Here is a 72,089-nt window from a genome sequence, read left to right on the forward strand (position 1 = left end):
AGCTGCAGAAATGTACTCAGTTGACAACTGAGTACCGTTCTGCAAATAGCACAATGGAGCCTTGTCAGCTCCAAATAAAGGTTGCATATGGTTGAGGAAGCATGCCAATGGCGAAATATATGGCCATTGGAAATGTTCCCAGATGCAAAATTAAAATAAAAATACTTTTTTTGTTTTCGGCGATTTCCGATATTTAAGCGTAGCGCAGCACCGCGCAAATGGAGTGAGCTAAAAAAAATCATAAAATAAGAAAATAAAAGCCACAAACGTGGCATCTATGAAAACTGTTAAATTACAATGTAAGGGAATAGCAGGCTGAAGACAACATGGCCACCGAGTAGGGGTTGCTAAGGGGAGAAGCCCAGTCTAAGACATGTAACCAAGCATTAGTAGGCAGTCCTATGTAAATGAGTGTTAGGATATGAATTGCACTTTTACATAGCAAATGAGCACAGTCAGTGGAGTGTAGGAGTAGGATATGGGGAGTAACAGAGTAGGAGATAGGTGACATCACAAGGGGGGTATGTATGAAAGTAGTGAAGCTCATAGGAGCAGAGTGGCATGTGTCAGCTATCAGTTAGACATCATGGAAAGAGGTGTGTCAACAGGTAGGCCAGGGAAAGCCAAGAAATGGAAGGTGTATACTGTGGATAACACCAAAGTTTCTTGCTGAGCGGGTATGTACGCGTGTGTGCGCCTGTAAACCCGAGTAATACAGAGTGCGCGCGTGAAAGCGTGAGTGCGCTCGTTCAAGCCGGAGTAAGCATGTATAAGGCTGTTTAAAGACCTGTAAGTGCGTTTGCGCTGGTGTGTGTGCGTTTTAACCCAAATAAGCAAGTTGTAGTCCGTCTAAGCATGTGTGCGTGCGTGTGAGCTGCTGTGAGCGTGTCTGCGCTTGTATGCGCATCACTCCCCCCTGAGGAAACAGAAAGGAAAAAGGAAGCACAACAAATAGTAGGAAGCTACCAGGGAATACTAGTAGGGCTAGCAAGTGAAAACAATCAGAATCAGGCAATTACACAGACAGAACACTAGCCCAGCCCAGCACTTAAAACTCTGCAAACAACAGTGCAGTTTGTTTCTCTCAAGAGACACTGCAACACTGGAGTAAGTTACTAGAAGTGAAAACTGAAAAAGCTACACTCAGACAAAAAATGCTAGGGGCTGCCATTGCTGTTATAAGGCGACATATGCAACATGCTGAGGGTGGTGTCAATGCAAATGCTGCCGGACAACCCACAGTGAGGAGACGGAGAAGAGTGTACAGGCCCAGGGTCACCTACCACGGGTTACATGTGCTGGAGATAGTGGAGTGCTATAGAGTGGACAGAGACCTCCTGCAGCAAATTGTTGAGCTGTGCAGGCCACGCGTCACACACAGAACCAACAGAGGGGAACCCATCCCAGTGAAAATCAAGGTATGTGTTGGCCTAAGAATACTAGCAACAGGCACCTTCCAGAGACCAATTGGTGATATGATGGGGATATCACAGGCATCAGCATCCAGGGTACTGCACCAGTTCCTGGATGCCATGTCAGCACATGTCGGTGATCATGTATATTTCCCCAATTCCCGTGAGGTATTGGCCAGCAATATGCGTCTCTTCCAGCAAATAGCAGAATACCCTGAGGTAGTGGGTGCAATAGACTGCACGCATATATGCATCAAAGCATCAGCCGGTGAGCGGGGTAGGGCCTACATTAACCGCAAGGGCTTCCCCTCCATCAACTGCCAGGTCGTGTGTGATGCCCAGGGCATAATAATGAATGTGTGTGCTGGCTGCCCTGGAAGCTACCATGATTCCCATATCTGGCATCTGATGCAGCTGTACCAGACATTTGCCAATGGGGACATCCCACATGGTCACTTAGTGGGGGATGCTGGCTATGCACTGGAGCCGTGGCTGATGACACCCATCAGAAATGCACACACACCTGAACAGGAATGCCATAATGAGGCACATGCACAAACACGAAATGTAATTGAGCGTGTGTTTGGGTTGCTCAAGTCACGGTTCCGGTGCCTGGAAACATCTGGTGGAGCCTTGCAATACTCACCAACTACATGTACCCAAATTGTCATGGTATGTGCTATGCTACATAATATGATTCTGCAAAAACAGCTGCAGCAGGACCAGCATAGGCCTGGGCCAAACAGCCCCCCACCATTGCCAAGGCCATCACAGGCAGAGCGTGACTCGGAGGAGGAACAACCTGAGCCTGCCCCAGTAGGCAGAAGGAGGTGTGCCCAGTATGCCTTGGCCTTGGCAAAGAGGCAATGCATAGCACATAAACTGGCTCAGTAGGAACCCTGGAAATGATACCTCTCTCTGACTCCCACATATAGTGAAAGGGATGCCTAAGTTGACACAACCTGCTTTCAAACATGTGCAGGGAGTGTAGTATGTGCATCCGACATAGGCAGCCCTGCAGCACCACCTGAGGCATGATTGCCATGTGTTAAGCAATGTAAGGTAGTGCTAAACATCATTTACCACCATGTAGTATATGCAAACTTGATGACCTTGAGTATCATCCTACCCTCACCAAACATGATGCCCCAATATGAAGACAAGATGATCAATTACAACAATTGGTTTAAGTATTGGTGTCAGTGAAAGGGGATCCAATGCCTGTCAACCTGGGATGACATGCTCGACAAGACATGATGCTTCACTAGGGATGGCTTTCACCTCTCACCTGTGGCCTTTTGGATACTGCCAAAGGCTCTTGTCAACCCCATAGTGCCTTTTTTAGGTAAGGCTCAAAAGACAAACCCACCTCCATAGGTATCACAAGGAATAAGAAACTAGAAGTAATGCTACTCAATGCCAGAAGTCTAAACTGCAAGATGCATGCACTCCAAACTCTCCTCAGTATGGAGAATGTTGATATCTGTGCAGTAACAGAAACCTGGTTCAAGGCTCCCAAGAGTACCCTAGCACTAACAGGTTACACCTCATACCATGCTTTACAGCCGTAAAACATGGAACAAACTACAAAAGGGGGGTGAGTATCAATATTTGTCAAAGATACCCACAATCCCAGGTTGGTGGCACAGCATGAAGCATCAGAGACTATCCATGTGCAACTAACAGTGGGTAAAACCACCTTCCAGTTCATAGCCTGCTACAGACCACCCTCCTAAACCCAGGAACCACACTTGGCTGACTGGAGAACACAAGAAAATATGAAGGTCTCCCCAAACACCATTATATTGGGTGACTTCAACTACCCAAACATAGACTGGGAGCATTACCCTAGCTGCAACACCCTAGCCCAAAGGTTCCTAGAATTTATAAACTCAAATGCTATGGAACAACTTGCTACCACTCCCACAAGAGGGGAAAACATACTGGACCTGATCATCACCAACATGAGGACTCTATGCCCAAGACCAGAAGTGTATCCCTCACTGGTAAGATCAGACCATAGAGTAATCTCACTGGATATTCACATCCCGACCCCAGCCCATGGCCAGAAAACCACAGTGAAAAATTTTAACTAAAGCAAATGTCACACTCCTCAAAACCGAGGTGGAATTCTTCACAGCCCCTGTGCCTGTGGAAAATACGGCCCAGACCTCAGAACCCTTTATAAACGCATTCTATGAACACCTTCAGGAATGCATGGATCATGCAATCCCAGACAAAACCAAGATCCAATCCTCCAAAGGCAGGCATCCTGTCTGGTGGACCCCAGCCATAAAAAAAACATACAATACAAGGAGGAAGCTACTATATGATAGAGCAAAATCCCAAAAAGGGAAGGTATCTCTGATCAGTATTATTGAAAAACTACGGCCACACATAAAATCGTCTAAGGCCATCTTTGAGATAAAAATTGTACAGAACACTAAGGATAATCACAAGGCTTTCTTTAGTTAGGGTAGGAACCTGGGTGGGAATTCCCAGATATGCTCAGAATTAGTCCAAATGACAAACAATACACCAAGCCCACAGACATTGCCAACATCCGAGCTGACAGGTTCAGTGCAAACTTCTCCCCCCCTCCCCACCAAAAGGGCAAATATCTATCCCAGCAGAGTGCTTGCCCCCTGACATCTCAGATGCTCAGGTAACAGTCAGCCTCTCCAAAGCAAAACACACAGCATCAATGGGACCAGACAGTGTTCTGGGCTGTGTCCAACATGAACCCCAAGAAGAATTGAACATAAACATAAAATCACTGTTCAATCTCAGCCTTACCACAAGATATGTACCCAAAGAGCAGTGTACAGCAGCAGTGGTCCCTCTCCACAAAGGTGGTGCCTCAGTGGATACTGCAAACTATTGGCCCAGAAGCCTGACTAGCTTGGTCTGCAAAGCTATGGAAAGGATCATCATGGACCTCAAAAATAAAGATATTGGGGACCTACAGACACTGGATCCTACCCAGTTTGGCTTTGTTAAGGGCAGATCCTGCCTCTTAAACCTGGTTGAGTCATTTGAAACAGTCACCAAGGCCATTGACGAGGGGAAGGTGGTCCATACAGCCTACCTGGACTTCGCAAAAGCCTTCCATACAATACCCCACTTGGTCATTATAGATAAGCTCACCAGCTTCAATATAAACGCCTATGTCACTAGATAGGTTGCAAACTGGCTCAAGGACAGAACCCACATGGTCAGAAATGCTGGAGCCATGTCTGACCCCAAACCAGCTACAAGTGGCATCCCACAAGGCTCAGTCCTGAGACCTCCCTTGTTTGGTATATATTTCTCGGAGGTACAGACCAACACAGAAGGACTGTGGTTGAACAAGTTTGCAGAAGACTGCAAACTGGGCTCCATAATCAACACTCCAGCTGACACAAGCATCCTACAAAACAGCCTCATAGAAACAGACAACTGGTGCCAGAGCCATGTCCTCAAGCTAAATGCAAAAAAGTGTATAGTCATCCCCTTTAGCTAAAACTAAGTCCCTACAAATTACCACATAGGTGGCAACCCATTAAGTATGGAAGAAGTGATAAGGGACCTGGAGACCCAAGTTGATAGCAATCTCTCATTTGACAACCACATGGCCAAAGTGTTTAGAAAAACATTTCATATAGCCCACCTAATCATGAAGGTATTCACATCTAGATCAGGGGAGGTCATTGTGCCTCTTTACTCATCCCTCATCAGGCCCATAATTGAGTACAATGCCCCTTGTGGGATGTACCTTATCAGACACCTGCAGCAGCTGGAAAGACCACAAAAGTACCTCACCAGGAGGATCAAAGGGCTCAAATACATGCCATTTGCTGCCTGGTTAAAGAAAACTGCAGCTCCACTCAGTGGCATACCACCTGCCCAGAGGTGATCTGTGCCTGATGTATAAAGCCATGTCCATCCTGGAATCAATGGACATGCTGCACCTTGGAAAATCAGAATCCCATCAAGCTACGTGCTCAAGAGACCTGAACCTCAGGACTGAAATAAATAGGACATGCTGAAGTGACAGATTCATAACCCAGAGGCTCCTTCCACTCTTGATTAAACTCCCACTCCAGGTTAGCCAGAGTCCCTCATTGACTCTCTTCAAGATGAATCTGGATGAGTGGATGGGAGATTGTAGGTTTACCCTGGGTATCACTTCTATGTCACTGTTAGACAGAGGCACAGTATACTAACCTTGAAAAATGTCATGGCAAACTCCACTTAAAATGTGTGTTGAAAGCCAAACACACTCTGGCTAGGATTATAAATCCCCTAGGGCAGATAGCCTAGTATGAACCTATGAACAGAATCACACACACCAACTAGTACAACTGTGGTCAATGTGGACTAATGTTTGGCAATGTCCACCCAAGTTGGTGAATACACAGCAATGTTGGACAAGCCTGGTTTAAGTAGGCCATAGCTGAAAAAAATGCAACATGCTCATAGTTGCCCAACTGGCCCTTAACCAGTCTGGTCTGCTCAGTATGAACATTTAAAGCAGTGATGGGACTCAAATCCATGATACTGTGCACCATAGTGAAAGTACTGAATCAGTACACCATGACAGTATTGCAGTGTTCAGCCAGTATGAAAGAATGTTGACAAATCTTTGCAAACTATCCCATGGAAACCCTGCAGGCACAGCGCAATCCCTGGTGAGTTATGACACAAAAGAGTCTGACAGTAAGAACACAACATGACTTCCAACACACACAGTATAAATGTCAATATTGGTCATCTCCACACACAGCCACAAATGTAGTGGACTTCAGATCACAACATATGGAAAGGTCACACTGGGCATGCTCACACACTTGGATAAATGAGACATATGTCAGGCAACAAACCATGGAAAGCCTGAACTGTGCATGCTCACACACTTAGGCCATGTCTGAGTATAGCAGTTGGCCACACATATCTGGCAGTTGTATGTGTTAAGCCAGGAACCTCCCACGATCCAGCAATCTGCCCTGTGCACACAGTTAAATGACAAAAGACACATATATTAATATACTGGAACCCTGTCATGATGAAACATGTTACGCAGATACACAAGCTGTTCATAGAAACTGGGAAAGCTACGGCAATAAAGACCTGCAAACAGTATCAGCAACAAATATTGTGCATCCCCAACATAAACATAGGTGCAGAGGTCAATACTAGGCTGTCTTCCCTAGGGAATTTACAAGCCTAGGTAGAGTGTATTTGGCGTCCGCCTCCCCAGTGGAGTAGCCTACTGTGCCTCTGTAAAGTAGGTCACAGAAGGCACTCTTTAAGGCTAGTTTGCTGTGTCTCTGTCAAGCAGGGACACAGTGGAGATCCCAGGGGTAAATTTGCAATCTCCCATCCATGCGGCTGGATTTTGCTGGAAGAGGGTTGGCGAGGGACTATGCCTAACTTTATTTGGGATTCAATTCCAGAGTGAGGGGAGCCTCTGGGTAATGAATCTGTCCCTGCAGTGTGTCCTATTTAGTTTTGTGCTGAGGTTTAAGTCCCTGGAGTGTGTAGCTCTAAGGGTCTTGGATGTTATGAGGTGGAGCATGTCCATTACTTCTGGGTTTGACATGGCTGTGTACGTCAGGCATAGATTACCTCTGAGTAGGCATTAAGCAACTGAGTAGAGATGGAGATCCTTTAGTTGAGCTGCATAGGACATCTGTGTGTAGCCCATGATCCTCTTGGGGAGGTACTGTTGTGGACACTGTAGTTGCTGCAGGAGTTGGGTAAGGTACACCCCAAAAGGGCCATTGTAATCAAACATGGGCCTGATGAGTGACTAGTAGAGGGCCACAATGACCTCCCATGATCTGCATGCAAACCCCCATGTGATAAGGAGGGCTATATAAAGGTCTTTGCAATGACTCTGTCAATGTGATTAGCAAAGGATAGGTTGCGATCTATGTTGGTCCCCAAATCTGTAAATACATCTTCTGTACTTAATGGATTACCACTTATGTGGTGATTTGTGTGCACCTTGTTTTCCCCAAAGGGGATGACTATGCATGTCTTAGCATTTAGCATGAGGCCATGGCTCTGGCAACAAGCATCCATCTCTGTGAGACCCTTATGGAGGAAGCATGTGTCAGCTGCAGTGTTGCTTATGGCCCCCGGTTAGCAGTCATCTGTGATGTTTGTTAGGCATAATCCCCCTGTGTTAGTCTGAACCTCAGAGAAGTACATACCGAACAGGACAGGTCCCACAACTGAGCCCAGTTGTAACTGGTCTGGAATTGGACATGACACCTGCAATTCTGACCATGTGGGTTCCATCCCTGAGGCAGATAGCAACACATCTAGTGATATAGGGGTTGATATTTAAGCTGGTAAGCATATGTATGATGCCTGAGTGGGGTATTGTGTTGCAAGGTACAGGTAGACTGTGTGAACTACCTTGCCCTCATCCATGGCTTCAGTAACCATTTCAAAGATATGAACTATGTGTAAGAGGCAAGATCTGCCCTTAACAAAGCTGAATTGTGTATGATCCACTGTCTGGAGGCTCACAATGTTTTTGATTATGACTTCCATGATAATACACTTCATAGCTTTTTCTACCACACTAGTCAGGCTTATGGGGTGATAGTTCCTGTGGTCCATTGTGGCACCACCTTTGTGGAGTGGGAGCACTGTATCTGTATGCCATTCTCAGGGTACATATCCTGTAGTAAGGCTAAGATGGAACAGTGACTTAATGTGAGTGTTCAGTTCTACTCAGAGCTAGTGTAGAACACAGCCTGGGACACCGTCCGGTCCCATACATATGCTGTGTTATTTGCTGTGGAGAGGACCCCTTTCACCTGTGCATCTGTGATGTCAGGGAGGTTACATTCATTTGGGATGGGCATCTGTACCCTTGGGGGGTAAGGGGGGGCGTTTGTGCAGACTCTGTCTGCCAGGGTGTAGGCTATGTCCGTAGGTTTGGCATATTTTGTGCTGTTATGCAACAATTCAGAGCATATCTGGGTTGTTTCCACACATATTCCTGACATAACTAAAGAAGGCCTTGTGATTATCTGTAGTGTCTGGTCAATTTCACTGTCAAAACGTGCAAGTGATGATTATATGAGGGATTGAAGTGTCTTGCCAATACTGTTCAGAGATGTCCTCCCTCTGTGGGATATTGATCTGTTATGTAGTACCTTCCTCCTTCTGTTGTACAGCTTAATTATAGCCGGGGTCAACCAGACAGGTCTCCTGTTTTGGAGGAGTCATGGTTTTATTTGGGATAGCATTATCAATGCATACCTGCAGGTGCTCATACAATGCGTTTGTAAAGGATTCTGCAGATTGGGCTGTATTATCCTCCAGCACGGAGCCTTTGAAGTATTCCACCCCAGTCTTCACAAGTGCAACGTCTGCTTTTGAGAAATTCTTTACAGTGATTTCCTTGGCTGGGGGTGGGGATGGGATATGGATGTCCAGGGAAAGTTGTTTATGGTCTGATCTTAACAATGAGTGTTCTACCTCTGGTGTGGAACACAGGGTCCCCATGTTGGTGATGATCAGGTCCAATATGTATTCCCCCTTGTGGGTGTGGTGACTGGTTGTGCCATAGCACATGGATCCACAAATTGTAGTGGCTGTAGGGTGATGTTGTTGAGGGCCTGAGTAGTATCCCCAGTCAATATTTGTGTACCTGAAGTCAACCACTATAATGGTGTGTGTGAAGACCTTCATATCCTACACTGTTCTCAGGAAAGCCGAGTGCAGTTCCTGGGTATGGGGTTGGTCTGAACTACACACCAAACCAAAAGGCAGTTTTGCACAATGGTAGTTGTAACAGGGTCTCTACCCGCTTCGCTCCCCGCCCTGCCCACTATTCCCTCCCGCCCCCAGTGGTCCCACCTTTATTGCACTCAAACCCTCCCATCTTTCCAATAGCCAACCACAGCGCTAACCCAACACTACCTCCTCCATATTCCCTCTACTATCACACCTCCTCAACTGACATGTACAAGCATACCTTTCCTTTGCTCACTGCATGCACTCTCCTTGCATATCTTACATCCTACCAAAGCTCCATCATTCCCCCACTCAACCACTACCACTGTACTACTACTCACACCACCACCCATGTCTCACCCATACTCAGCTCCCTCCCACCAGCTCAAGAACCATCCCTATGCACCCCCACATATTCTACCAACTATATTACCCAAACGTAAAGCATCCCTACAACTTAATATAGTAAACCTCCCACCATACCTATTACCCACAGAGAACAATCATAAAATTTCCCTTATAAACAAACACATTCAAAAACTGAGAAAACTAATAATCTCATGCATATCAAAACTAGCCCTAAGTGGAGACATCCACCCCAACCCTGGCCCTACCATCTCCAACCCCAATCCTCATAATCATACTAGAAATCACAACTTCTCCCATATTACAGCCAATAGAAAGCCAAGTGACTTCCTTCTACTAAGCCTAAATATTAGAAGTATATCCAACAAAGTCCATGAACTCCATGCCACCATAGACTTATACAACCCAGATATAGTCGTCCTGACAGAAACTTGGCTAAAACCTCACATTACCAGTGAGCAAATACTCCCTACAGGTTACAGCATACTAAGAGTAGACCGGCTAAACAAAAAAGGAGATGGTGTAGCTATAATATTTAAACAACATCTAAACATCCAGATCTTAAAATCATCAGCTCCACAAATAGGCAATGAAGAAATAATATATACCAACCTCAAAATTAACCGAAACAAAACCATCAACATAATTGGATGCTACTTCCCACCTGGCCAAAGCATCCCTCCACTAGAAAACCTCCTCAGCTGGTCTACCCACCATCTCCCCCAAGAAACTATCATCTTAGGTGATTTCAATATTGATTGGCAATCCTGTTCTGGCAACAATCCAACCCATCATGTACACCTTCATGGCTTCACCCAACTAGTCCAGTCACCAACAAGGATAAATAAAAACTCCAGCAAGCACTCTACCCTGGATTGGCTACTAGTCAGTAAGAACTCCCAGTCATATATAACAGGCTGCTTATCAGATAGCCTCAGTGATCACTCCCCAACATTCCTACTCAAAAAATACCTGTACCAAGCTAAACCTGTTGTCTATCGTCAAATACGTAAAAAAATAAACTTTAACCCACTCACATTCATCTCATCCCTCAAATAATGTAACTGGCATGCTCTAAAGTACCTCAGTCTAGATGACGCAGTTGAATCTTTTAATACTACCTTCCTGAACATCCTTAATTACCATGCCCCATAAGATTTTCCAGAACCAAAGCACAACCCTCCCCATGGCTACAGAAACCACTAAGTCAGAAATGAAAAACAGGGATAAAGCCTGGGAGCACTGGTGCAAAACCAAAACCCTGCAGCTAGACAGACATTCCTAGAACTACTTAATAGAGTCAAAAGCTAATAAAATGGGACAAATTCCAATACTACCAGTCTGCCCTAGACTCCTCACAACACAGCCCCAAACAATTCTGGTCCTCCATAAACTCCATCCTCCACCCAGGTAAAGTCAGTACCCCTCCTCCTAACATCCTCACTCCTCAGAAAATATTGCTACCTCATTCAACACACACTTCACCCAAACCATACTATCACTAGCTAAACAACACAACCCCCCTCCCCTCCAACCCACACCTTCAACTAGTAATCTCCCCACTGCTCTTTTTCTCCTGTACCTACCTCCAACATAAAAAAAACTCTTAACTAAACTTAAACCCACCAAATTAGCAGCAGACAACCTCCAAAGTGAATACCTACAAATCGCAGCTGATGCTCTGGCCTACCCAGTATCCATCTTGATTAACCGATCTCTGTCAGAAAGTTACGCTCCCACATTGTGGAAAATCTCACATATAATTCCCCTCCACAAAGGCGGACCCTCTGCAGAACTAACCAATTACCGCCCCATAGCTATTCTCTCTCCACTCTCCAAAATACTAGAGAGATGCATACACTCTCAGGTCTCACACTACCTCCTTACTAACAACCTCCTTTCCAGTACTCAGCATGGTTTCCGACCAAACCATAGCACCACCACTGCCTTACTCTCCTTTACAAATACTATCCTTCAGCATAAAAACAATGGCTATCTCTCCTCTGCTACTTTCCTAGACCTATCTAAAGCATTTGACATGGTCCCACACAAACAACTTATCTCTGTCCTCAATAACCTATCCTTCTCACAATCAGTCACCAACTGGTTTCAGAGTTACCTGTCTGACCGCCAACAATCCGTTGTATGGCAGAATGACATATCACCCCAACTACCTGTCTCCATAGGGATTCCCCAAGGATCCATCCTTGGACCCCTACTTTTCTCTGTTTACACCAATAATCTAGCCTATGCCGCCAAACATGGCACACTCATCCAATACGCAGATGACTCTACCATCATCTGCTCAGCCCAGTCCCTACCCAAACTGCAAAAAGTCACACAGGAAGCCTTTTCCTCTGTCGAAACATGGTTATCCGATGCCCAATTAATACTCAACCCAAACAAAACTAAACTACTCATCTTCCAACCCACCAAACATACTCAAAACAACTCTCACTTTAACATCACAGCAAAAGACAACACCACTATATACCCAATTGAACACACCAAATTGCTAAGAGTGGAAATAGACAATAAACTAAAATTTGACATTCACATATCCATGACCATAAAAAAAGTCCACAAAAAACTAGGAGCATTATACAGAAATAAACAATTTCTCACCAAAGCAGCAAATATTTCAATAGCAAATTCCCACCTTATCTCCACCCTACTTTATGCCTCTCCAGTATATACCAACCTAAGGCAATGTGATCTAAACAAGCTAGAGACCTGCTACAACAAAATTGCAAAATTTGCCACAGGGGCATCCTACCGTAGTCACCACTGTCTCTCACTTGCTGAACTGGGCTGGCTTGAACTCCCTCACCTCCTTCAGTGGTATCAACTCTCACTCACCCACAAACTAGTAAACCATCCACTAAATGTCCCATCCCTCCAAAATCTACTCCAACCCTATCGCACCACCAGACGACTAAGATCCAGCAACAAAAATCACTTGCAGATCACTAAAGCCAATAACTCTGCTGGTGAAGCACTATTCTCTTGCGCCATAGCCAAATTATGGAACTCACTCCCACCCACAATTACTTCCGTACCATCATGCACCAACTTCAAAACTTTATTAAAAGCGCACCTAAAAACATGCTGGCTATCCCCTTGCAACTCCCACTCTAATATCATCCACCCCATCCAACTACTACCTTTCTTTCACCTCCACTAACTACCTTGATGATAGCAAGCTCAGATGCTCATAAGCCTAGTACTTATTATACATCAGGAACTTCTCATTGTTACATTTGTTAATGCCTGTTATGTACTTCACAGATAAAGATTCTAGTTGTCTACTGATGTACTATGTTCTTCATCTGTAAATATGTTGTAAGTAATTTCTGTGTTAAATTGTTAATTACTATGTAATCCAATGTAACTACTGTATGTTTATTTTACTGTGGAGCTTTTCTCCCCAGGCCTCCGCTGAAAATGGACCCACGTCCAGTCGGACACTCCCAGTCAACAAATTTAAATAAATAAATAAATAAATAAATAAATATGTATGGCCTGTCATGCTTAATGCAGTGGCACCAACCCAGAGGTGTGTGTATCTGTGATGTATATGGATACACTCCCTACTTGTGTTGTGTGTTACAAGTCCTGTGGTCATGAAGCATGGTATAGAACATAACCTGGCAGTGCCAGTGTGCATATGTAACCCTGAACTAGGCGTCTGTTAATGCACAGATATTGTTATCCCCCATACCGAGGGATAGTAAAAGATGTACATTCCTCTTTGGAAAGACTGATGATGTCAGCACCCTATAAATAAAGCAGGAGAAGGGAAATCATCTGGTAATGCGAATAGCACAAAGCGCTAATGCATTTCTCTTAAGTATCATAACATAGTTAGATAGGGGCTTGAATCCTGCAAATGCTGTGTGTGTAGGGTGGCAGAGGGGTGTGTATGTATGCAATTCTCTGTGAAAGGAATGGCCTTTTTGAAGACTGGGATAACACACTAAAAGATGCACATTCCTCTTTGGAAAGACTGATGATGTCAGCACCCTATAAATACAGCAGGAGAATGGAAATCATCCAGTAATGTGAATAGTGTGCTGCGCTAATGCATCTCTCTCAAGTATCATAACATAGTGAGTTAGGGGGTTTGAATCCTGCAAACGCCATGTGTGTGTGAGGTGGTAGGGGGGTGTGTATGCATGCAATTTCCTGTGAAAGGAATAGCCTTTTTGAAGACTGGGATAACACACTAAAAGATGTACATTCCTCTTTGGAAAGACTGATGATGTCAGCACCCTATAAATACAGCAGGAGAAGGGAAATCATCAAGTAATGCGAATAGCGCGCTGCACTAATGCGTCTCTCTCAAATATCGTAACATAGTTAGGTAGGTGTTTGAATTCTGCAAACGTGGTGTGTATGTATGCATCTCTCTGTGAAAGGAATGGCCTTTTGAAGACTGGGATAACACACCAAAATATGTACATTCCTCTTTGGAAAGACTGATGATGTCAGCACCCTATAAATACAGCAGGAGAAGGGAAACCGTTCAGTAATTCGAATAGCGCGCTGTGCTAATGTGTCCCTCTCAAGTATCATAACGTAGGTAGGGGTTTGAATCCTACAAATGACATGTGTATGTTTGTCACACAGTTTGTCAATGCGTTGTGTGTTTTGCTTTTATTATTGTATGACATATTATTATAACAGTAATTTCAATGCACACATCAGGTATGTGTGTGCCACATACAGATATGTACCTGTGACCTTTAATAGTTCCTATGTATGAAGCCTGCCTCATATGATTACAGTTGTTACCTTTGCCAGCATATGCTGCAGCTTAGCAGACCTTACAGACCTTAAGCCATACATGTATGTTGGTGACAATGCAGGCTACTGCAGTTATCTGTGTCCTAGGCCAACTATGTGACACACACCCATGAAAGCTTTGATAGATTAATGTGGGTGAGGGTTCATGTCTGGAGTATATGTCAGACATGTTAAAGCACAGCAAAGTCTGTGCGTGATGGACATTCCAGTGTAGGTGTGTGGCAACTGTTGCCGATATGCATACAGACACCTTCTTGCTTAGGTGATACACCGAGGGACTGCAGAATACCTTTGGAAATGTGAATATCACAGGATAGACAAGATAACACTTGTCCACATGTACACACCATTACCCGTTCTACATGATGGGTGCTATACTGTTGGAATACTATGTTAACTACATGCCAATGACAATGCTACAGCTGCGTTACAGCAATACAGCATGGCTTGGACAACAGGTATCTGTCTGTATGATACCCTTGTGGTGGTTAGGTGTGTCATGTGTAGAATGCATTATAGGCTACTGTATGCATTTTCAGTCATGGATGGACATATCCGTAGTGTGTTGACATGTACGTGAGACTGCTATATGCCAAAGAGTATTGTTCCCAGGGATGTGTGGGACTCAGTAAGAATGGATACTGATATAGTGTAGTACTGCAGAGATATCACTGACACCAGGTTCCTACATCTGTGTATCAGTTGAGGAGACACCATGTAATGACCACGGAATGTCAGGCTATGTAGGCTGTGTATAGTACCAGAATGCAGACCATTGACATTTGGAAACCGTATCACCCACAGCATACTGTCAAACCATGTCATGTTCCATGCTAACCGTGTTCACAAATGTACACCTGCAACTCTGTGCTGCAAACATCACACATGTACTGTCCACACCCCAACACATGCAGGCACAGGTACACACAACAGCCATGTGGCACATGTGCAGATAGAACATTTTGGGAATTAACACTGGTGTATACAAAACTACAATGACAATCATAGTTAATGCATCATGCATGCTCGAATATACCCACAACGATATCATTACACTGTACTGTTAACAACATGATATTATTACTACAGTGCTATGTAGTCACTCTGTGCATCAGCACCATGCTATCCTGTTCCTGCATCAATGTTACAGATGGCAGGAGGTGGCACAGTTTCATCATATGCACAGGGTGTGTACTTGGTTTGCCAGAGTCTGCCAATGACACATCCAATCGACATGTATGTGTGTGTGTGTGTGGGTGTGTGTTAGTGAGGGACAACAGTACAACATGGGGCAATGTTGATGCGATGTGTGTGTGTATATGTTAGCCCTAGGTGTTAGCATTATGTGTGTGTGTATGCTTGCACACAGTTCCACCACGTGGCTGCCATATACGGGTGTTTGAGGACAGCCACAGACTGTACCTGCCAGGTCATACAGATCACTGTCTCTGGCCACGGACATGGTACCTGTGCCTGGCAGGGGTGCTACGGACAGTATCAGGTACTAAGCCAGACTGGGTACTGTCATCAGAGGCACTGGGTTGTTGACTGGACACATGACCCTGCTGCGACTGTCCAGAGCCACATGCACGTGGTCTTCTAGGACGGTCTAATGACAGCACAGACCCAGCATTGCTGGGGCTGGTACTGGCACTATGGGAATGGCTGCGGGTTTGTTGTCGTCCGTGATGACTGCCAGCTGATGATGTTGCTGGCATACATCAACGTCGACGCCTCAACCGTCCTGCACTGTCCTGGCTCCTGGACATGTAGTTGTGGAAGAGATCTAATGTGTCCCCCCAACGTCTATCAATGACCTCGCTGATATTACGGATGGCAGCTGCAACGTCACGCATAGTGTCATTCATAGCGGTGTGATGTGCTCTAAGCTCCCGCAGACCCTGTCTGGTGTACCGTTCCATATGTGCCTGTGCCTGCATTACAGCCTGGAACATAGCTGAGGTTGAAAGACCTCTGTGGGCACGTCTGACAGGGGCAGTACGATCATGGATGCTCCCATGAGGACCCCTGGACATCTGCCTGTGTGGTACCATGTCAGGAATCTGGCCATGGCTGCTGTGAGGGGATGCATGTGCCAATGATACCACACTACCCTGGTCAATGCCCACTGTATGCTGTCCCTCAGCTAAGGACATTGGTGACAATGGATGCATCGACAGGATGACTGTGCACATTGATGGGGTTGACTGCTGTGTAGTGTCGATTGGCTGACCAACGACAGACCCTGTCATACCTTCCTGTGACATTACACATGTATCATCATTACCACTATCCCCAGCAGTGGCTTCAGGTTCCCTGCTGCACTTGACCAGAGCAACATCAGAACCTGTGAGAAGAAGATAGGAAACACAGTTTACAAATGTGTAGACAATGTTAGCACACATGCACACATGCACACAGGTGCACATGCACACAGGTGCACATGCGCACATGCACACAGGCACACAGGCGCACAGGCGCACAGGCGCACATGCACACAGGCGCACAGACGCACAGGTGCACATGCACACAGGCACACAGGCACACAGGCACACAGGTGCACAGGCGCACATGCACACATGCACACAGGCACATAGGTGCACAGGCGCACATGCACACAGGCGCACATGCACACATGCACCCAGGCACACAGGCGCACATGCACACAGGCACACATGCACACATGCACACAGGCGCACATGCACACATGCACACAGGCACAGAAGCACACAGGCACACTCCTCAGTACAGCAGATACAAACACAGACACACCTGCAATCCAACACATACACAATACTGTTTGAGGGTGGGTGACAGTATCACAAGGAAAAACATCACTGTAGACGTGTCAGCATGCAGATTATGTGTTGCGCAGGAACATGCAGTGCAAGTGTAGACAGCCCTTGTTAATAACAGTATACGTGTACTTGATGGTTGTGTGTAGTTGTTCAGTGATTGTCTCCACCCTGGGACACAATGTGTACAAGGCCATAACAATGTTGTGCAAGTGTTACAAGCTGTGGGTGCATATATTTGCACACACACACACAACACATGACGGTGCTTGTAATAACTGCTATGTGTACTTTTGTGGTCAGTGGAACTGGATGTGGTGTAGTAACGTGAGCCATGATGAACATGCTTCTTGTGGTCAGTCAACAATAATAATGTGTACCAGACAGGCAGCTAGCATGCTGTACCTGAAGTGCAGTAACATGACTACATCCACAATTACACAGCCACTTGTTACATGGGTGTGTAAGGTGGCCAATAGTGAGCATTGCCTAACATGAATGTATTATTTGTTCAGGACTGTTGCACAAAGACATGGTAGGCCTCTACCCCTCAGGTATATTATGTGTGCTGCATAGAGGATAAGTGGGATACTGAAGGGTGGCCATACAGCAGGTGTCATAATTGGACATGTGTAGCAGGCTAAGGTGTAGTGTCTATGCCAAACATGTGTGTGTTGTGTACATGTGTATCAGGTATGCCTATACAATGTCCAGTACTGTGTTGCCACACATGTGTGTCATGCTCTGTGTATTGTATGTGAGTGAGGCAGCTACTTAGAATAATGGGATATGCATAGTCTCACAGCAAACATGCACAGCATGCATTATGCGTAGGTGTTACATGTGCACACACTACACCTCCATATGACATGCACATGTCATTAGCAATAGTATTGTTATTAAACACTCACCAGCATGGATTGGCTGCCTTGCTGTCACTCCAGAGGGACCTGCAAAAATATGACAGTGATTGCCAGTGGCCACAACTGTGCCATTAATACTGTGAGTATGATAAAGTACAGTAGTACAACAGGTGGCTTTCACAGATGTACAGATTATGCTCAGAATATCAATCTTGCAGAAGAATAGGCAGGTTAACAGCTACACACACAGTACATATCTCACACACGAATAAACTATCAGTACAGAGAACAGTCAACTACAGATATGGCATGTTACCTGCACACTCCATTTCAACATGCTGGGTGGCACCGGCCTCCATGATGACACATGTTTGTGGATGTTGTTGTTGTTGGCCTGGAGCCACAACACTTAGGAGGTGGTCCTCCACACTGGTGAGGGGTGGTGGATAGGTACCCCACCACCTGTGACAAGCTGTTATCTGTGGATATCAGACACACGCTGCTGGACATGTCTAATTAAATCACTGCAGTGATGGCGTACCTGCTCATATGTCCAGTTATGCATGCCTATGTCATTTACCTGATGGACAAAATCTTGCCACAGTGCAGCCCTCTCATGCTGGTTCTGGCTGGTCCTGGAAAACAGCACAGAGAAATTCTGCACCAGGCTCTGGTGGATCTCCTGATCCTCTGCTGCTGTATAAGGTGGGTTATGCTGATGCACCATCACCCTGGAAGGAAAAGAAAAATATGTGAGCAAGTCATGTGGCACACTTAATATTCTAATGTACTGATATCACTTAACTGCCATTTATAACATCTGTCTGTCTATCAAGGAATATGCATGTTCGATACCATATATCAGTGCTCAGCCCACAACTGTCTGACAGTGCCTGCCACACTCCATACAACAAACTAGTATACACCAGCACTCGGCACACTGTTTGGGATACAATGCACAACCTCACACTGGGGGTATGTATCAAGCTAATGGATGAAGAATATTGTCATCCCATGCAATGAATGCAATGCACATTTAACAGTTTAAATGGTAATCCACCCTAGTCTTTGATGCCATACCCCTACCTGACATATGTGCACAGTTGTTAATACAGCCAGCATACTGCTGTCACAGAGTATACATGCTGCCAGGTACACACACATACCCTGTAAAAACACATGTGATTGCGGCCATGGTACAGGCATCATTACACACACATTACACATACATACAACACACAAATGTATGACAACACAGATGAGCATTAACTGTGTACCTTATAGTACTGTGTGCCCCTACTTACAGATACCTATTCATGAGGTACATAATCTGTGCAGACTACAGGAAACACACCAGACAGTGTTACCAGGGAATGTGAACATACACCATACTGTAGTGTTTAGGCCTACAACTTCAGGTAGTACAACAGTTCATATGTGAGCTAGATTCAACAGCAGTACCACTTACTGAGCATACATGTATTGCTTCTGCCTACGATGGGATACCGCAGTCGTACACAGGGAACTACAGCACAACATATGCCAATCTACTATGTTTGCATCCCGATAACTGACACATCTTTCTCTGGCCTCACACCTATGACACAAACTACCATGACAGACACAAACTCACGCTAAGCTATCACACCTTTACAGACCTTGCACACAGTCAGTGTCACACTCATTCAACCTCACATAGCCGGTATTGCACTGAGCACATGTGTGTGTGCATTGTGTCATAGGTAGGTACTATGCTATTGGCCCTGGGCCTAGGGCAGCCTAGCCATATGCTACCTTGCCCTTTGCGACACATGTAATGTGATTTTATTTGCTCCTGTGAAACGGTTACACAGAGGTGACTCACAGGGCATATTACCTATCTCCATAACATTCATCAGGGGTATGTATGACATCTACTAATAAGGAGCATTGTTTGTTAATGCTGGGTGGTTTAGACAGGGTATGGCATATTTGTGTATAGAAACCTGTACCTCCAGCATGTGCTGTTTAGTGTGGTGACAAGAATTAGGGCCCTAGGTCATGTAGGCTGGAAGAATTGTGAGGTGTTGCCATGGTGGTTGGCCGACTGGTATGGGTGTGACATAACTCTGTATGTCCAGCAGTGCTAACCTCTGTGTAGGAAGTATGCAAGGCACTCTAGCTGTGGTTTTGTGAGTCAGTCTGCATAGGGAATGTGTTTGAGGGCATTATCAGTCTCTGTTAGGTATGTCTGTGGCCTTTCCACTTGCTGTAGTTCTCATGGGAGGTACATACTACATAGGACATTGTGAGGTGTAGAGGGGCACACTGACTTACATTTCCCTAGCTGACACACCTTTGTGATGACACGTACCATGTACAGAGATTACAAGACTAGTGTGCCACTGTGATATCAAAGGGGAGGCTATTTTACACCTGTGTCCCATGTTCCCTTCTGACACCTCCAGTGGTAGGCAAGCAACCACCTATGTGGTAGTTAGTGGGTAACATGTTTTGGAATGGGGTATGGTACTGCAGTATCAACACTGGTGTTCAGTCCATGCCTTGGTCACCAGGCACTTGTTGCAGTATATCTTCCCCCATGTCCCCTCTCTCACTCTCTCTCTTTATTTATATATATATATATATATATATATATATATATATATATATATATATATATATCAATATATACATATCCATATATATATATATATATATATATATATACATATCTATAGATATGTGTACATATATATATATATATATATATATATATATATATATATATACACACACCGCTCTATATGATATATATATATATATATATAGATATATATATATATATATATATATATATCTCTCATATCTGAGGGTGTGTTGTAGCCACTGAAATGCATGTTGTACTGAAACCTGACTGTTGCTTCTTCCAGTGCACTCTTCCTCAGTGTGTATGTTAACTCACACCTGCTAATGCTAACACTGTTTACATGGGAGTATGTACTTTCCTGTGGGATTTGTGGATTAACTGGCATACAACAGTAGTTCTTGCAATGTGTTGCTATGGCTTTTCTATTTTCCCTTTACATTCACTCCTTGAATGCCTGATATTTTCTTTACTGGAACGTGTTGCTATGGCTTTCCTATTTTCCATTTATGTTCACTCCTTGTAATGTATGGTATATTTCTTTCAGCACTAAGTTCTTATATGTTTGCTGTGGCTTGGTGGTACTTCATGCAGTTTGGTGAGCCCAAGGTCTGGGGTTTGACACTTACAAAGGTTGTTTATTTTTCTGCTGAGCAGTACTGGGGCCTTGTCATACAGAGTGAATAAGGCACTTTTAAACAGTTGCAAGCGGGAAACAGGAAGTCAGTGGGGACACCAGCTAGGGATGTGCAGGCTGGTGTAGGGAAGGTCCATAGCTGCACATTTCTTTAACTGCAATAGCTGTACATATGTTTGACATTTGCTGTGACATTTGAAACCTTCCACCCCCAAAAGAGGGGTGAGGACAACTAAGTATATTGTACTAACAGTTATGAATATCAGGCACATGCAGTGCTTGTGAACTGCTATACTGTCATTAGTATGTTAGATGGCTACATCCTTTGATATTTGTGTGTTGTACTCCTAGATAAGGGCATGCTTGTGGAAGTAATTCTACAGCTATTCGCAGAGTGTGTAACAGCAGACAGGCTGATATGCCCGCATGTTTCTGACACTTCCAGGCCTCAGATACTCTCAGGTATATATTTGACCAGCCTCAGGGAAAGGTACATATCAGTGGGATACACCTGTGATATATTTCAGATATTCTGCAGTTGTGACTGTGGGGTATTTTGAGCATATGTATTACTACACCATTTCTGACATGCAAGTAGTGTCTACTGTAACTTATCGACAGTTACCATTATGTGGGATTCCCCACCTTTCTGCCTACTGTGAGTACATTTCACAGGGAGTCAGTGGGGCACAGGTAACATTTGTTTGCAAATCAGGGACATCCCTGTAAATCAGTCACAGTTGGGAGGTCTGGCCTCTTACCTATTCAAATATGGCGGTGTTTATCTTGCTCTGATACTGTGTGGGGTTTGTAAGGTGCTACTGTAACATTATTACCTACTAGCATGGCTGTTTCCCTTATCACTCTAATGTAATGCAATTCCACAAGAATTGCCAGTAAAGATACACAGAACAAGCTTTGTGTAATGGCCTTCCTATTTTCCCTTTACATTCACTCCTTGTATTTCATGATATATTTCTTTCAGCACCAAGTTCTTGTCTATCTGCTGTGGCTGAGTGGTAATTCATGCAGTCTAGTGTTTCTTGGGTTCGAGACTGACAGGGGTATTTTACTTTGCTGATGAGCAGACTACAGGCCTTGTCATACAGAGTGACTAAGGCACTTTTAAGCAGTTGTAAGCAGGTTTGCGCGTGTTTGCACAATGCTTAGCTATGCTTATCTACGCTTAGCTAAGCGCACACAAGTGCACACCCACTGACTACTGTTTAAAAGTGCTTACTACCGCTAACACCCGTGCTATTTTCTTTTAAAGAAAAGAAAATGGGGAAATAGGAAAGTGATGAAAAAGGGGGCACAAAGAGGACAGGACAGTAGGAAAACAAGCTCGGGATGTGCAGGAAGGATGTAGGGAAAGCCCATAGCTGCCCAATTCGTTACTAGCAACAGCTGTGCATATGTTAGAAATTTAGTGTGAGATTTGACACCTTCCACCCCTGAGAGAGGGGTGAGGACAACAAAATATGTTGTACAGCCAATTGTAATTATCAGTTTACATGTCCAGCAGACATGTATGTGAAATGGGCAGCTATGTATGGGGCGTAATTTTTTTGTGGGAACAGAGTGCCCTTTTTTATTTTTTTTTTCAGGTGAGAGTGGAATGTGAGGTATGGGAAGTAGGTATATTTGGGGAGGTAGGTGGGGAAGGTTAACAGACAAGACAAACAAGACGCATACAGGGGTGGAGTATGACACATGTGGGGGGTAAACACAATTGACGGGGACGGATGTTTGGATATCGCAAGCCCATGAGCCCACAGATGGCAACAGTGGAACTGAGAGTTACCACTGCGCCTTCACAGCCCAGGCCGGGGCTGTGCTGGGGACTGGATAGGATGGGCAGGCACACCTGTGAGTTGCGCCACTCTTGCCTCAAGCTGGCGTAGGGGATCAGTCACGGAACGCCTGATCTCACTACGTTCCACAGACCGGACCCTATGGAGGGTGAGTGGAGGCTCTCCTCCGGCCATGCTTGCAGAGGGGGGATGAGCCTCATCCCCTGCAGCGCTTCCACCTGAAGGTGGCACAGGGCCACCAGAGGAGTAGGTCCCAGCCTGGGCACTGGTGCCAGGTGCACTCGCCAGCTGAGGTGGGAGAGGTGGGTCCGCTGGAACCCGCCTTCCCTGTTGTCCTATGTTTAGCAGTATTTTATGGTATTTTGGGTTAGTAACAAAGAACACCATTCAAAATTAGTTGTAACAGCATGCATCAGTATTCCCATTAACCAAACACATATGAATTCTGAACATTGAGCAGCAAGCATAACACATGCATATTTAGAACAACAGTGGACATTCCAACAGCATGCAGGGTTGATTGGTGGCAACAGGCCATCAGGTTTGGAAATGTGAACAGGGCACATGCATCAACATACATGCAGATATGTATAAACCAACAGGACAAATGTCCATGGGAATTAATTGTGAATACACATACCCAGTTTGGTGTGGAATGGCATAATTTGTGAAAATAGGGTAGGGTGGAGAAATATATTAACAACTTAAACTACCTATACATATACTGTACATTCCTAGTAGATGCAGATATATATCACCTACATGCATTAGTACAGTTTCCTGTATGTAACCTTAGGAACGTTGGTGATGGGGATGTTACTGCTACATTAATATACATTCCATTTTTATTCATATATGTTCATATCTGGCTGTGTTCAGGTAAAGCATCCTGCTACATTTGATTTATATGGGTCTAGACAACTGTGGATGTTCAGCATTTCATGCAATCATACTATCTCCATAATGCAAGTGTACAGCATCATATCCAAATTGTGGGATGGACACAGTCCAGGTTCTGTACTTTATTAAAGACATTTCACTCTTTGGTTGTGGCTGTCTCATTCATTTCATTATGTAATGAATGCAGTATACCTTTATTCCAGACTTATTACAGCTTTCTTGATAGTTTCAAACTCTCTTTCTCATACTCTCTCACTTATTTTATATTTACATTTTAGGATAGTACTTAATTCTAGGCTTTATTAACATTTATTACTGGGTTACAACAATCCTTTCCAGTTGGCTCACATATTTCATATGGCAGAATTTACAAGGATGTATTCGACAGTTGTATATCCTTTGTTGATTGATTACAACACTCATTTTCAGGCTGAAGCAGTTATCTGATATTACAATACAGGTGGAAACTCTATTTGAGACTTGTTTAATCTTTATTACTGGATTGCAATACTCTTTTCCAGGCTGCATCACTTATCTAATCTTACAATACTAGCAGAATCTTTCTTCTAGGCTTATTTCACCTTTATCACTGGGTTACAACACTGAACTCTTTTACAAGCTGTCCCACTTATATTCTATAACAATACCAGCAGAATAATTAATAACCTGCCTGGTGACACAACCTCACCAGCCTATCAGCATAGGCTTGCTGATTCGCGGAACGAACACCTGCAGCTGTAATATAAATGAAGGAATATTGTAACATACCTTTCCATACTATAGGCTAGGATAACATTTCTTACATACTTAATTACATGGATACTTACTCAGTAGTGGGGCATTGGGCATTTGGCGGGCCTCCTGGATCCATCGGTTCAGTTGGTTCTCCTTTCGTTGCTTCAGGTCCACATGGTGGTGACAGACCTGTTCACCAGTCCTTGGAATGCCTGTGGCACTGGTGAGATCATGTGCCAACTGGTTCCACACCTCTGACTTATATGCTCCCCATTGAACCTGGCCCTGCATGAGTTGCACTTCATGATCATGGACTAGGAGCCAAACCATATATTTTGACTCCTCAACACCCCACCTTTGTGCTCTAAAGTGATTTCCCTCTCCTGCACCTGCCATCCTGACTGCAAATGGGTACCACAATCAGTTATGGTGTGTATTCCCGCCTATGGGGCTTATATATGCCAGTTTTCCTGCACTTATCTGTGACTGGCCATTTTGGATATTTCTCTGCTTACAGCAAACCTGCTTTGTCATGGTTATATTTTCATTCATTCCTATATGTATGGTAATACTGTATTTCTCAGTACAACTGCCATGACTTAGTGGTTCAGTACTTTGACTATGGTGCACAGTATCCTGGGTTCGATCCTTGCCATTGCTTTTTTATTTTACTACTGTCTAGACAGGCTAGTAGGTGTATCTGTGTAAAGGTGACTTTGCTACAGCTTGCCCAACGTTGCCCGACGGTAAGCTGGTTGGTGCGCTGCGCAGCTCCGCGCAAATGGCTTACGCTGGGTAACGCGTTATTTAACCATAAGCACTCATATTAAGCTTGTTAAAGCACCACCCAGCTATGGGCACTCATATTAAGTTTGTTAAAGCACTGCTCAGCACTCATATTAAGCTTGTTAATGCGCCGCTCAGCTATGGGCACTCATATTAAGCTTGTTAAAGCGCTGCTCAGCTACGGGCACTCATATTAAGCTTGTTAAAGCACTGCTAAGCTATGGGCAATTATGATACTTTTTATATATACATCATATAGGTTTTGTTCAGAAATACATGGGCCATTTCATTACATTTTACTTAAATTAAATGTATATATATCGGGGAAGTGTTTCATACTTATTTAAAGAAAAATGGAGGGGGATGTTGTGGGGCTCGAACCGTGACTACCTATTTTTTGGGCGACGTCTCTACCGCTACGCTATTGCTACTTTGCTTAATTTGCATATGTAGATCTTATATGCTTTTCAATGTCATATCTGCTAACTGTGGTTGAGCGAAGGGCATACCAGCGCAAACGAGCACAAATGCGAGCAAACATTTTGGAAATTATAAAAAAAAAGAAAACTGCTATTTTTACATTTTACATATTTTCAGTAGGGTTTAGTCTGTGGGGATGTGTGGTGTTGTGTTCTTTGACATTTCAGCGGACTCGCTCGTGGGTGTTTACTTTCAGGACTCTGACTCTTCTGGAGGCGTGTCCCTTTGCTGTACTCGGGAATCGGACACGCCCCCTACTTTCCTACACGGACCGTGTTAGACTTGGGTATGATTCTGCATGCCCTCATGAATATGCATGGCATGCTGACGTCATACCGTTCAACTGCAGCCTCCGAGTAAGACATATTAAGTCTTACATGGAGGTTTCGTGAATCCGGCAGAAAGTTTATTAAATAATAAATGCAATTAAGTACTCTCTATTAAAAATGCCCTATCTGGCCTACTAAAAATGCAGTATATTGATATAAAACCTGTGGAAAAAAATTGTAAAAGAAACTGGTTAGTAGCCTAAATAAATACATAAAATTCCTTTTCATTTTTAGGTAAGCTATTATTCAAAGGCAGTCACCCATCCAAGTATAAACCAGGTCCGAAGCTGCTTAACTTCCAAGATCAGATGGGATTGGGCACATACAGGGTGGTATGGCCATAGATAATATTATGTAACACCATAATCAATTATATAAAACTGTAACAAACAAATTTACCTAATCAATAACATAAAAATAGCTTTAGCCATCATTACTCTTCTTAGTGAAAATAATGTTTGAATTAAACCATAATCAGCCCATTCAGCCACCCAAACAGTACAAAGAAGAAATAAAACAACTAAAAAGTTCCAGAGTCTATCAGGTACATCCTAATGGCTCAAGAAGTTATTTAAGATGGTGTGCACTGTTTTTTAATTATCTTATGAAGTCTTGGAGGTAACCAAGATGAAAGAGCTTATTTATTTTTTTACAGAGTTTTGCACATTTTAAACAAGTTGGTTTATTAATGAAATCTATGTTTTAAAACTATTCGGAGCTGCAGTTTACTTCTCTGCCTTCCTTCCTGTTTGGTTCCTAGATCATGTCCATTTCCCCATGCATATATACCATTTTCTTTTATCACAATTATTAATCAAATGTTTTATATCTTCCACAAAATAAATGTTTTGTGTTGCCCCCAGTATTAACACCTCTATTCTCCTCCACATTTGTCATGTTTGGTATATGTATACATTTTTCTCTTTCTATTTTTAATACAGTATTACAACCCCTTCCACACCAGTCCATAACCCCCTTTTGTCAGAAACTTTTGTAATGTCCAGGACTTCTTTACATAAATTTTCAAATGTCTTTTCAAAGTCTCTCTTTCCATCTCTGTTTGAAATTGTGCATGTTTTTTTTTGTTTCCCCGCTAAATGCTTTTATCACATAAATATTTCATGTGTTACAGTCTTTCCTTTTTACATATTCTCATAGATAAATTTCCATTGAAAAAACAGTCTCAAATATGCCATACAATGTCTCTTTGTTAAAAAGAATAAATGCTGTTACCTCATGTGTTTTAACACCTAAAGTAGCTATTAAATTGTCCAACATTTCATATTTGTCCATTCCTTTGTCTTCTTTACTTTGAGTCCTTACCACATACTTCAGTTTTTCATTTCTTCTGCTTTCTTTTCTGCTGCTTAGTGGTCATAACCAGATTGTCTTGCCAAAAGGATACAACAATGTATCATGCCAAAAACTGAGAGCACACAACCAAATCCTGCTTGAGAAGAGTGGCATCCAAATCTGGTGATGCATTTGCATTCCACCTTTTAAAAACCTGCGATAATATTCTGTTTAATACCCACCTTGCAGCACCCACTTTATAGGAAAAGTTTAAGAGTAAAAGATCCAATAGTACGATAACACTGTCCACCCTAGCCTTTCACTTTTCATGCTATAACCACATCTTGTTTTTCTTTGGTTCCAGGATATAACTCTGACACTAACTTGCCCAGTACTGATCCTCTTACTTAAAATACCAAGCCCAGCCCTAGCCTTGGCTTTGCAGCAACTGGTAGTGAGCAAATGGAATGCAGAAAATGAGTCATGCCCAGTATTATCCTTCAGTTTTGTGGCAGACAGTGATGTGAGAAGGTGGATGGGAGGGTTAAGTCCTGGAGGTGGAGTGTGACAAAGCTTACAGCATCATTGTCTGTTTGCATAGCATTTTCCACAATGTGTAGCATCCTTTACTGATGTTATCATCCTGTGTACTAGGGCATCCATGACCCATCAGAGACCAGCAATCTCTCCTAGCCACAGCCTCCTCTATGGGTTGATGCGTTATCCTTCATGTCAACAATCTTCCTCATCCCAGGATGGGCATTCCCATCATCCCTGCCTGTCTTGTCATGCTCCTGAGCCACTAACTAAATGAAGGTCACCTGTACCACAGTCAGGGCTGTATCACTGTATGCTACCAGTACAGTGCAATTCCTCAATCTTATCAAAGAGGTTTTGCAGTTTTGTGCACTGAGAGTATGGAGTGTTAATTTCTAGGCCCAAAATCAAGAAGATTTTTGACTTTGGTTAGGGGAAGCCTAAGCCTTTCAAATACTTCATAAAACTCACTGACAATAACTTGTGTGGCTGCTCAGCCTTCCCCATTTGTAGAAAATATTCCTTGAGAAAATGACCCCTAAACCCATATCAAAGCTGCACTAATCTTTTCTCATGTAGCTCAAGTCACAGCATAACCTATGTGAATGACTTTGACAAAAATAGAATTTCCTTACAACTACATGCCCAGTAGTTGTTAATTATTCATATGAATTTGAAATAATTGAAGGCAGAACCCTCAATCCAACTTAGCTAACTAATAGTCTGCATTCATCTTACCACCTTATAGGTTCATAAGTATGTAATAGGTTAGATACACTTATGTGTCATTTTAAGCCTAGAATATTTCTCTTTTTCTGCACAAAATAACCTATCGAATTTGGTTATAGTTTGGCCTTACTGGAATCATACCACAGATTATTCGAAGGGACCTATGTATGGGATAAATAATTTAGAGTCTGCCTATGTCCATTAATAGCCTAGGGGGCAGTCCTGGGGTAAATTTTCTATTCCACATTCATAGATCTAAGTTGTGCTTGAAAATGGCAGGGATGGACTTTTTTATGTGGAAAGGAAATCTGTTCCACATCAGTGATATCTTCTGTGAAATATACCTATCCCTCCAAACCATTGTGTTGGTGTTGTAGAAGAGGTGTAGATTCCCTAGACTGAGTATTTCTGACACCATTTGGCTGGCTGATGTGCAGTACATCCATCAGTAATGAGTCAAAGGATGCCTGGTATGCCAGGCATAGATCACCTTTTAGCAGTTAGTAGAACACAGAGTATAGTGACATGGCTTTAAGTTGGTTCATTCAGGACATGTTTTTTAGCCTTGTATCCTGAACCTTAACAGATTCTTTCAGTAATAATATTACATGTTTACTTTAGGTGTATCTGTGCTGTCATTCACAAGTAAATCCTCTGTAAATGATAAGATGTTTATCAGCCTGAGTCCCCTAGGTCTTTTTTGTGGACCAAGTTATATGAAGATATCTTCAAGGTGAAAATAAATGATTTTCAGTTATATCCAGGACTCTAGCAGCAATGACCTTAATATCCATCGCACTACAATTATTCCACTCTGTCCTTCAAAACACATACATTTTCCCACTTCATTTCTTCTAATGGCAGATCTGGCATCAATGGAACACCTTGCTGAAAACCCTCCACTAGTTTGGATGTTATACCTGTGCTATGGTCTCCAAGGAATTAATGTTCAAAACTTTTCACTTTTCTGGAATAGTAATTTCAGAACCTTTGAGCTGTTCCACTGATCAAACCAAAACTTTTATCTCCATGAAAGACATTCATTTATTTATATTCAATGCATAACCAGCTCTTTCAAATTCTCTACGAGACCCATTGACAACTTCTGTGCAATGATATTTTTTTTCTCTTAAGACATCCGTATTCTGCATGTGTCATTCTGCAGTGGAAACATACATGAAAAAATATAACAAGCTGTCCACCAGCACTTGTCTTCATTTGATTCCCCACATGGTGTTGCCTTTACTTTTGTTTCATTTAACTTTGATCGCATAATTACAACCCACCTCCACACCATTCGTTTCTAAAATTGCTACACTGATTCTTTGGCTCTCAAATTCCCGAAGGTGATCAAAGTAAATCAAGTAATAGTGACATTATAGCATTTATACTTGTTGTTGTTACACACATGTACCCTTCCCTGAGAAGCATTATTGATAATTCTTTAACGTTATTCAAGTAAATGTAAGTAAATATACACCCCTTGCTCTTACACACGACCTGTCTCTCCAGCCATAAAGATAACCATTCTCTGATAGTGTGTTCACTTAAAAATGTGATTGTGATAAAAGTAAAAGAAATAATGAGCAACAATAATATATTTCAGCTGTTGGGCTCAAACACATGCAGTTCAGACATCTAACTAGCAATATGAAATGTTAATTTAACAGTGATAATGCAGTTAGCATGACCATCATTGTACCCAGTTAGTGTTACATGTCAATGATGGGTTTAATATTCTATTTTACAACAAAATGTATTAAAGCTCATGCTTACCCAAGCATTAAACTGTTAAGACGAGGTGATAAGGTGTGGCTAGCACTGAAAAATAACAATCATGATATACATCCTGACACATTCAAACAAAACTATGTAAACAATGAGAAAACTAAATATCAGAGAAACAAAAGCAAACTAACTAATATCTAGGCATTAACCTAACACCTGTTGCCCTAAAACATTCTGGCAAATAACCAAGGATGCAGATAACTTTGATAAACATTCTAAAATATCTACAATAACACCATGACAGAAATCATGCCTAACAAATTTAAAGTCTTCCTATCAAACTCTACAAGTCTTATAGCACAAAACATTTATGACAATCAAGCTCCCTCTAATAAAATAAATATCTATATCTATATATAAATACATAAATACATAAATAAATATATAATCCAATAGTTGCGGCTAGGAGATGACCAAGGCGTATATACAACTCATACATAAAATGTCGACATAAACATGTAGTAACTCCATAACTCTTAAAAGGAAATAATCTGTTTATTAGTAACAAATCGGTAAGCGCTTTCACTATGGCTTCATCAGACCGTTAACTTTCAAAATCCATCTAATCACCTTTATATAGATCACATGCTTGATGAGAATGCATCTCATTATCATGTTAAAGGAACATTCGTCTAGTCTATTTCTACCATCAATAAAAGACTTTACAAAAACTAAACAAATAACATAAAACCTTCAATATTTCATTTCAGAGTACACTTGACAAAAATAAACAACAGGGACAAAACAAAACTGTTGCTGTCCGTGATGTATAACTTAAACTTTACAAGAATAACTATGATAAAATTCAATAGGAATTGCAAGTTACAAGACCAACGGAAAATGCGTTACCATAAAAATCACATCTTGCTCCACCAAATGGTATAGCTTGTAACAGCATATATAATTCTCTAAAGTACTCTATACTAGTAAGGAGAAATATAACAAATTAGAACTAATCAATTAACGATCATGGTTGTCCATCCACGTCTACATCATGCTGTATATAACAACACTTTTTATATATAGTGCCTAAGCAAATGTACGTGGTTAATGATCCACTGAATATTATGTACATGTACATATATGTCAAAGTCAAATTTGATGTACAATTGTATACTGTAAATACATCTAACATTCACATTTCATTAAACAAATATTTACTAATCCCGCTGTGGATGATAAATTATCCTAATTGATCAGACAAACTTTATCAAAAAATAAATAATTTTGTGAATAAATATTTTTAAAATTGATATTTTTAAACACCTCTAGTTGGCATCAAATTAGTTATTGCAACTATTTACTTACTCCTATTAATGCAGTATATATATATATATATATATATATATATATATAATAAGTGAATGAAAGCTCGTCCTATTGGTATTACGCATTTCATCAAAAATCTAATTGATAAAACTTAACAGAGAGCCTTACCTCAAATTATGAATATAATGAAAGAAAGCATTAGCAATCGATGATGCACATAACATAATATGCGGTCTCCCTAGACGACACACACCGTGCATCCAAACATTTTCATACTAAACCATTGTAAAATCTATTCTACCAAGCTCTCACTGTTGAATAATGTCAGCACACATAATGGGCGCGATATCCATTGCTGCCCTCGCAATATACAAAGGACCAAAATCAAACTGTATATAGAAATATGTACATACTTATACCCTTACATAAAGCGATAAATATATAAGTATATCTTAAATTCTGAGTTGGTATTTACATTGATGTATACATATAATAACTTATATATGGTTACTATAAACTGTTCGTCATAGTAATGAAACCTATAAAAGGTATATACCTAAAAAAGTGTTTAAATAATGCTATACATATACCATGCATTCTAATCTCACCTTATATATAAATCTGACTGTAGCATAGTTACTGTTATAATTCATAATACATATAATATACATAATGTAAAAAACAAACAATTAAATTATAAAATCATATTAATAAACATATTAAAAAATATATGAATAACGTTGACATCCATTGTATCATGTTATCCAAACCATCAGCTGTTCAATCAAAAACTATTTCATCAATGTTCTATACACAACAAATCACATTCAAGATTATCTAAATTGTATACAGTTGACATAAACTTGGTGTTACTTACAGCGTCTTGCCCTAAGCGCTGGTTTGATGGAGGCTCTCTCATTAAGGCCACTACCTTTGTCTGCCCTGAATCTTATCATCCAATCAACTTCTCTCCTCTCGGTGGTATTGCGGATATTACCCTCTCTAACTAATGGAATTATATGGTCAATAACCATAAAAGTAAATTTATGCTGTTGGCCACACTTCTGAACATGCTTAGCTAAGGCATTATTTATATATTGGATCCTGATGGCATATAGATGTTCTCTGATCCTAGTCCTAAGTGTCCTGTTGGTCTTGCCAACATAAAACGCCTGGCATATTCCGCAGCTAGCCAGGTAAACTACATTATCAGTGTTGCAAGTGGCATTAACCTTGAAAGAGAAAACTTGTTGGGTATCTGGGTGCGTAAATGTATTCCCATTATTTACGTACCTACAATAATTGCACTTACCACATTGATTAGTTCCCATCCAAGTATCACTAAAGCATTTAGGAAAAATCTACTCGCAAATCACATAGTATAACAATAAATGCAATGTTCTTACTGAACTTCGACATGATTTTAGAGCAAGGCATAAAATTTACTCAGACATAGAATAAGATCAAGGAGTTACTAGAATCCTCATTAATCTCAAACAAGCATTTCAAACTTATCATTTAATTTTAATGGGAAAGAAAAAGCAATTAGATTTTGCAGAAAACATCTTAAACTGGCTCAACAACTACCTTTCAAAAAGGACATATGCAATACAAAATGGATCATCCTAACTTGAAATTAGTACCCTTACTACAAGAGAGCCAAAGCTAGATGAGACATGGCCACACACATTCTTATTCCATGGTTGTGACATGCCCTACCAACCATTTCCTTAAATTCAGGCAAAAACACACATATTATGTAGATTCATCCAACTCTCAACAAATAATGAAAAATGAACATCTCCAGCTTTCTTTAGAAAAAAATCTGCTTACTAAGAACTGCATCAACCACCAGTGTTTTTTATCCATCTTCATATTCAAACTGATTTACAACCTGCATTATCCTTCATAACATGGGCTTTAAGTATATAATATTAATCCACTTGCCCTTATTATAACACTATTTCAGAAATAAGTCAAAGAAACTTTTCAGAAAAACAGGATTTTCGAATTGGAATCACCTGCCCTAGTTCACTGGATCCCAAACACATCTCACTAAATTATAGAAAGAATTACACAAACACACCACAAATGAAGATGATTCCTATCGTTACAGAGATGCTGAATAATAAACTCAAATTTTTGTTTTGTTCATTTATCAACAATGCTGTTCTATATATATATATATATATATATATATATATATATATATATATATATATGTGTGTGTGTGTGTGTGTGTGTGTGTGTGTGCATGTATGTGTGTGTAAACATACATATAGCTGTACATTTCATTTTGAAAAACAGTCAATCAAATGTACTTAAAAAGTAAATATAAAGTGAATCTCCTTTTATAATATTTCATAGCTTGTTAACTTGAACTTAGATTAGTCATGCCATGTAATTAACAAACAAGCAAATAATAAAAAAAAAGTTTACTTCCAGGCATAGTCAGCTTCTCTCCTCACACATATAGCAGTTTTCTGACTACATACAACTCTGAAGTTTATGAACAAATTGAATAAATTAACGGACACCATAATGATAATCAAAACATCATGACCTGATTACAGGGCAGATGACTCTTTCTTGGAAACAAGCTATTGTAATGGTAATCTCAAAAGCAGAGGGAAAATTTTTACTTAAGATGAATCAGATAAACCAAAATAAAATTTAAGGCATGATTAACCTTCCAGTAAAGATGTCTGGTGTGTTACTTCCAAATTTAATTAATATGGATCAGAGAAATTTGTACAAGGGTGGCTCACATTTAATAACTTGATCAAAACCTCTTTATTAATGGACTATATATAAATACTTAGCCACTGCTAATTGTGAGTTTGGATGCTGAAAATCATTTGATTGAGTTAGGTGTCTTCTAAATATCTTATGTTTCCCATATAGGGCTATCAGTTTAATACAGGGGCTATATGCGGTATCCTTGGCTAGGATTTATATAGGCTTTAGACTCTTGGATCATATGTCGATGACTAAGAGAAATAAGGTAAGAATGTCACCTTGTGTGGTTTTTGTTTATAATACAGTTAGAACTGTTGACTGGAGAGATTCGCTGTTCAGAGTCAGCAAAATAAGGTATCCCTTTATGCCAATGATCTTATGATATACTTGACTAATCCTCACATGGAAGCAAAATTAATTTTTTGTGAGAAAGTATGTTTTCACAAGTGAGTATTTGGGAATCTCGCTAAGGTTGTAAGGATTAATTGCATTGTATTGGTTGTGACACCTAGTTCCCCTTTCTAACAAACGTAAACACCTTATGTATTTGGTGGTATATATTAGGAATTCTCAGGTAGCTACAATAGTATTACTTTATTTTAGAAATTTTTCATTAATGTAAAAACTTTATTTATTTGATGGGAATGGATCATATGGGTGTATCTCAGAAGGTTCAGTAAGTTACATGGCTTCTTCTCCTTCCTGTAATATATGCTATGCAGGGGGTCCCTGCATTGCTTTATTTAGATTGTTCTATTAAACTTAAAAAATAGTTTGTACATGTTGTATGGATTGATGAATAGCCTAGAGTAGCATGGAAAATTGTTACCTTTCTCTTACTGAATGGGAGCTGGATGTCCAAGAATTTGAAACCTATATTTGAATAGCTAAGCTCAAAATATTTCATGGTGTTACAGACAATATCTACAGAGTGGTTTAGAAAATATAATTTCTGGGGATAGCAGGAGTAATGCAGATGCTATATGATAACATCAGGACAAAGATGGATACAAAATGTTCTTCTAGTAGTACAATATCTGTTTTGCTTATAAAACTGGTTGACTGTAAAATAAGCAGGTGTTCCCTATACAGCTAAAGAAGATATCGGGAACTTATTTATGAAGGACTGGTAAGGGCCTTATTTATGAAGGACTGGTAAGGGTCTTAAATATTGTAAGGAGGTTTTTTTTGTATTCCTTTTGAGAACATCTGCTTAAAGATGGGAAGCTTTTAAGCTGAGAGGAATTCAGTGAACCATCTGAACCAAGAAAAAACATGAGAGATTTCCTTTAGGAACTCTTAGAATGATTAAATGGCCTTAAATTATCAAAGAGGAGCAGTCAAATTGTCTCTTGATTGTGAGTTGGGTATTGATGACAAGGGATTGGGACTATGCAAATGCTGATGATATTAGTAAGGTCTATAAAATCTTAAGGGGGTACCTTGGAAACAAATTAGATGTTGAGGAAAAAATTACACTAAAGTACAGATAGATGAATGTCTTTGAATCTTCATTATTTCACTAGATCACAGAAATTCAGCCTTTTCATTTGGCAATCCTGGCAATCTCCTTTTTAGATTCCAACTGGACTAGGGCAGGAGTTAACTAGTACCAACATGGATTGATAGGGATGTGATGAGAAAGAATCTGGGGACTGGTTCCATATATTTTGAGAGTATACAGAATTAGAAAAGATTCAACAAGACTTACAGGGATAAGCTGTTGTCTAACCATGTTATCCTTATCCCATCTTTATTGCTTGTTACTTTGAACATTACAACATAAAACAGAGAGAAATTGCTGGATCATTTGGTCACAGTGGCTAGAAAAGAAGTCATACAGAGATGGAACTGAATCCTTTTAAATTATAGGACATGTTGAGAATTTTGCAGGAGGCTTATAGTTTACAATGGATGACCACACCAAGATGACGACACTAGAAAAATGGCAGCAGTGGTTGTAGTATCGTGCACTGCAGTTTGAAGGAGGGAATTTGGTAAATGGGATCCTGTATTATTGTCTGGGAGAAAAGGGTCAGACCTATCAAAGAACTCAAACATGCCATGTGTAACTATGTTAGCATTTAGTTTACATAACCTTTAATGTAAAGTTGACCTGACTGTGTATGCCACAATGTGAGCAATATTCCAGAACATAAATCACCTAAAAAGTCTTTTTGTTTTGTTTTGCTAATTATCTGTTTGTTCTCAGAAGCTGTATATAAGGTTTGGTGAGCCAAGTCTGAGCTTGAATATAAACTTAGCTGTGGAATATGGCAAATGAATGTGCAACGAATGACTTGAAATTTTTTTTTTTTCATTAAAAGCAGGCTGCGAGTGTTTTAATTTAGTGTCATTCATCCAAGCATGGCTGAAACAGGAGTGGCAGTGGTAGCAGAGAACTTGCAGGAAAATAATATAAGCAGCCAGTAAGAAAAGCTTTTTTTAAAATAAACTGTTGTACTTTTACTGGAGTGAAAGAATGTTGAAATGTTTTAAATTGCTCGATCTCTAGTTTGTTCCCTATTATACTATTTGCTTGCCCTTGAGATGAGGAGGAGTTTGAGGCTGTCCAGTGTTCATTTTAGTCTGGTTAAGTCACAAGACAGAGAAGATCCATCTTGGTTATATCTGGACTGTGCCTGAGGTATGAGCTTTGAAAGGGACTTACCTCATTTTGCTGAGTGCTGATTATATTGGGAGTGGGGAAATGCTGTTGTCCTTTTAGAAGGCAGAAGAATACATGGAAGTAATCTATTTGTCAATAAGTGCTTCTGGAAAAAAAACTTGAACATATTGCATACTTAGTACACTTAAAAGGTGCAAATAGCCACCAACTAATAACTACAGAAATTATGACACACATATTGAAAATAAATTAGATACTGCATTATTATGTCTACTCAAACACAGAGTGGGGCATTTGTTTGAATTATGAATATATCATTAATGTTGATGACATGATGTTAGAGCAGCCCAGAAGTAAACCTCTTTATATTGCATACTGACCTCATTTTATTAACACAGAAAAAGAATAAATGATCTTTTTAGCAAACAACACGTAACCTTGGTTAGTGTGATAGACTTAAAGAAATAGTCATATAAATTTGAATTTTCTTCAGTTGATGGGTAGAGAACCCCTTACACCGGGTAAATGAGGAGCAGTTAAACATATTTTACTTGGAAATCCACTAGTACCAGTTTTGGGTAGTATCTTGCTCAGCCATGTCATAATCTTTTCTTATTTTACAAAGGTTTTAAGCTAATTAATGTCAAACATGACCACATTTTTCAGATATACATGGATCTCCAAGTATCAGAACTTTAACTCCTCTTTCCTACTTCACTGCAGTTATTCTGGCTGGCACATTGATATCTTGCAGGAGTAGAAATCATTACTTGTATACTGTACTCAAAGTAGTTTGGTTGTGCTTGCTCTGAATCTAAAAGGTATAGACTATTTTACATGTGACACAGAGACGGCATCGATAAATGTAATTTAAATCATAAATACATAGATTACCACAGCACAGAAATGTGCATTGTGACCAAATGAAGGTAAAAGGAGTGCTAAATGCATAAAGCCATGGATTGTTTTTGTGACTGCAATGCATGGCAAATGTTTAGTTGATGAGCTAAAATATAAATACAGGCATCATAAATATTCTCTGTTAAGTGGAATTGTGCCAGCTGAGGCAATATGAAAGGGGCAAACAGTGATCATGCCAATGCAGAATAAACTGAACCAGTCATAACTGCAACAGTGTTAAATCTTCTTAAAAATATGCAGATGGAATCAGAATGAGAGAATAATCTGTCCCTGTGCATGGACCATGGTGATTACACTCAGGTATCATGAAATACATTAACCAGTTAAGTGCTTCTGCAGTGAGACACCCAATTTTTAAGCACCCCTGCTTAAGCTGTTAAAATAAGGTATAACACTAGGCAGTAAAACCTGCCAGTACAGGCCAGCAAACAACAGTGTCAGATTTAAAAACAGCTTTATTTCTTCCTGCTAGCTCTGCTGCATATCTCTTCATGACTTTTTTCAATAACATAAGATGGGTTATGCTGCATTTTTGACAGTGACTAATAAGTGCTTTATGGCTTTGAAGCTGGCAAAACACTTTGCTCCTTTTTTTTGTATCTACTAATACATGGAGGAAAATAGAAGAATAATCTGTTAATAAACACAATTGTATGTATATAGATGCAGTTATATACAGGGACATTACAACATACTAAACTATATATTATACCATGATCCCCCCAAAACGTGCACGCTGATTGGCCAGCGTGCCCGTTGTAAATCGAGTTATACTAATGGAAAAAGGTCCGGTCGCCCAGACTTTTTCCATTAGTATAACTCGCTTTTTAAACACTGTCTCGCTATGTTAAATGGGTTTAACATGCGAGACAGCTTTAAAATAAGCAACGGAGATCTCCGTTGCTTATTTTAAAGCTGTCTCATATGTTAAACCCATTTAACATAGCGAGGCAGTGTTTGAGAAAGCAAGATCTCCGTTGCTTTTTATGTTCGCTATGTTAAATGAGTTTAACATAGCGAGACAGTTTTAAAATAAGCAACGGAGATGTCCGTTGTTATTTTAAAACTGTCTCGCTATGTTAAACTCATTTAACATAGCGAAACAAAAAGCAACGGAGATCTTGCTTTCTCCGCTTTTGCTCACAACTCTGATGTACTGCGCAGGCGCGCAGTACATCAGAACTGCCGCGGATGCCAGACATCTGCGGAAGGGCAGTAAACAGGCATTATACTATGCCATTATTTAAGAAAAGTAATAGTTTCTTTTCTTAAATAATGTCATGGTATAATAGCAATAACCCACTTCTGGGTGTGGGTAATGCTAAATTTACCCACGGTTGGCTTTGTTTGGTCCTCGGGCTTCGCCCTCGGGACCAAACCACGCCAACCGTGGGTAAATTTAGCATTATCCACACCCAGGCGTGGGTTATTGCTATATAATAAAAGCATTTAAATAATCCAAAACAGCTCCTAGTGTCAGTGTGTGTACTTTCCATACCATGTAGAGGTAATTGTGCTCCCCTGTGGCTAACAAATAAAACTAAGGAAGAAAAAGCCAATTACTTTTGTCGACCATGTCAAATTCTTGATTATTAAGCAATGTAATTCTGATAAAGTGACCCTATTCCAAAAGCTTCTATCTAAAGGATTAAAATAAAAGCATGGGAGAATCCAATTGTTACTTAATGTTGTCCGGTATATTGAATTTTCTTATCAGCACATTCATTCAGTAGACTTCAGCAAATAGGTTTTAAGTGGATGAGATTACATTTATTTAACATGCTTAAATGCTTCGGAAAAGGGGTCTGTGGTGGAGGGCAACTGTTGCCATTGGCAGTTAGTATGAATGACTCTATAGAGTGATAGGTACAGCTAACTCTTAGCCTGACTGGAGGGAAAGGCTAGTCCTCGATTTTCTTTGAAGGTCTGGTTGGTCAAGACTAGCTGTCAGACTGATTGCAGGGAAAGGCTAGTCTTCAACTTACATATGTGGTCTGATTGGACCAATTGTTTTTCACCAGTAATCCCCTCAACATTAGAACCTGAGCTTTGGCCGGCTAAAATCTAGTTGTATTCAACTGGATGTATAAGAGAATTTAAGTACCTTTTATCTGCACTTTTTCAAATAATACAGCATTTTAATTGATTTATTGGTGTTGCATTGAATATTAACTGAACTGGAAGTTTTGATTCTGTTTTTTCAGTTAGTGCTAGCTAGATTTTATTGCCTGTTAGAATTCCTGCATAGACAGTAATTGCAGTCGGGGGTAGTCTCATTCATTGATATTCTGTTACTGCCTATTTAAGTGGTATATTTTGGAATATTTTCTGCTTAAAACCTGAGCTTTGGCCAGCTAAGATCTAGCTGTATTCAACTGGACATATAAGAGAATTTAAGTACCTTTTATCTGCACTTTTTTCAAACAATACAGCGTTTTAATTGATTTATTTGTGTTGCATTGAATATTAACTGAACTGGAAGTTTTGACTCTGTTTTTACAGTTAGTTCCCCACCCATCCACCCTGGTTTTGTTTTGCTGGTAGTCTTGGCGGCTTTGAAACTGCCTGCCCCTCTTGTAAATTTGTGTTTGGATACTCCTTCTGGGCCCATCTCATTTGCTCACTCAACTGAGTGCAGTGAGATCATATTCTGATTTCAGGCACTCCTACTGTATACAAAGAGGGCACCTGGGAAAGAAAAAAAAAATAAGCTTGTTTCCTGCCTTTCCTGTAAGTGACCTAGACTGTTTGCAGGCTTCTGAGTCCCCAAGCCTTTCTGTGTTGGAGGGAAGCTTTCTAGCTTAATTTTATTTCTTAGAACTAACCAGTTTTTGAGTTTCAGCACTCAAATCTGTTTATTTGAACTCAGCACTTGTTCAGAACTCATCGTAAACACTAAATATGCTGCAAATTACTACAGCACTCAACTTTCCTCACTTGTCTAGAGGAAAGCAGTTTTTAGTACTTAATAAATAAGCACCTATCCAGGCATGTCTAAGGGTCAGCTCCCGTTGATTTATCCTGTCTACCTGATGAATCTGAGCATCTTGGGGCAATGCAGCAATTGCCTCATGTACACAGACAACCCTCTCCTCCTACCAACCAACACTACAACCTGTGAGAGATGCACTTATATAGCCAAACTGGAAGCAAAGCTCTCTTCACCCAAGACTGGACTAGACAGTCAAGAGGAGAAGGTAAACACTTGCAACACGCCACACTCATCACATAGTCCCTCAAAACCTACACCACCAAAACACACACAAAGAAACACAAAACGCACACTTACATTTATGAAGGCTCTCAATAAAAACCTGCCCAAGCATCAGGGACCTCCAAAGCAGAAACACAAGCAAACACCCCCCCCCCAACACAACCCAAATGACACATAGCCCACAAACTCAGTGTGCCACTCAACCACAGCCCATAAGACATAACAATGTACCCAACACTCTTGTCATAGATGACTCTATAGTCAGGCACACTGATGTTGCACTCACCAGGCTAAACAAGGAGAAAGTTACTGTCAGCTGCCTGTCAGGTGCCAGGATCTGCCACATAATGCATGCACTCAGGTCACTCCACAACAAGTACAAATATGACACTGACATTGTCCATCTTTATGTGAATGACCTGAGATGTACCCCCCTGGTCTACATGAAAAGAGACATGGAGGAGCTCTCCGATCTTGTAGCCCAGGCAGGTATGACCCTAGCCTGAGTAGCATCCCGCCATCACCCAGAATGATACCACAGTATAAGGACAAAATGACTGACTTCAACAATTGACTAAGCTTCTGGTGTCATTCTAAGAGGATCCAATATTTGTCTTCCTGTGAAGACATGATTGACAGACCACAATGTTTTGCCAGAGATGGCCTGCACCTGTCGGCCTTGGGATTCAAGATACTGGCTAAGGCTCTTGCCACCCCTATAGTGCCTTTTTTAGGCAAGGTTCAAATGACAATTCCACCACTGTAACAGGTACAAGCAAGCAAAATCTGAGGGTAATGCTACTCAATGATAGAAGTCTAAACCTCAAAATGCACTCACTCGAGACAGTCCTTAAAATGGAGAACATCGACATCTGTGCAATGTCAGAGACCTGGTTCAAAGCTCCAGAGATCACCCCTGCATTACAAGGCTATAATTCATACCACACCTTTCGGCCACCTAACCCAGAACGAAGCACTAAAGATGGAGGCGTATCCATATTAATTAAGGATATCCACACCTCCAGGCTAGTTGCACAGCATAATGCATCCAAGATTATCCAAGTGCAACTAACTCTGGGCAAGACCTCCATCCAAATTGTAGCTTGCTACAGACCACCCACCATGCCCCAGGATTCCCACACCTCATTTCTTGATACACTGGAAAGTATTAGGGTACAACCCAACACCCTAATAATTGGCGATTTCAACTACCCCACCATTAACTGGGAAAACTACTCATGTACCAACTCTTTTGCTCAACGTTTTCTGGAATTCATAAATTCCAGTGCCTTGGATCAACTTATTCACACCCCCACCAGGGTCAGCAATATCCTAGACCTGGTCATTATCAACATGAGCAACCGGTGTTCCACACCAGAGGTCAGTTGCTCGTTGGTCAGATCCAACCCCAAGCAAATCACCTTAGACATCCACATCCCGCCCCCACCCCCAATTAGGGAAGCCACCATAAAAAAACTTCTCTAAAGCCAACTTCACACTTCTTAAGACAGCAGTGGCAAACTTCATGACACCCATGCAGACAGACAATACAGGTATGACTGTGGAATCATACATAAATGCACTTTATAAGCACTTACATGAGTGCATGGATCATGCTATCCCTAATAGAACCAAGATGCTATCCTCCAAAAAAAGGAAGCCAATCTGGTGGTCCTCTGCCATAAACAAACTCTACAACAGAAGAAAGAAACTATTGCAAAAAAAGAATAAAATCCCATGACTGGAGGAACTCCCTGGTCAACCTCAGTAAGAAGCTGAGATCCTTCATAAAATCCTCCAAAGCTAGATATGAAAACAAAATTGCCACTGACTCTAAAGACAACCACAAAGCATTCTATAGCTATGTCAAGAATCTCAATGGCAACACTCAGATCTGCTCTGAGTTACAGCACAATGGCACTAAATATACAGAATCAACTAATATTGCCAACATCCTGGCAGATAGGTTCAGTGCTAACTTTACCCCCCTCTCACCCCCTAGAGGGCCCATCTCTATACCAGAAGAATGCAAAGTTCCTGTAATCACAGCTGCAGAGGTAAAAAAACACACTCTCCAAAGCCAAGAACACAGCATCCAAGGGACCTGACAATATCCCAGGCTGCGTTCTACATGAACTACAGAATGAACTGGCACCCTACCTAAGTACCATGTCCAATCATGGCCTCACCTCAGGCTTTGTGCCCACTGAATGGCACACCGTGACGGTTATCCCACTCCACAAAGGGGAAAGCCATGACAGACCCCGGGAACTATTGCTTCATTAGCCTGATGAGCCTGGTCTGCAAGGCCATGGAATGTATCATCATGGAACTCATAAACAAAGACATTGGTAATCTCCAAACTCTGGACACTACCCAGTTCGGGTTTGTAAAAGGCAGATCATGTCTCCTAAACCTGATTGACTTCTTTGAAGCAGTCACCAAAGCCATAGATGAGGGTAAGGTGGTTCACACAGCTTATCTAGATCTCGCCAAGGCTTTTGACACCCCCCACTCTGGAATTATAGATAAGCTCATTAACTAGGCATAAATCCCTATGTCACAAGATAGGTTGCCAACTGGCTCATGGACAGAACCGACACTGTGAAAGTAGCAGACTCCAAATCCAACTTCAGACCAGTGACAAGTGGAGCACCACAGGGTTCAGTCCTGGGTCCTCTCCTGTTTGGTATCTACTTTTCTGAAGTACAGGCTAACACAGAAGGTCTTTGGTTAACAAAGTTTGGAGATGACCGCAAAGTAGGAGCCATAATTGAAACTCCTAACTATGTGGACATACTACAAAAGGGCCTCACTGAGACAGATGCTTGGTGTCAAAGTCATGGCCTCAAGCTCAATGTCAAAAAGTGTATTGTCATCCTCTTTGGTAAAAACTCTGTACCCATGAACTACCACATAAGTGGTAGTCTATTTAACGCCAAAAGTGTGATAAGAGTCCTTGGGACACAGGTGGGCAGTAGTCTCTCCTTTGATAATCACATTGCCACAGTGGTCAGGAAATCCTTCTATGTGGCACACCTCATCACAAAAGGTTTCTCATCCAGAAAAAAAGAGGTCATTGTTCTCCTCTACTCATCACTCATTAGACCCATTATAGAGTACAAGGCCCCTTTTGGTATGTACCTCACAAGACATCTACAACAACTAGAAAGGCCGCAGAAATACCTCACAAAGAGGATTACCGGCTTCAAACAGATGCCCTACGCAGACTGTCTCAAAAAACTCCAGCTTTACTTTGTCGCATATCGCCTATTCAGAGGCGATCTCTGCCTAACATGCAAAGCTATGTCAAACCCAGAGCTGTTGGACATGCTCCACTTAAAGAAATCCCAATCCCTCTGAACTACACGCTCTAGTGACCTAAGCCTTGTCATCAGAATAAACAGAACATGCTGCAGGGATAGATTCCTGTCCTAGAGACTTCCCATACTCTGGCACAGACTACCTATATATGTCAAACAGAGCTCCTCATTAGCACTCTTCAAGAAAAATCTTGATGATTGGATGGAAAATAGGGAACTTACCCCAGGGATCCCTTCTGTGGCTCTGCTTGACAGGGGCACAGGAAAATAATTTTGTTGGGTGGCGAAAGCCAAAGTACCTTTTCGCTAGGCTTATATAGGCCCTAGGGCCAATAGCCTAGTACCTACCTATGAACCTATAAACATCTATCACAATTATATCCTTATTCTAATACCTATTATTGTTTTTTATTTTCAACTGCATTTAAAGATATATAGGAATCTTTTACAACAGACTAATGCATACATCTCATCTTCAATCAAAAATCCATGTCTTGGTGGTGGTAGACTTTGTCTTAAAACCCACAAAAAAATGTCAACTCCAAGTAGCCACTCATTAAACATATCAAAAAATAACAACAATAGCATATTACAAGCTGTCAGCAGTTGCTACCAATGCGTATACATAACACCTGCTCACTTTTGCTTATTTCTTCATTTTTTGTGCCTTGGAAAAGAGAACGAATAGTCTTCTCCTCTTAACTTTCTGCCATTCGAGTATTTTCTTATATCACCTGTTTATTTTTTAATGTATAAATTAGATGCCAACAACAGGGCAATTCTTATTGATATATCCTAGAGTTGTAGCATTCTTTATTTTCTTTCTATATATACAGTAGAAACTGGAGTACTGGACACTTCCAGTGCCAAACTAAGTATTGGTAACAGCATACATGATACTGAAGAAAGCCTTTTAAACTTTGGGAAAGGTTTCATTTTTGTCTGTAGTTTCCATGCTTGAGAACACTGTGTCAGTTTATTTATTTATTTATTTATTTACTTAAACTTTGTTGACCTGGTTAGCACCAATAGGCTAGTAGCCTCTTTTCTGGGGAGAGCTAAGGTGGTATTTATATACTAGGGGACATTTGGCCAGGGTGTCAGGGAACTTCCCTACTGTTGGTAGTTGGGGAAGATTTTTGTTACACATCCTGACTTCCTGTTTCCTATTCAGTCACGGTGGCAGCCAGGAGGAACATGAAGAAAATATGGCTGATTCAGCTTTGGCTGAAAATGAAGTGAAGGTTGATGAAAATGTAGATGGAATGGTAGAATTGCTACTACAAGGTTTTTTTTCTGATGCTGTGGGTGCAGAAAAAAACAGAGATATTGGAAGAAAAGGAGATTGTAGCTGTAACAGAGATGGATTTAGAGGAAAACTTTAAGAGGGGATTGTTTGAAGGAGAGATGCTTAGTTCTGAGAAATGCATAATTGCAACCCCCCAATCAGGAGGGTTGTGGGATGATTATTTGGAAGAAATGGTAAAGCATAGTGAACCAGAAATTGGAGCAACAATTTCATGGAGTGACATCATGGAAAAAATAGAGGAAGAAGAAGGAGAAGAAGAGACTGTGCCAGAAAAAGTTCAAGAGACAAAAATGTATGTACAAACTGTGGGAGAAGGAGCAAAGAGGAAAGATGAAATAAATGAAAAAAAAGTATACAGTATGTGTGAGTTGTAAAAAAGAAAGTTTGGGCAGGTATAAGGTTTGGGACTCTGTCATAGCACCTCTGGGTGTCAAAGTAAAAGAGGTGAGAACATTCATTTTAATTAATAAAGAGCCTTTTTATGACTTGATATTTGATACTGGGCAGGACATGGAAATTTTTTTGGGTGCATATGAACAAAAGAAAAATATTTATCCAAGGTCAAAATATGTCATGCAAGCTTTTTACAAACAAAAAAAAGAATAATAATCCAGTTTAGAACTAAAGTTGAAGCAAAAGAACTGAAAGAACATTTGTTAACTATATGTAAAGAAGTAATGAACACTACAAAAGTAAATCATGAAAGAGGACTAGGACTGGGGGATGGGAATGTGGAGTTATACTGAAAATGTATTATTGATGTTCATGGTAATATGGTTTTGTGAAATACAGAGGTCAACCAAGAATGCATTTTTTTGGGGGAAAATGATAATTTAATCAATGAATGTGATAAAAAAAATATGTTATTTATGTGGTAAAACAGAGCATAATGGAAAAATGTGATTTAAAGTGCAAAAATGTGGTGATACTGGTAATTCATGGCTAGAATGTGAAATGAATGTGTTTGAAAATGAAAATGAAGTTATACAGGATAAAGAGATAGTAGAATGTATTATACAAGAAAATGTACAAAAAGATGAAGATATAACTGATAAAGAGGTTATACATGAAGTTAAAGAAAGTAACAAGGGAAAAGAAACAGAGGAGACAAGTGACCATACTGTTGATTGGTGCACAGTAAGAAATAAAAATAATTCAATAGGGAAAAGAGTTAAAGAAAGGGAAAGAAAATTCAAAAACATAATGCTTACAGAAAATAAGAAAGGGAAGGGATAAACATTTTATTATACTAACTATTCTTAAAAGCTGAAAATATTAAATTTAGATGTGAACAGTATGAAAAATCTTAAAAGGAGAATAGGTATATTACAATGGTGTGCTGCAGTAGATGCACATATTATTGTTTTAGAAGATATTAGATTATTAACAGAGGAAGAAAGAACACAAACTGAAAAACTTTGAAATGGTGTAGTAGTTTGAAACATGGGGAAATAAACAACTCAGACATATGTAGATTATGTCAAAAAAGCATTAAAATATTAGATGTAACCATAGTGGATCTAGGACAAACTACAGTAATAGACATGAGATAGAAAAACATGTGTATAGAATTTTAGCTGTATATGCATATGTAACAAAAAACGAGAGAGATATGATGTTTAAAAGTATTCTTGAATATGTTTGTGTAAATATGGACATTATATTAGTGGGTGATTTTAATTGTAATTTAAGGAAAAATAAGTGTAATTGTAATGTTAAAATGCCTAAAGGAATTATGAGAAGTGGAAAGTTAAGTGCATGGGAGAATAACCACTGGACCTATCAAAGGAATGAAATTAGGACAGAAATTGATTATTTATTAATATTGGACAGTTTAAAAGTTATAAAAAAGGAATTAAGTATGATGGATTTTCAGATCATGTGGCAATATGGATTAAAGTACAGGGAAATGAAGAATATATAAGAATAGTAAAATAAATAAAGAGAATTTATGAAAATGAATTTGATTTAGATGATAAAAAGAACTTGTGGAATTATAGAAAAATAATACAACTATGAGGGAGTTTTATGAGAATTGGACTGGGTGGTGAACTAGGGCAGCTGAGGTGGTGCAGCGGTTAGTGTTGCTGCCTCACAGCAAGAGGTTCCCCAGTTCAATTCTCAGCTGGGGTGCTTTTGTGCGGAGTCTGCATGTCCTCCCTGTGGTTGTGTGGGTTTGCTCCGATTTCCTCCCACATCCCAAAGACATGCAGTAGGTGGATTGGACACTCTAAATTGGTCCTAGGTGTGAGTGTATGTGTGTGTGCCTTCTCTGGAAGGTTGGATATCAGGCTGGTAACTCAGCACTGTAAAACTCCACTGCCAATCATGAGCAGACAGATGATCCTCTGTGGTGATCCCTAACTGGGAAAAGCCAGAAGAAGGACTGTTTGGTGGCTTAATTTTGAAGAAAAATATAAGAAAGTATGTTTAGAATGTATAAGGAAGAAAAGAAGAAAAGAAAAAGAGATATAAGATATTAAGTCAATAAACATTTACAGACTTATTAGAGAAGAAACATTCATTTTATGAAAAAAAAAGAGAAATATATAAAATGAATCAAATTAAAATTAACAACTTTTTATATAACCAAAATATTGTTTACCAGGAAAGAAAGAAGAGGTAGTACCATAACTGAGTGAAACAATAAAAGGGGGAAACATAATAAGAGAATTAAAATATAGAGAAGGTAAGCAAATAAGAAAGAAGAAGGAATATACGAAATAATTAAAGAATATGTATTAGAATTATTTGTTAAGACAGAAGAAAACATAGAACGAATTTATAAAGGTGAAAAATTAAATAAGGAAGATAATAAGTATTTAGAACAAAAAATAACCATGAAAGAATTGAATGAAATTCTAAAAGATATTAACATGAATTATGCAACAGGACTGGATAGAATTGAATATGGTATGTATAAAGAAATGAAAGAGTGGCAAAATTTTTTTTATAGAAGTTATGAATGAATAGTTAGAAATTGGAATTAAAAAGAAAGATGTATGTACCGGAGTTATAAAATTTATATTTAAGAAAGGAAATAAAGAGGAGATAAAAAATTGGAGACCTATAACATTGAATAATACAGAATATAAAATTTTTATGAGAATAATAACAAAAGGTTACAGAAAAAATGGATAGAATATATGACCAAAATGTAAAAATTAAATCAAAAGACTGTCTAGAAAAAACAGATCCCTGAATTTACTATTCTTCCATGCAGGACTAGCTTAGTTCTGCACAGAAGCAGATGTTTAAGAACAGGACAGCAGCACGCCTTGCATATTAATGAAGGTGCGCTGCCTGAGCTCTTAATCTTATACAGAGTGTGTAACAGTGCAGGGGGCATGTCAGAGAGCAGAGCTCTCAGAATATACATGCCTCTGCAATGAAGAACAGCAGAAAGCCCTAAAAGAATGAGTAAGACTACTCATAGGTGCACGGATACTCCCAGTAACTTCCCCACATGTACAAGAGCAATAGTTAATCCAAAAAAATATAAAGATACTTTTTTTTATAAAACAGATTAAATTTAACCATAGGTGCATGGGTTTGCCCATCACTTAGCTATGGTTAATGCAGCTTAAATGGCAGAAGAGGGTAAAAAGCAAGATATATGCTAGTGTAGTGGGCAGAGCATTCACCTTATGAGCAGTCATTCTTTGTTCGAGTCCCACTGCAGCATATTCCATTTTCTATGTCAAATCACTTTATGACAAATATTTTTAGTTGCATAACTTACTAAATAACTTATATTTGTGAACTGGAGTACTGCATTAAATTCAGATGTGAGGTGTCAGTGTCATAATGTTGCAAAGTCCGCAGATAATCACATGTGCCCCATGCAGTATATGTACACAGGAATCAGGTATACAAATGGAAGGTAAAATGTGTAATGAATGATAACTCCACACAGCTTCCAAATCCCCCACCTTCCCAAGAACCTTTAGACATTACTGTCTAAATGAGTGCAGTGGTAAGTGGGAGTAAGCACTAGTAAGCAAGTATAAACACTATTAAGCAATAGTAAATGAGAGTAAGCATATGTAAGGACTAGTAAACGGGTGTAAGCCTGTTTGCGTGGGGGTAAGCATTGCTCACACAAGTTAAGCAACATTGAAGCTAACTCTCTGTAGGCATATTTAACCGGAGGTTAGCATTGTTTACCCTCGCACAAACCTGTGCAAACCCACTTACAATTGCCTAAAATGCCTTAATCACTATGTATCCAACAGCTGCTGTTCTGCCCAGCAACAAAATAAACAGCCTTTGCAGGTCTTCAACTCAGGATCCTGTACACTAAATTCACAGTAGTTAACCACTAAGCCATCACAGCAATACATAAGATTGAGGTATCACCAAACAAATCCTCACTATAGTAAAATCAAATTGAACATGTGAAAGGAATCTATATACAGTCTTATGTTCTATAACCTACTACATAACATAAATATGTGAACTGGAGTACTGCAGTAAACTCAGATGGGAGGTGTAATTGCACTAAAGTTTTGAAGACCACTAATAATTACAAGGACCCCATACAGTGTATGTACACATGAATCATGGCTACCAGGCACATATATAACATGTAATGAATAATAAATCAATGCCAAAAAGCAAATATAATGCAAATTAAATATTAAGCAATGCTAAGCATTGCACATGCCAGCTTAGTAGGTGTAAGCAATGTGTAGGCCAGCTAACTCAATTTGCCCATTGGTATACTCCTTTAAACAATGCCAACTTTGGGTAAGCAGGTTTGCCCATAGCTCAGCCTTTTCAAAACCATCCAATCATGGCAAAGTGCAGAAAATTGGCCCTATTTAACCTCAACAGCTGGGAATACATCTCATAACTGGTTGTAGCTTCCCCTTGCAGGCACCATGTCTGGAATGGGAGACGGTGTGCGCTTTCAGGCACAGTGCTGGGGCATCCAGGAGTCCACAGTCATGGCAGTACTCCTTGCCAAAGACCATGAGCAGAGACTGCTGCAGGGCCAGTACCAGGGTTCCCAAGATAAAGTGGAAGCCTGGGACATTCTTGCGCATGATCTCAATAGTGCCACAGGAATACCACAAACTGGTGAGCAGGTCAGGCATCACTATGTCGACCTGAAGCAGCAAAAGGGGGAATCTCTTGGATGAGTGGATCCAAGAGGCTAGGAGGACAGGGGAGATCCCAGATGTGTGTAAATATTACTCCACTATCTGTTTAATAATTGCCAGCTCATGTATATTATGGATAGGTATGCCTAAATATTCCTCTTATATCCGTCACAGCGGCAAGTGAGTGGGCTGCAAACCAGGAGGCTCAAGGATGTCAACTGGAGTGGTTGTGCCACGAGGCAGGTTAATAATACTCTTTCATGTACTGTCATAGGAAATAAATCTAAAAGTATTAGTAAGTTAATTGCCTGTATAAAACCTGTATTGTTTAAGGCAAGTACACCCCCATGTTGTCAAGCTGTGGCCAAAGTGTGTACAGTAACAGAGTGAGATGTAAGTGCATAATACTAATGTGAAATCTGGTACTTTGTGTGGCAACATTCAGGTAGTGCTAACAAACATTGGTCCAACAGGTCCACCAGGTATGAACACTGTGCCCAGAAATAAAAGATTGATACCCTGTACTGGTACTGTTTACTTTGGTATTGTATGGCATTGTTATTGTTGCAGTTGCTCTGAATAATAAGGTATTACTCATCACTGTCACCCACACTCTGCTACATAATATAACTGTCTAGGCAATCCTGTTTAAGAGTGATGTAATACAAGGTCAGAATGTAAAACCACAGGAGAATTATACACAGAAATCAGATAAGAGATATACAGGAATATCTATATAGCACACACAACTGTGATGGATAGTGGTTCAGTGTTAGTAGACACAGCCATGGTCTGAATCCTGGGAGTGGAAGTAGGCTGCATACAGAATCATACCCCACAACTGTACAGATATGTCCAGAATGTCCAATATATTGTCCCATATCTGCTGCTTGTCCCCCTGGGAAATCAGTGGGATGATCCCGGATGTTTAGGCAGCAAACATGAAATACAACTAATTGTCACACATGTATAAGAACAAACCTGTCACACTAGCAACTCCCCAAAATGTTATGAGTGCAAAAGCCAAGTATGTCCCGTCTACACCCTCATGTTGTCAAGCTGTGACCAGAGTGTGTACTGTAACAGAGAGAGGTGTATGTGCATATTACTAATGTGGATTCTGGTCATTTGTGTGGCAACATTCAGGTAGTGCTAACAAACATTGCTCCCACAGGTCCTTCAGATACAAACATTGTGCCTACAAATAAAAGAATGATATCCTGTAGTGTTACAGTTTACTCTGGTATTGTATGGCATTGTGGGTGTTGCAGTTGCTCTGAATAATAAGGCATCACTCATCACTGTCACCCACACTGTGCTACATGATATAACTGTTTAGCAAATCCTATATAACAGTGTTCTAAGTCACTAAAGGATGAAGAGGGCAATAGTCTACATATGTCCCGGTTCACTTGCATGTGTTCAAGACATGGCCAGAGTCTGTGCAAAAAAAAGATGGACAGGTATGTGCATAACATCATCCTGGAATCTGGGAGTATGTGTAGAAACAGTTAGTGTTAACAAACAATTCCTCCACAGGTCTACCAGGTAACAAGTGTATACTGCAGGTAAAGCCAGTTCATGTATATAGTTGTCAACAGCCATATCACTGTCCAAACTAAGGCAATAGGGCAGTGTAGTAATACTTGTAAAGTACAGATAACAGTGCTGACTAGGAAAGTAATGCAAACTACAAGAATATACTAGTTGTTAATTGACATCCCCCCCCCATATCTGCAACAATAAACTATATACCCAACTCAATTGGTATGTGATGACTTCACTGTAATGTTGAACATATGTCCTATTGTTTGATAATTATTTAAATCTGTTTCTATGCATGTGCTATGTTGAAATACTCCATCATTGGTGGCCTGGTGCCATCAATGTACCTGCATGCTGTTGTAATTACCAATGTGGTCGCATATATGCAAGTGTTCTGTTTGCTATGCAACTGTTCCATATCTGGTGTCTGGGTTAATGGGAATATCTGCTGTTATACCTAATCCTGGAATTTGTTGACTATTACTAACCCAGATGTTGATAAAACATAAACACCATAGCACAATAGCACATATGAGAATGTGGGTCCCAGTAGACCCACCTGTCCCACCTCAGCTGGCTGTGGCACAGAACACCAGCACATCTGGGGCCCATCCTGGGACCTCCTTGTCAATTAGTCCTGCACCACCTTCAGGTGGAACCACCTCAGGGGATGGGGCTTGCCCCCCCCCTAGGAGTGGGCACGGACAGGAAACTGTCACCCATCACCAGGTCCAGGTCGTGGTGTGTAGTGAGCTAAATCAGCAGTTTGCACCTCTGTTATACCAGCTCGAGGGCTGCATATCATGACTAGAGGGTCAGCCTGGCTCTCCGAATCAGCCTCCAGCACAGCTACCTTCGGGGCTGTGAAGGTGCAGTGGTGAATGCCCATGGGTGGGGACCTCAGTCCCACTGTTTCCACTAGGGGGCTCATGGGCTTCTGATTTCCCAACACCCCTCCCCATCAAGGTGTTTACCCCCCCACATATGTCATATACCGCCCCATGTATGCATCTTGTTTGTCTTGTCTGTTAACCTACCCAACCTACCTCCCCAAATATAACTACTAACCCTCCCCAACATCCTACTCTCACCTGAAAAAAAAGGGCAATCTTTTCCCCAAAAAAATATCGCCCCATACATAGCTGTCCATTTTGCACATGTGTCCAATGGACACATGTAATCTGGTCTAATTGGCATCACAACATATTATTGTTGTCCTCACCCCTGTCTTAGAGGTTTGAGTGTCCGAATCCATCTCCAAATTCAGTGTATATGCACAGCTGTTGCTGTAGAAGAAATGGGCAGCTATGGACCTTCCCTATACCCTTCCTGCACATCCCTAGCTATTTTCCCTACTGACTTTCCCTCTTTGTGCCCCTTTTTCACCGCTTTCCTATCAACCATTTTTCTTTTCTTTTAAGGAAATTAGCAAGGGGGTAAGTGGGAGTAGGCAATTTTAAGTAGCAGTAAGCGGGTTTAATCTTGTTTGCACGGGGGTAAGCAATGCCTACACAGGTTAAGCAAATGAGAAGCTAAATCAGTATAAGAAACTGTAACCAGAAGTTAGCAGTGATTACATCTGCGCAAACCAATGCAAACCCACTTACAACTGCTCCAAAGTGCCTTAATCACTCTGAATCCAATGGCCCTTGTTCTGCCCAGCAACAAAATAAACAGCTATTGCAAGGCTCAAACACAGGACCCCTCACACCATAGTCAAAGTGATTTACCACTAAGCCATGTCAGATATACATAACCTTGATGTTTTCACAAACATATCATCCAGCCCAGTCATTCAACAGTACAGGAAATGTATTTAAACATGTAGATATATGTGTGCGTGTGTGTGTGTGTGTGTGTGTGTGTGTGTGTGTGTGTGTGTGTGTGTGTGCGTGTGTGTATATTTATATCTAAATAGATATAACATATTTACATGTAGATATATATATATATATATATATATATATATATATATATATATATACATACATATGCATACATCTATAGATATGTATGTCTACATCTATATGTCTATATATATATATATATATATATATATATATATATATATATATATATAGACAGCAAATTATATATATGTAAGCATAAATATATATCTATATAGGTATATATAGACATATACCTATAGATATAAAAGAGAACATAACAACAATATATATGTCTACATGCACCGTTAATAGGGGTGAGATGGTCCATACAGCATATGTCTTGTACATACAGATAGTCCCCTCCACAGCCAAACATGTCTGCCCTGCAATACAATACCAACTGTTGCAGATCCCATAACCAGGACCTGACACAACATGGGCACAAGATGTTAACTGAACTCCATCCCACTTGTATGATGTCAGGCTGGTATCAGTAACATATCATGCAGTACAGTCTGGCTACCATAGGGAATGTACAATGTGGAAGCAATCAACATTCCTAAGATACACAGATACATATATGTATATATATATATATATATATATATATATATATATATATATATATATATATGTAACTATCCATACACACACAGAGATATGTATAGGAAGATACATATGTAGAAGGTGCACACAATATGGAACAGCTACTATGCCTACAGTTGCCACCTAACCAAATGGACATTATATGAACCACCCATACAAATGACAATTGTTGCCTGCAACATAAACCCACAGAGAGGTCAAAGGATATAACACCACACACAGGTTTGCATACATGGGAAAGCTTTAATTGTGTACTATTACAGTTGTATATGACATGTCATATAGCTGTTTAGACTCTGACATACATATAAGCAGAATAATACAACTGTCAATCAGTTATATTAATAAAGTATTCTGGAAAGGTTTACATATGTTGCTGTCCAGGCCGTGACCTTCAAGTAGTACATTAGTAAAGACAGACTGGGCCACAGGATAACAATCAATCAACAGTAAGTAATCAAGATATATAGGCCAGCAGCCTCTATCTACACTCTGTACACAATTCCTAGGTGGTAAAGACCTCATTTGACACAATGGGATGCATCTGTTACATAACAAGGCATAACTGATACCATCACAATCACACTGACAAACCGAACAGTATGTATGGCAGGAAGCAGTAGGCCTGCATTTACCCAAGGTGAATTGTATGGTGATGTACATCCAGATACCTTAAGGCTGCTTACCCCTGATACCCCCACATGTTGTAACAGCCTATGTTAGTTATGGTGCATCCCCCCCATAGACTGACATACAGGGCTATATACCACTGTTACATACACTGCCCTCTGGAGTGCATAAGGGCACACATGTATTGTGTAGATGAAGCCCACACATATATGGACCCAAGCCTACAGTATGTGTGGGGGCCACAACAGCAGTGGACTGATGGCAGGAATGGCAGCATGACATACTCACAGTCCGCTACATAACAACCCCTGACAGCGTATCATATGGACAAAGCCTGGTATGTAGGTGGAGGACAGAGGCTGGAACATAGGCCCATATGTGAGATACTGTTGTCATACACTAAGCAAGTCGCTGGTGTTACAGGATAGTCTGCAACTTACCTTTTGTCAGGAATATGAAGTTAGAAAAAGAAATGGAATGTAGCCATGTACTGATAGCACTCAACACACACACTGCCAGTGATATATCTGACACAAGACCTGTGTGATGGACAGACAAAACATGATAGGGCACCTCTGGCCATCAAGTGGATAGGCCCACAGTTGAAAGCTATGCAGACAGACTGCATTCCATGTTAAACTAGTATGTACACATAAACCCTGTAACACAGGGGCTATACAATGCATACAACAAAACTACTCACACTCTGTCTGTAGTTCTGGCCTGAGTTTGCAAGTTCTCTTGTAAGAGGTATTGCTACCTGCTGTTTGTAACACTACTGCCCATACACAGAAAGGATGTCCACCATACAGAAAAGGTAAAGGGACCAAGCCCACATGATGTAGGGCTTTATTGTAGTGGGTTGCCATGACAGTGGTAACTGGAAGTACTACACAGCATGCTGCATGCAGGTAGCAAGTGGAGGACACTGATTTGTGCAGAAGTCATCACTGATCATGTGCATCACCTACAAAATCCATGCTGCAATCTATTCAAAGCTGCTCAATCCATTTACTGGAGAGAGACCATGACAGAGAGAGAGAGAGAGGGTGATTGAAAAACAAAAAAAAAAAAATCCATCCAGCAAACTATCCAGAAGAGACATCATTCCCGCAACAGTTATGTGAAGTATATATGCATGTAATTGACTGTAGTACTTGGTCCATAATAATAGGATAGATGATCTGGAATGATTTATATGTGCCATCAAGTGTTGTTGTAATGATGTTCAGCTGAACAACTGATAAGGACAATGAAGTCTGTCCACGTGGGTAGTGGGCCATACCCATCAACTGTGCAGAGTAGCACTGACTGATAAGTTGTAAGCCAATATAGTGTGTGTTGTGTAATGGGAAGCATGTATATTACTGTGGCGAATAGCATGTGGTGGAAGTAATGCCATAATAATGGACACGTGGGTTCCACAGCCCACAACTTGCAGGATACTCAGATTAACCTGTATTGTAGCATGCTGGAATGCCATAGGTGTGTAATAGGGTTACCTGCAATCTGGCCCTACATATACCCCCCCTAATGTCAGGCTGGGTCCATATGTGGCACCTGTCTGTCTTGTAGCAAGGCTGAACAGTGAAGCTTTGCAGGAAGTTTTTGTGAGATTGTGGACCTGATGTCTGAATGTACCCCATATAAAGGTATGTATATGTGTGTGTGTATATATATATATATATATATATATATATATATATATATATATATATATATATACATCTATATATATATATATTTATACATGTATGTCCACAAATATATAGATACCCATGTGTAGACATATATATAAACACATATATACATCATATATATCAAGACATACATAGATATATACCTATATGCACATGTCTACATATATACAAACACACACACAAACATATATGTATGTAAATACATGTCCCCTATATTAACACCACTGTGCTGCATGCTATGTGTGAGGGAAAAGCACACATAGCAATACACACAGATATCTACAGCTGTCAGTGTGTGCAACATGGATGGGCATGTCACATGTGATCCCCTTGTTGGGACCACATTGCTCTTGTCTGTGAAGTATGGAATGGGAATATGGGGAAGTATGGCAGGTATAGTTGTGGAAGTGATCAGGGTTTGTAGATATAGAGGACAGTCTACAGGGTGGTATGTGACATATGGGTGGGTAAACACCCTGGATGGTGTGTGTGGTCTGTGATGTGGAAGCCCCATGGGCCCCAATATGGACACACTGGGAACAAGCCTCCCACCCACTGCTACTCACAACAGCAGTCCACATTCTGAAGGTGCCTGTCCTAGAGGCTGAGAAGGAGTAGCATGTGAGCCCTGTGAATGTATACTGGATGCCTCAAGGGGATGTAACATATCTCATGTGTCTGTGGATCCCATTTATGGAACCGACCCTGGACCTGACCTAAGGGGACAAAATCATTTCTGTGTGTGCCCCCAGTGGATGGGGGACAACATCCCCTGAGTTGGTTCCACCTGAAGGTATTGCTGGACCAGTACATGAGGAGGCCCCAGGGTGGGTCCCACATGTGATGTGGCCTGGTAACATGGGCAATTGAGTTTGGAGAGGTGGTTCTGCTGGCCAATAGTCCATAAACATGCTATTGTGTCACTGTTATAGAACATATGTGGGTAGTAATAGTCTACACAGTCCTGGAACATGTCCAAGAGCATGCATAGATATCCCGACTAACACAGCGTGTCAGATGTGCAGCAATCACATAGCAAGCATACCACAGGCATACATAGAACCATAGTGCCCCTGACAATGGCATGCAGGTGAATAGTCTGTAACAGGCCAGCAATGATAGTATCCACACACAGGGAACATGGCTACATACACATAGCACAAAGTGTGGTACAATACAATATCTATCCCACTAATAAGTAAGCTGTAGCCATACCTATTGAGTTGTGTGTACAGTTTGTTGTCGCTGATATGGTAGGGGGGTGACAGTGATGTGTATTAAGAACTGTGATAATCTTGCTGTATGACTTGCTCACACCTGTTTCCATCTTTATGTCTTTCAGGAAAGATGTTGCATGGAAGGCTCCCGGCTTATTCAGCGGCTGAGAATGACATTGTGGTAAACCACCTAATCCAGCACTACACTGTCTTGTTTGGCCGGGCCACCCATGAGCAGCAGGAGTGGACCACCCTGTGGAATGACCTAGTCCACAGGGTCAATGATGTCTGACTATACAACTCTAGTTATTAGCAGGTCCGCCATCATTGTTCTGACCTGCTTCGCAATGCCTGTCGCCATGCTGCTGCAGTCCTGGAGATCACCTCACAACAGGAGGGGGCCATGCCATCCATCCTCCCATCACATGTTTAGGAGCTCCTAGCCAGCCTCGTGTCACCTGCCCATCTGCATAGCCAACAACTGCCGGACACCATTGTGGAGGTGGGTGCTACCAATACAGCAACTGAGGAGTGTGCAGTTAGGGCAACTGGCACATCAGTAGACCATCGTGGCAGATACATCCGCATCTGTACAGGTAGATCATGCATATCTGACACCAAAATAGATAAGATTTTTTGCAGCATAGTAATGATAAACAGATGTGCATATGTGGTAGTATTGTGGATATGTACTGTTGATGTATTGCAATGCTGCTCCCACCCTGTAGCAATGCCACAGGTGTGGCCACTGACTTTGCATCTCTCACCCTCTTATGTAGGTCCATTCGGTATGCCACCAAGGTAGCAGCCTGTAGCTGGTGAATATGTTTATGTTGATGCTTGCCAATACACCGGGCATGTAATGGCTATGGTATATTCCATGCATACATCTAACATATCTACCAAGAATGAATGCTGTACATGTGCACGTATTGTTGCTGTTAAATGTATGACATCACAGTGGTGACCATGATGGGGTATTGGAAGGTTATGTCAGACACCTGCAAGATAACTAGCATCCTGTCATTGTGGAATGTGTCCACAGGGAGTAAAATAATGGTGGGAGATATGACCTACAGTAGGGACATGTTTCAAACATCATCCATATAGAGTGCAACACCAATGTATATACCAGTAGTACAATGGCAACTGTTGCAGAGTTACACTATGGCATAACATATTACTGTGGTCCACATTATCAGCTGAGACTAGGCTGTAACATGTGGTGTTCAGTGTATGGGACACTGCAAACTGACACACATGTGTAAGCCTTACTTGTCAAGCCTCTGCAAAAAGGCTGAAGGTGGGGGTGTCAGCATGATACACCAGTGCACTGCAGCAGGAATCCTAAGGATTCTAAGAATGGCTGTATCTGCACACAGTCAGGTTTAGGAACTGTAGCAGACGTAACCCTGCCCCCACAGCAATAGTGACAGCAGTGTGTGAAAATCAATGGATGTGCACATGAGTAGACCTTGCAATCATGCAGATTAGGGGGACATGTGTATGGCAGACCGAACATACACTGGAAAATGCAGATGGCCCATGCTAGTATATCCCTGCCAGGAGTAGTAACTACTGTAGTACACATAACAATAGGTGCAACAAACCGTCATGATAAGGATGTGCACACATATGCACACACGGAGTGTATGCATCGTGGTCAGCATCCACACACCTAACACATTCCGCAGACACTGCATGTGAATGTACAGGACATATGTCACATATCAGGCTCATGTACTGTTAATATATGTGGTGATGTGGTCCCATGGCAGATTATGGAAGGGTGCGTCATATCAATAAGGGTGTGTACACTCCCCATAGCCATGGTATGCTCTGACGGTTGTCACTGTAATAGTATTGGATTGGTCATACATGGTCTGCTAATATTGAGAGCTGTATACCAAACATCAGGCATTCACAAATGACATCTGTCCACATATCATCCCAGATGTGTGTTGCTGAAAAACATAGGGGATGTGAGCATTAAAGCTGACATAACTGACACAGTACTACACATTCACCAATGGATTGTACACCTGTGAGGTGTGGTGCACAGTACATGGCAGGGTGCAGAACAGGTACACAGCAATAATGTGTATATAGGTGCAGTGGTATCCAGGGGAAGGAGCATCACCTAGTAACACAGGATATGTATCACACACATGTATACTGTTGCTAGCATGGATTGGCTATAGCTGCACTGCATGCTGTTGTGCACCATATGTTATGCATGTTGACAGATGGGTAATAGGAGGACTGTGTGTACTATCATTGTGCAACCTCACCTATATATGTGTGTGTGTGTGTGTGTGTGTGTGTGTGTGTGTGTGTGTGTGTGTGTGTGTGTGTGTGTGTGTGTGTGTGTGTGTGTGTGTGTGTGTGTGTGTGTGTGTGTGTGTGTGTGTGTGTGTGTGTGTGTGTGTGTGTGTGTGTGTGTGTGTGTGTGTGTGTGTGTGTGTGTGTGTGTGTGTGTGTGTGTGTGTGTGTGTGTGTGTGTGTGTGTGTGTGTGTGTGTGTGTGTGTGTGTATGGTTATGCAATACTGTACAGGTCTTAAAGTGTGTTTATTGTTTTCCCTCACAGGTGGCAAGGGGGTCAGGGTCTCTCCTGCATGCAATCTGATGTTGGTGTCCATACAGACACCAAAGATGATGATGATAGTACTTCTGAGGCACAGGTGGGTTGTCATGGGCCGAAACAGCACCATCATTTGACATCCCCCTTTTAGCCACCCAAACCCTGCACACAGTTTCCTTGCCTATACATACCCTATCATCAGTGGCCATAGAAGAGGGACAGCTGGTGTATGGTGGCAGTACACAGGAGAGTGTGGTAACCAGACCTACTGTGTCTGGTCACAGCAGGCATAGCTGGATATCCGGCAAGGCACCGCCTAGGCAGATGTCCCAGAGTGCTCGTGATAGGGCCACTGGTCATCATGCCCCTGGCAGACACAACACAACTGGTACCAGCAGGAGCATGTTTCGGGTTGTCATGGCAGTGCAGGCATGTATGGATAGGGTGTGAGGCTGCAGATGGCTGCTCTCACATCTGCAAGCAACAACTTCCATGAGCTATCTGATGCCATCCATGCTTATACTGAGCTCATGGATAGACAGTCTGGTGAGATGATGGCCCTCATCAACCGTGGTTTGTCTGTGCTTAAACGTGTGGTGGGAGTGCGGCGACGGCCGCATGGATGTAGGCCAACAATCCCAACAGCTGCCAGTCAACATGAACATGCTAGGATACCAAGAGTCTCCTGTAGTGGCAGTACCAGCCCTGGCACTGTGGGGGACACTGTCCACATCACACCACAGCAGGCCACAAGCACATGGTCCTGGTCAGTCCCAGGATGGACCTGGTTCCAGAGGACATCTGTCATCATCAAAGGGGAGTAGCACATCGAGGCCTGTACCTGGATGTGCCATTGGAACCCCTGGCAGGCAGAGTCCATGTGTCCATGGCCAGAGGCAGTGAACTGCCCACCCTACCAGGTGTGGTCTGCAGCTGTCCATAAACACCTGTGTAGGGCAGCCACATGGCAGAACTGTGTGCATGCATACCCACACACTATACGAACACACCTAGAGCAACCCCATACATACATACATACACCACATAACCATGCCAAGTTCACCTCATTACACCCCTCACCCACACACATGGTGTCAAATATATGGCCCACCCTCGGCCTCTGGCAAACCAACACACGCTGTGCATATGATGATACCTGTGCCACATCCCTGTCATTCATAACATCGATTCAGGGACAGGCTAATATGGTTCTGATGCACAGGGTGACTGTACTACAGTGTTCCAAAGTACTGCAGTGTAACATGTTGCCCTCATGGAATTCCCAAGAACAGGTGTGTTAACACACAGGCACTGCTATACTCAGTAATGCACTCGTACAGATGTGTCAGAACTGGGATGCATCGCTGCAGGTGGTCATAGCTGTGTACCTAGCTATTATCCATGGAGAGATGGGTTGTGTAGGGGATGTGTGTACAGTAGTATCCTGCCACCTGCCATGTGGCAGCAGGCAATCTTTTGACAGACACTACTGTGGTGACCTTCAGCGTGAGAATGACATGCATCAGCCAATCCTCTGGGTGCCTCTTGCACGTGGCCACTGAGGTGATCAAGTTGACATGTATGTAACATGCATTATAATACATGGTTAGTGTCTGTAATTGAGACCTGTACCCAAGCATGTTCTGTTGACTGTGGTAGTGTAGTGGAGGTACCCATGGCATGTGGTGCATATAGGGTGTTGTCTCCTATATGTAAAAGTTCTTACACAGCTGGGCAGGCATAGTGTCAATCAAGCTTAGATCATCTGTACATATCTCAGCTGGATACCTACAATCTGCACATCTGTACAGGGACTGACAGTCATCAGCTTGGCAAGTAGCTATGCAGCAGGATGAATGTGTTGACAAATATATGTTTGACAACAATATGTATGCCATAACTACATGTAAAAAGCCCTTACTAACATGTGCTGTACAGATAGTAGTCTACAGTTACATTCCACATGACAGGAATATAGATATATACATATAATATGTTGATATATGTCTACATGTCAGAAGCCCTCACTAACATTTGCTTTACAGATAGTAGTCTACAGTGACATTCCACATGTTGGATCATTATCCAGTAGGGGTTATATACTGTGACACAACTCACAAACCAGGGATACAAGAAGGAGGCCTTAGAGTCCTGCTATGCCTGCAGGTGTGCCTGTTGTCAGTACTACATTTAGCACTCTACTCTTGAATGGGTAAGCATTGTCAACAGTAGTGCTGCCATGAGACACTACATGCCATTGTGACAGCACATACCCTGGGCTACTACCCCTGTATGTAACACATCCACATGGATAACAATGCCGTACAGGCCTCATATACGTCTGTGTCCCAGACATGACTCTCACACCCCTTGCTACTGTAATGGCAGCACATAGGTGCATTACAGATGTGATTACCCTGCTATGTTATCAGACTGAGTGGTATGAATTGGTTACCAGGGCTAAGCCATGCTTAGCAGGTATCAACATTGCTGCAATATAACAGCTAAGCTGATTTGCACACTAGTAAGTACACTGTGTAAGTGCCCGTACATTTACCCGTAGCTTAGCACCACTTAGCTTCGCACAAACCCACGCAAATGCACTTAAAGCTGCTCAGAACTGCCCTAACCACTCTGTTTCTGACAGCCCTTGTTCTGCTCAGCAACTAACTGAACAGCCCTTGCAGGTCTTGAATCCAGGACTCTGTACAATATAGTCACAACACTTAACCACTACACCATAACCACTGTGAAAACAGCTTTTCTTTTTCCAATATATCTGTCAATACAAATATTGATTAGTATTGAACAATTGCCTTTACTTCCACAATTGTGTAGTACTTGTTATTAATATGACTGTTGCATCACATATGTTGTTTTATCATAATGTACACATATCAGATACATACGGTGTGATACATCTGGGAAGGTATACACAACCGTGAGTTTTACACATGACAGGAACATGGATATATACATATAATATGTTGATATATGCCTACATGCACATACACATGTATATGCATACATATGTCTGTATACACATCTGTATAGTGCCTCATATATATGGCCATGTGTAGATCTCATCTTATATATACAAACACACATATATATAAGTATATATAGATATATTTATATATAGCTATCAATGTACATTCTATGCATACAGATATGCCTATTTATGTATATATATATATATATATATATATGTAGATATCTATAACTATATGTGCATATATATCTAGTCTGATATACCTATTACTGTCAATATATATGTAGATATCCATAAGTATATGTGCATATGTATTTCTATCTGTATATGTGTAGACATATATCACTGTGTATATGTATATAGCTGAGTGTTTATATATATATATATATATATATATATATATATATATATATATATATATATATATATATATATATATATATATATATATATATATATATGTACATATACATATCCATCTATGTATGTCGATATGTATATGTGTATATATCTACATAGATATATGGATAATTATATATACATATATGTTCACCATATGTCCAGAACATGGAGTGGAGTCCAACCACAGCCCCAATAGTCTCAACCTCTTAGTGCAAGGGGATGTCAGATATGTATTGTTGGTATATATGTAGACTGTTGTTACTATAATAGGGGTTGACTTAACAAACATGTTGTGTGTGGGAGGTCACATCTTTTTTAACATGTGCGCCATTGGCTACTGACAGACATCCTAAGGACATCAGAGTACAGTACCACTGCTAGCACAGTAATGATCATGTGGACTACAGCAGAGATATGGCCAATAAATGTGGATGGTCTGACACACTCTGGTCAGTCCAGAGGTATACACAGAACCCCTTAGTGCATCATCATGGACCTAATAAACAAGGATATAGGGACTCTCCAAACTCTGGATCTTACACAGTTTGGTTTTGTGAAGGGTAGATCATGCCTGCTCAACTTGGTTGACTTTTTTGAGTCAGTCACCAAAGCTGTGGATGAAGGTAAGGTGGTTCATACAGCCTACCTTGATCTGGCCAAGGCTTTTGATAGCATTCCCCACTCAGGAATCATAGAAAAACGTACTAAGCTAATCATCAACCCCTATATCACTAGGTGGCTTGCAAACTGGCTAGCAGATAGATCCCACAGTGTGAAAGTAGCTGACTCCAAGTCAGACTGCCGACCAGTCACGAGTGGAGTCCCACAGGGTTCGGTCCTGGGTCCTCTCCTGTTTGATGTCTACTTCTCTGAAGCTCAGACCAACATGAAGGGACTCTGGCTGACAAAGTTTTCAGATGATTGCAAGTTGAGAGCTATTATTAACTCCCCAAGTGATGCTGACATCCTACAGAAAGGCCTCGATGAGACCAACAACTGGTGTCAGAACCATGGCCTTAAGCTCAATGGCAAAAAATGTGTCTTCATCCCCTTTGGGAAAAACCCGGTTCCTTTGAATTACCGCATTGATGGTAGTCCACTAAACACAGAAGGCGTTATAAGAGATCTGGGAACACAGGTTGACAGCAACCTCTCTTTTGACCACCACATTGCCACTGTGTTCAGAAAGTCCTTCTATGTGGCACATCTCATTATTAAGGGTTTTCATCCAAGACGAAAGAGGTCATTGTCTCCCTCTACTCTTCCCTCATTAGGCCAATCATTGAGTACAACTGCCCCATTTGGCATGTACCTCACTAGACACCTGCAACAACTGGAGAGGCCACAAATGTACTTCACAAAGAGGATCCTAGGCCTTAAACCTTTGTCCTATATGGACAGACTCGAAAAACTCCAACTATTCTCTGTCTCATATCACCTACTTAGAGGCGATCTCTGCTTGACATACAAAGCCATGTCTGACTCAGCTCTGTTAGAAATGCTACATCTAAAGAAATCACAATCCCTTAGCACCACATGCTCCAGAGACCTCAACATCACTACCACAATCAACAGAACATGCTGGAGGGACGGGTTCATAACCCAGAGACTGCCCATGCTATGGAATGGACTTCCCATACATGTCAAACAAGGCACCTCACTGACCCTCTTCAAGAGAAATCTTGATGAGTGGAAGGGAAATAGAAAATTCACCCCAGGGATCACTCCAGTGGCTCTACTCAACAGATGCACTAGGAACTAAGGTTGGGTGGCACGATGCCTGGGTAATCATATAGGCTAGGCTTGTAAAGGCTCCAAGCCATTAATGTAGCACACACCTATGAACCTATGAATCTATAAGACATGTTGACCAAGCCTGACAATGTGGATGTTAACAGCCATGTAGATGGGTATATTACGTAAATACTGGTATACATTTGCCCCCATAGGTTATGCATTCACACACCCTTGTCTGTCCTGACACATAATAGTTACTGGTACACAGGTGACATGGCCACATACTACCCACTAGTTAGTGACATACATCTGTACAGCATCCCACTGATTTGTCAGAAACACATGACTGTTATGGTGGCCTGGCAGCAGTACATCTGGCAAGTATCGGGACATAACATCACACTGGGTAAATACACTAAGCTGCTAGGCATGTAACAAAGAAATGTGCAGGCTACAGGCAAACTGCCACAAAACTGGCCTACATTTCTTATGGGGGAATGTACATGTACCTGCATATATAGCAGGCTCTACAGGCATGTCACAGCAAAGAGTAACAAACACCTGTACAAAAGTGCATTACCACAACCAATGTGAGCACAGCCACAGCTACATATGGTAAGCTAGCTTAATATTACAGTATATAGACTATCTGATCAACACCATCCTTATATGTGCCACTCACACACTAACCCTACATATACTGGGCCACTACACAGTGTGGTCTGATGCCTGTCTGTGGTATGGGACATGTGTCTGTTTGTCCCTACAAACATGTATGCTGAAAGGGTAGCATACACTTGAGCATCATGTAATATCAGAAAGAACAGGACCAAGAACAATGACATCTACCACAGTCTGTACATAGTCCAAGGTACATATTCACAATACACACATTACTGACAATCACCATAAGTACACAGACCTCAGTACTGTACACACAACCACAAAATGCCCAGGTTATGTCCTCAAATATAACCCCTACTATACATAACGTGTGTAGCAGTCTGATATCTCACTGGATTATCAGATATTATGTCAATAAATAATGGTGTACAGAACATATGCACATCTTACTGCATGACATATATATATATATATACATATATATATAAAGGTTGACAGAGTTGTGGCTGAAAGCACAAACACAGGGCCAATATTGACATGTTGCTGGGATAACCTCATACAGTTACTGTTGTAATAGGGTTTTTTGTGACATATGTTCTATGAGCGATATGAAGTCAGTAACTCTCATGGCTGTCACCACGTACTGACTGCAATCCTCACACTATGCTTCTGCAGTTCTCAGATAGGTGTTCTGTGAGTACACAAGAAACAAATGTTACCACACACTGTCCAGCCTGCAGATGACCCTACAGATGGGGGTTTCCACAAAAACATAGCACTGTTGTGACATGTATTAAAACATGTAGACCAGCCATATCCACACACACCCTGTTAAACCGACATTACTCCAAATGCAAAATAGCAATACTTACATTCTGTAGTCATGTCAGGCACATCCCCCTCCTGTGTGTTAGCCTGTTTTCACAGTGTATGTTTTTAGAGGTAAATCCCCAATCCATCTGTGATGCAGTTTACCAAACAACAGATCTAGGTCCTGCTCACAGTGACTGAAAAGTCCCAACACCAACATGATGTTCCTAGATATTGGAGTGTGTTTCTATGCAATTGGCTATGGGAATGTTACCACAGCTGTTACCCATGTAATCAGCTAGAGGGGGGCTGCAATTCATGCAGAGGCCATCAGCTGATCATGAGCATCACTTACAAAACACATGGTGCTGCCTAAGCAAAGCAGGTGTAGTTCTCCACATCCACCAGAGAGGAAGTGAGAGAGGCAGACAGAGACAAAGTAAGTCAGGGAGGGGTTGGGAGAGTAAAACCTAAGCATGTTTGTGTCACACACCTACCAGTACTAGGTATCAACCCCCTGACTGTCTGTGCAGTTATTGCATGCGCCACATAGCTTACATGTTGAGGAGCTGTCCAAATGTATATGTGATGGTGAGTGATGTCTGCAACAGTGAAATGGTAGCAATATGGTAGGTATAGTACACGTGCCTGTCCACATGAACAGGTGTCAGCGTCAACACAGTCACACTCTCTCAGGGACTCACACACATTGACACACTTGGCAGGGTCAGGAATACACTTCCTAACTAGTTTGCCAAAATACAGTACTGTGTAGGTATCATATGCACCACAGGGGTTATCCAGAGGTTATATGGGCAAGGGGTATGCCAAGGTGTCTGACATCAGACAGCATGCTTCAGTATGCCAATGGGGGTTGTAGTGAATGTGAATACAGTTGAAAGCATCATACACCACACAAACAGACACAGGGTGCCAGTACTGACATTCATGAGTGCATTGCTTCACGGGTGTGTAGCAGTTGACTGTGCCAGAAGGCTATACAAGGCTAGATGAAGGGTATACCTTGGCATCAGGCCACATGACAATGGTCTGCAGTGTGGCTCTGGGGAGTAATGTCTATATTGGCCCACACAGGTGGGTATTGTATTCACCATCCAGTCACCTGGGTAACTATCGTGTGTGGTCATTCCTGCGCAATGCTTGCCATTTAGTCCATAACATGGACACTGTCTGGGATGTGCACATGTCCCACATGCATGTACAGTGATATGTGGAACTATATCTGGGGTGTCTGGCCCATGTTGTGTACACAGATTGTTATTATCAGATGAGCCTGTCCTGGCCTCATGTGCTGGGAACAGATAATGGACAGCAGGTTGACCCTGTACCTACATTGATAGCATGATACAGGTATTCCCTGGTGTCAGTGGCATCTAACCATACAGGACATGTGTATAAGGCATAGTATGTCGTTTGTGGGTCACATTTGATGGCACCACAGGTGTTGCAGGCATCCAGTGGGGGGCATAGTGAAGACACGCTGTCTATGTGTACGTGCATATTGTACTGATGGACAGGGTGCCTTGCCCACTTTAGTCCACTGCAATCACACGATGGTTACTATCTTTGGACAATATGCAGGGTACTATCAACATAGCTTTTGTTGCCTAGGCAAGTGTGTTTGTGTATGAGATATGGGTTGAGAGTGTTCTCTGTGTAATACAAGGGTTGCTAACTTTGTTCACCAGGTCTTGATGTCACATGTTGGGGTATGGATTACCACCCCAGCCTCTCAGCTATTTCACATCTGTTATCCTTGTAAGGTGGACATTGTGACATATAATAAGGCCACCATATAAGATATTTGCAAAACCCACTCCACAATGAGTCCAGTTGTTACACACTCACAGCCACCTCCACACAGGATACAAATGGCAAACACACACACACACACACACACACACACACACACACACACACACACTCACACACCTGCCATGTCTGGGATTAGAACTCCTACCTAACTAGTTTATTATACTGAAGCATTATGCAGTTATAGGGCATGCCACGGAGATTACAAGAGTACTTCTTCCCCAAAGGTGTATTTCACAGTGAATGACATCAGCAAACTTGCCAAAGTAGGGCATTAGAATTGTACTGAGTCTGACTAGCCTAAAAAGCATTGCTCCCTACACAGACGAAGAAACACAAACACCCACACTTGCCATGTGTGGGAATAGAACCCCTACCAAAGTACTACATCACACTAGAGCATTATGCTGTTATAGGACCACCACATATATTACTGGGCTACTTCTTTCCCAAAGGTTTATTTCACAGTGAATGACAACAGTAGCCTTGGCAAAGTAGGGCATTTGATTTATAGTGAGTGTGACTAGCCTAAAAAGCATTGCTCCCTACACAAAGAAACACATAAAAATCCACACTTGCCAAGTGTGGGAATAGAACCCCTACCAATGTAATATATCACACTACAGCATAACACTGTTATGGGATGCACCATGGAGGTTACTGGGCTCCTTTCTTTCGAAAGGTGTATTGCACAGTGAATGATATCAGCAGCCTTGCCAAAGTAGCAAAGTAGGGCATTTGAAATGTAGTGAGTGTGATTAGCCTAAAAAGCATTGCTCCCTACACAGACAGACAGACAGACACACACACACACACACACACACACACACACACACACACACACACACACACACACACACACACACACACACACACACACACACACAGTTGCCATGTCTGGGATTAGAACTCTTACCTAACTAGTTTATCACACTACAGCATTACACAGTTATAGGATGTGCCACAGAGATTACTGGGCTACACCTTTCATAAAGGTGTATTTCACAGTGAATGACATCATCAGCCTTGCCAAAGTGTGGACATTTGAATTGTAGTGAGTGTGACGAGCCTAAAAATCATTCCCCCCTACACAGATAGGGATACACACAACAGTCACTTGCCATGTCTCAGATTAGAACTTCTACCTAACTAGTTTATCACACTACAGCATTACACAGTTATAGGATATACCACAGAGATTATTGGGCTACACCTTTCCCAAAGGTGTATTTCACAGTGAATGACATCAGCAGCCTTGCCAAAGTAGGGGATGTGAATTGTAGTGAGGGTAGCTAGCCTAAAAATCATTGCTCCCTACCCAGACAGAGACACACACACAGTTTCCATGTCTGGGATTAGAACTCCTACCTAACTAGTTTATCACACTAACCCATTACATAGTTTTAGGATGCACCACAGAGATTATTGGGCTACTCTATTCCAAAAGGTGTATTTCAAAGTGGATGATATCAGCAGGCTTGTCATAGCAGGGCTATGGGGAGGGCAGTGTGTGTGTGCATGGGCCATAACCCATTCATCTAGAGGTTGACATACCACACGTAGGCACACTCAGGTTTATATTCCACAGGTACATGTATACAACTGCTAGATGACTGCTGCCTTGTACAGCAATGTTGCACAGCTAGCACTTGCACCACAGAGTCTGTAATGCTGATGGATACCAGTGGCTAATTTCTACAGTGAGTGACATTTACACATCATGTGGTTGTAGCCATTTGGCTGTTTGCTGGGTGGGACAGGCCTCATGATGGAAGGCTCTTTGTCACTGTCACTCTCTTCCACACATCTATGTATGTCTACTTTTGGAATATTATAGTGTGCTGTCCTTGCATATATGTCTGTATTCTTATCCAATGTATGTGCAAAGCATGACTGGTGCATACTGAGGAGTGTATGCACTAACATCTGTAACTGTCAGATATGTATGGTCCATTGTTGGTTGTAGACATGGGCTTTATTTGTTTAAGTGTGTGAGCATGCCCAGTATGCCTTTCTGTATTGAATGTGTGGATCCATTCTAGGTAGTTTGTACTCCAGTGCAGACCTTTGTGTTGTGCACCTACACATAGCAAACTGTTTCTGCAGGGTATTTGTAGATCATTTGGCAATATGGGCTCAAACTGTGCAAGGGATAGTGTGTACTATAAGTGATTGTGTCTGTGCTGCTTCTACTACATGGTACTGGTGTTCGTAGAGATATTCAGACATGTGTACTATTATACACTGTGATGTTTTATGTCCTCAAGTACTGTCAGGTGGATGTTCTTGCTCACAGTGATGCGCTGAGGAACAAGGGTGAATGCAGCTGTGTCCAGTATTGTGGACAAATGCCTACATATTCATGGAAAGTTATGCCATT

Source organism: Protopterus annectens, chromosome 3.part1 (genome assembly GCF_019279795.1).
Source record: "Protopterus annectens isolate FY-2018-M chromosome 3.part1, PAN1.0, whole genome shotgun sequence".
NCBI classification, from domain to species: Eukaryota; Metazoa; Chordata; order Ceratodontiformes; family Protopteridae; genus Protopterus; species Protopterus annectens.